The sequence below is a fragment of the Capsicum annuum genome, chromosome 11 (assembly GCF_002878395.1).
Source record: "Capsicum annuum cultivar UCD-10X-F1 chromosome 11, UCD10Xv1.1, whole genome shotgun sequence".
Taxonomy (NCBI): domain Eukaryota; kingdom Viridiplantae; phylum Streptophyta; class Magnoliopsida; order Solanales; family Solanaceae; genus Capsicum; species Capsicum annuum.
This window is the reverse complement of record NC_061121.1, coordinates 85,340,444-85,412,532: the sequence shown is the minus strand read 5'-3', so window position 1 is coordinate 85,412,532 and position 72,089 is coordinate 85,340,444. Positions and strand designations below refer to the sequence as shown.

The 72,089-nt window shown below is 32.7% G+C and overlaps 2 protein-coding genes and 1 pseudogene across 3 annotated transcripts; 2 read left to right on the top strand and 1 right to left on the bottom strand.

Moving 5' to 3' along the window:
* Positions 1-1,346: 1,346 nt before the first annotated feature.
* Positions 1,347-5,864, top strand: LOC107848556 (protein SIEVE ELEMENT OCCLUSION C). The gene is made up of 7 exons (XM_016693350.2): positions 1,347-2,652; positions 3,080-3,178; positions 3,275-3,720; positions 3,836-3,948; positions 4,040-4,164; positions 4,342-4,833; positions 4,978-5,864. Exons 1-7 carry the CDS (start codon positions 2,482-2,484, stop codon positions 5,608-5,610), a joined length of 2,079 nt encoding a protein of 692 aa, XP_016548836.1. The 5' UTR covers positions 1,347-2,481; the 3' UTR covers positions 5,611-5,864.
* Positions 5,865-22,761: 16,897 nt separating this feature from the next.
* LOC107848024 (protein SIEVE ELEMENT OCCLUSION B) lies at positions 22,762-28,133 on the top strand. 2 transcript variants are annotated; one of them, XM_016692678.2, is made up of 8 exons: positions 22,762-23,086; positions 23,614-23,862; positions 24,111-24,221; positions 24,596-25,053; positions 25,266-25,375; positions 25,480-25,622; positions 25,981-26,475; positions 27,233-28,133. In XM_016692678.2, the coding sequence occupies exons 1-8, from the start codon at positions 22,877-22,879 to the stop codon at positions 27,851-27,853; spliced, it is 2,397 nt and encodes a 798-aa protein (XP_016548164.1). In that variant the 5' UTR covers positions 22,762-22,876; the 3' UTR covers positions 27,854-28,133. The 2 variants fall into 2 exon arrangements, with proteins under 2 accessions (XP_016548164.1, XP_016548163.1); XM_016692677.2 differs by having other exon boundaries at positions 22,762-23,101.
* Positions 28,134-34,778: 6,645 nt separating this feature from the next.
* Positions 34,779-36,632, bottom strand: LOC107846340 (annotated as a pseudogene).
* Between the last annotated feature and the right edge of the window lie 35,457 nt (positions 36,633-72,089).

The window sequence follows — 72,089 nt, the reverse complement described above, 5'->3', positions numbered from 1 at the left end:
AAATTGTATTCACAATTATAATCATAAAGACGATAAAAAAATAATACTGAAATTCTCAAATTTAAAAACAATACGAATGAAACAGTAGCTTCCGTACTACTGTTTTCTTAATCCTCAATGAGGACAAAAGTACTGCCAACTAATTTGCTGATTCTCTTAATTCTTAATAAGGACAAACAACTGCTAATTATTAATAACTTATGCCATAATTATTATCATATGATTTATAATTAACACTTTACACTAATCCTACAGCAACATAACTAATAATTCGTTCAAAACAATGGCTTTCTACCTAACTTTAAACTCACCCCACAATATTACAAACACAATATTAAAAATATATCTATTCAAAGTGGCTTACCACTAACCAAAGTTGTCGAGATCTTTGTCATAAGTTGGGATGAAAAGAAAAAGAATGAAATTGCTCTTTCGTGCCTATCTCCACCAATTAACTTTCTGACGGTATTAATAAATATGATAATCATTCCCACTTAAATTTATTCTTACACATAGGTCTTAAAACTTAAAAAAATATCTATTTGATTCATTAACCATAAAATAATGTCTAAAATATCTAATATTCGATTATATCCTTGAAATTTGTTTGGACCCTCAACAAAATAAACTAAATATTTATATTGATAAAAAAAATATTCTCAACCTATTGAAAATATTACGAAACTAATTTGAGGTCGTCACGATCAAAGATTGATCATGATCGGACTTAACTTTATTAAAAATCAAAATCTCAATTAATGACTTAAGTTGCCTTGAAATGCTTCAGGAATAGCCACCACCCATCCCTGTAAGTCGTACATTATGTCTAAAAATTACGAGATCGGTTAAAATAAGATAAATTTTAAAAATAATTTGCAGATCGTTATAGGGGGATAAAAAAGTGGAGGTGGGGTAAGAAATTAATTTTTGCAAGAATTTTTTTTCTTTTTTAAAAAAATAATTTATTTTTTGGGGTGGGGGTTGAGGTAGGGGATGTGAGGGTGCAATGGGTAATTTTTTAAAAAAAAAATTATGTTTTTCTTTTGGAGGGTAGGATAAAAAAAAATCAAGTTGATATGTATATAGAAGTTCTAAGTTTTTGACTTTAGAAGTTAAAACAGGTAGGAATTATTTTTACCTAATTTATATTTGATAAAATCTATATTTATCCATATATTATATAGAAAATTACAATTTAATTCATTTAACCTCAATCCATTCAAATCTGATCGGATCCACCCATTTGTCAACCTAGTGAAAACGTTACTAGCTTCCTCGGAGTCGATTCAGTTTGAACTTGAGAAGCATCTGGTCAAATATTATCTATATATGCTTTTCTGTTCGATTTTTTTTTTTAATTTGCAAATCTCTTTATTCAATATTTTGAAGTGAATAGTCTTGGTGAAGTTAACGTGATCAGAAAGTCACGAATTCAAGTCGTGTAAATAGTATGTAAAAAATGCACGGTAAAGTTGATCTTGTGATTCTCTCCTTCTCGTAACCCCTGGATACAGCGTGATTTTAGTGGACTAGGCCTTACTTTTTCTTTCCTCTTTAGGCAATATTCTCCGGTTTACTCTTTGATATTTGCATTTATATTAAAGCATGTCCTAGGTTTTTTTATGTTTTTGCTTGCGGTGGGCACGGCTTTTCTTTTCTTTTCTTTTTTTAATTCAAGACAATGAGCAAAAACGACCAACTTGAATATAAAGTTAGAGTTCAAGATTTGCAGTAGTCTCAAAGAGGCAAGTCTTACATATATAAACAAAGGTTATAGTTTCAATCAGTGTCCTCAATCTTGAACTAATTAAGGTCGACTGTATGAATTCTTTTTGTTCATTCCTATTAAGAGATTAATCATAATTTGACTACTATAGCATTATTAGTAACATACTGGTATTTATAGCCTTGAACTTTATGAGTTCAAAAATTTTGACATCAGTGCGTGCCAGTAGCTAAGTTCTGAATTTAATTTTTGTACATAGTGGATTTCTTAATACAAATTCTAGATGGGACTAAGCTACTGGGTACGGCTGTAGCCTTCTAGGTCAGTGCTTGATGGTATGTCCCACCTTTCTTTATTTATGTCATATTCATGTATGGCCTAATAAGGTGCTTTTTAGTGTTGTTTTTTCTTGAAGAAGATTTCTTCAAGTGGTAGTTTGGGTCTCTTCAGGATCACATAACAGAAAGTACAGAATGATTCTTTAATCTACTGTTCCAAAAGAAATCCCCTGATAGGACTTTGAATAAGCATCTCTTCTTTTGGTGGTCCTCCACTTATTTTTACATCACTGTAGAAGTAGGAGCACTTTTCTTTCCCAACACATGAACATATATGCACATTTTCCTCAAACTTCTTGGTAGACACAAGTATAGAAAATATGAGAAAGAACTCAAATCTGAGGCAGTTTCAAGTTGCATAACAAGGCTGCAAGTCAACTGTTTTATGTGACATCTCAATCTTTCAGCACCCTGGCCATGAACTTGCTTAGGATTGAATTATTTGATCCATGTCTCCTATCATCTATACAAGAAGATCTCTTAATTAAGAACATCCTCCGAACCCATGATCCTGATTTTCGTTATAAGATAGATGCCGGCCATTTGCTTCTTGTTGCCGAGAGCACCATGCATTTCATCTCACCTAAGGTTATGTCTGTTCTTTCGTAATTTCCAAGTTATTCAATATTCTTTTGTCTATGTTCTGTATTCATGTATATTTTCTTGGTTTCATACAGTATCGTATACGATTGTTCTGTGTTGCTAAAACATTGCAGAAGTAGCTGTCATTATGAGTTTTTCCCCCTTGTGTTTATGTATTCATTGAGGTTTTACATTAAATACTTATTGATTTATCAATTGCTTGTACAAGACCATAATATTAAAAGAAGAAAGAGAAAAGAACGGGGGCTTAATATGTTGCACAGACTCTTCAAAAATGTCACTTCTGGCATGTCGGATCCTCCAAAGTAGTGCATTTTTGGAGAGCCCGAGCAACTAGTCTGGGAGTACTAGACATAGATTTGAGAATATACTGTAATGTAGCATGACAGCCTCTGATCTTTTTTCATTTCAGTTCTCTTATCCTCAAAGCAATTGTATGAATTCATGGAATATCGAAGTGTTTGGGTTAGAAGAAAAGCTTGGATACACCATTAAAAAGATTTCACATGAGGTAAGTGCTTTCTCTCTTATTTATGATCATATATTTTTGGTTCCCTTCCTCATTATTCGTGTTCTTGGATCTAAGTATAATAATTGGTTATTGTAGATTTTCTGCAAATGCAATGAGGATGGAAACTTACATGAAGAAACTATGATGTTGTTTGAAACTTTAGGCCCTTTCAGATGGGATGCTAAAGTAGTTTTAACACTTGCAGCTGTGGTTTCAATATATGGAGAGTTTTGGCTCATAATGCAGTTAGTCCATTGCAACTCTTTGGCAGCTTTAACTGCAGCACTTAAGCAAATGCCTAGAGAATTAAACATGTTAACGCTACAATGTAGAGCTTTGAACTTGTTGCTCGATACTATGATAGAAGCAGCAAATCTTGTCCTTGACTTTGAAGGCCTGCCCTTGCAACAAGAACTTTTGGATGATGAGGCAATCGTTGTTACAAAGTCGAAGATGTACATAACAGTCTACTGGATTTTAAGAAGCTCGATCTCATGCGCCTCTCAGATTGCAGATTTCAGGACCATGAAAGATAACCAAGTGCATGTTTTTTCCCTTTTCCCCTTATTTAGTAATTCAGTATTTAATATCTCATAGTTGGTAAATTCTTTATCTCTTCACCAGTAAATAAGGTGACATGAAAATTCCTAACTCCAGGAATTCGGATTCATCAAACATTGCAGCGTGGACTCTCTTCAGCTTGGTATATAAGCTAAGTGGCTTATGCAATGACCTTCGAGAGAAATTACATACGTGCCAAATGCAAATAGGTGATTGTCTTTCTATGAGCCTTTGTTGTGGAAGATAACTTGTCTGACAAAATTCACATGAAAGAAGTTGAAATTCTTTTGTTGTTCTCAGATAGACAGTTTCCTGAAAAGATACGCGATCTTTTCAAAGTGGCCCATTTTCACAATCAAGAGGTGCTTCGTGTGTTATTTTCTTTGAAGAATGACTTACCGTTGAAAGATAGCTCCCAAGAAAAGGTACTTCTTTTACGAAGTTATTTTTTAAAAATATATGTCGAGAGTCAATAGCCTTGTAAGTATACACTTGAATGGTGGAAAAAGAGATAAATATTAAGACCTGAAGGTAGCCAGCAGTTTGATGAATCAACAACAGCTACTTATTATAATAGCTAGTAACTTCTTCATCTTCAACAGTACTATGGCATCCAAGAACTGAAAAACAAGGTGGTCTTACTTTTGATCTCAAAGCCAGAACTCTTTTCCGTGGAGGAAATATTTTATCTAGTACGACAAATGCATGATCATCCCTTGCATAAAAAAATTGGAGGAAGCTATGCAATTTTATGGGTCCCGATTCCATCTTCACACACATGGAGTTTGACTGACGAGCTGAACTTCCAGTTTCTGTCAAATTCTTTGCCCTGGTTCTCAATCCGACGCCCGTGGTCACTACATTCAGCTGTGGTAAACTTTATTAGACAAGAATGGATCTACAAAAACGAGCCCGTAATGGTAGTATTGAGCACTGATGGTGTTGTTACAAACTTAAATGCTACTGATATGGTATGGCTGTGGGGCGCCAAAGCATTTCCTTTCTCAGCCTCAAGAGAAAAAGAGTTGTGGGAACAGGAAAACAGGATCTTGCAGCTTTTAATTCATGGGATTGACCCTTTACTGACCAATTGGGTAAGCTTCTTATATGTTGCCTTTGCCCTTTTACCAATAATTAGTGTAATCCTTAAGCAAATTACGGCCTTGTAAAAGCTTCACTTTCCTTACTTGTGCTTTTAGTTCTTAACTTACAGAAGAAATATATCCTTTTGATGTCAGGTAGAGGAGGGTAAACATTTTTGCATCTACGGAAGTGATAACATTAGTTGGATCAGAGAATTTAACGGGTCATTAAAGAAAATCAAAAGCAATGGAATTCAATTTGAAGCTATTTATGTTGGCTATAGAAATCCATCTAAAGACGTCGAGAACGTTTTAGACATCAGCATCGAAGAAAATTTAAGTATTTCCCTATCTACGACGAAGATGAAGTGGTTCTGGCTTAGGCTGGAGAGCATAAAGAGTTCAGTTGCTAGAGTAGAACAGGCAGCTCACTATAACAAAAGCTTACAGCATGTGTTAAGATTGCTGGATGCTTGTGAAACTTCCAATGATTGGATGATAATTGGAGAAGGATCATCAACTGATGTAGTAATCCTCAAGGGGAGAGAAGTACAAGAATGCTTGAATCTTGTTCCAGAATTGGCTGAAAATGTCACGAAGTTGGGCTTATTTGATGCTATGACATGTGCAATGGGACCTCCTCTGCCTGTTAAACCTTGTTATCACAATGAGATCCTTCCATCTGAAGAAGGATTGACTGAAGAAACTGTATTTTGCTCTCGCTGTAAGCGTCCTGTGGAGAAGTTTGTTGTCTACCAATGTAATGTAACAGAGTCAGCAGAACAGTAGGCCAAGTTGATTAGTCTTTGAAATAAGGTAACAGAAATGATTTTCATAGAGGGGTCAAAAAGTTTGCTTAATTACACAGAACTTTTACGCACTCATTGTGAGTAGGCATTATGATGATTGATCAGCAGTTCTGCATTATCACATTTACTCGTAATTTTCAAAAACAAATGTAATGCAGTACCATGCATGCATTTTTTTTCTTTTTTGGTATTACTGATGAAATTGTTTCAAAGAGATGCTGAAACAAAAGATACTTTTAAGTTTTCGAATCATCTGCGTGATATTCCTTTTCTCCGGTCTTGTAATTATCTGTGAAACACAGAACAATAGTCTGAACTTACCATATATTGATCAATGAATGACATATACAAGATCAGAAAAAAGAAAGTAGAAAAAAAGAGTTTTAAACACGATATATTAGGGAACCTCCCCCACAAAACTAGTAATTGTATAAGTATAATTGTCTGCTCAACTTCAGGTTAGAACTTGAAAGCTGCATGAAACGAAAGTTCCACGTAGTCGACTACTTGGCTATAGCTTGTAGTCCGTTAGCCATATGGTTGATCTTTCTTCTTCTTTTGTTGTTGAGAGAATTACCTAAATTTAACTTTGAGACTGTAGATCAGTAATTTACGAAATAATAAAAGCATATATAGAAGAACACTTATATCCTCACTTTAACTCAATGTCTAAGTGAGGAGAGGATTACCATTAGACACCTTCCTTTATGGTTGGTCAGGGGCAGCCTGGTCCTCCCGCTGTGCGTGGAGTTTGGGGGAAGACTGGACCGCAAGGGCTTATTGTACACAGCTACACCCTATATTTTTGCCAAAAGTTATTTTCAAATAAGCTCGACCTCATGATTTCCTAATTACATGGCGATATAACGGCTGCCCTTCTTTATGGTTATTTAAGATGGAACTAAAATGCCTTGGCTACAATTGTTAAGTGTCATGAGATGAACATAACTACTAGGACTAATTACAAGAATGATCATTTTTATATCATGAAAAAAATGATGTTGCATATCCTGTAATCAATATATAGTCAGACCACTCTATTGTGTCACCTCATTATATCGGCATTTCACTATAGCAATATGATTTTCGAAATTGATTTTTCATGTTATATTTTACTTCTCTATAATAACATTCTACCTATAACAACAATAGTGATTGTTATACCCGTATATTCATTGTAAAATTACCTCTCTATAGTAGCATACTCAAATATCATGTAATAATATTTTACAAGTGATATGTTGTGTACAAAATAAAGTAACAAAATATTTATGATAATCATCATTAATATCATGCACACAGTAAATTTTAAGTATCTAATTCAAAGAAAAAAATTATATTTAAATGGTGCACATCAATTATTTCGTAACTTCAAGAGGAGAGACTACTAATATTTGTCTTTTTTATATTCATACTTTTTTTAATTCTGCACACTTTTGTTTATGACAACCAAATGGGATCTGAACATAAATGTTAGTACACATATATAACACCACCTCTCTATAGCAGTCATCCAATTTTTAGACTAACGCTGTGGCTATAGAGAGTTTTTACTGTATAAGCTTTAATCTTCTATAATGAAGGAGACTTAGAACTTAATTAACTTACAGCTTTCTGTTACACATTATACAATCGTTATTTAGGTGTGTTATCTTCAACGTTTTTGGGTACAAGAATTTGTATATACATGTAACAATAACTTCAACACAAGTTCAGGTCTAAGACTAAAACACTTATGAAATTCCTTAACATCTTCAACACAAGATTATAATGATCTATCCAAGAAGTATGTTAACTTTTAGAAATGAGATGAAACAGAATTTTAAGGCCAAGTCCCCCAACTTCATGGAGTGTCCTTAGGGAATAATTTCCTTCACTGTACCCGAGGTTATGGAATCTTCCTCCCAGGATAAAATGGCCAAACAAACCAATTGTAGTGGTACCTCAAACAATTGAAATATCTTCGAACTCACTCAACGGTTTGATTGATCACACGAAATGTTTTTGAAGACATGAAGAGTTTGTATGTTCAGAATTTTTTCGAACAGGTATACCATTTCATGAATCAGTGTGTCATTTCGTTGAGGGGTTATGCACTGCATTTCGAAATAGTGATTCCACCACTGCATCCATATGGAGGATCTCGGATTAAATTTTGTCCAAAAAGATAGATCTCATCTATCGTTTTCTGAATCCGAATCCTAGCCGAGCGACGACGACGGCGCGAGGCACCACCATATTTTTGCCTCACTATCCATGTGGAGTAAGTGCTGCTTATTATAAAAAGTTCCATTCTCCCACTAATGTGGGAGAATTAGTAAACTTTTCCTTAAAAGAGTACACTTTTCATTTTAGTGTCTCTCTTTCTCTCCACTATTTTTCCTTCATTTTTCATTCACACTTTTCATACATATTGAACCCAACAAGGTGTTCTCTTTTAATTTATACCAAATAAAAGTCTCAAACATCCAATGGATCATTTAATTTATTTTCTCATCTGCTGCACTAGTTAACAACAACAAACTCAGTTTTGAGTCTGAAAAAAATATAATATACGCAAATTGATAGAGAGATTATTTTCAAAAAAAAACTCTCTAATTACTTAAAGATGAAAATCAACAATAAAATCCTCAAAAAGCAAAAGAGAGAAGTAAAAAGAAAAGGGTGAAGCAAATAGCATATTGTTATATTCTCAATAATTAGATTTGGATGATACAATGTGTTTCGCCGCCAATAAATTGAAGCACCCCATGATTGGTGTATGAGCAGTCATTCTCAATGTAAAGATTTTACCTCGGCTGGTACAAAACATTTTGTCCCTTTATATATTCAGTAACCTTTTCTTTTACCAAGCATAGTTTCCTGCTTTTCAATTGATTAATTATACTTTGCAATATTCCCAAGCTTCACAAGGGTCCACAAAATCAACCCTATGAAGTAATCAGAAAAAGTGGGAAAAACCAAAAAATCTTGATTCTCAGCTAGCTTTTCTTGATGCCTGCATGTACTGAAACATAGCAGGCACTTTACGATTTGACATGTTCATTTTTTTTTCAACTTGACAATAACATCTTCCCTCCAAGTACATGGTTAAAAAATATTAAGAGCTAGGAAACTTAGAACTTCGAAGAGCATCCAGGGCGGATCTATTTATTGCCGTAGGGGTGACATGTCATCCATAAACTTCGACGAAAATACTATATATATATATATATATATACTAATATAGATAAATATTAAATCTATCATCCATAAAATCAAAGCAATATCTAGTGGCTAGTGCAAGTGGCAAAATGCCACTTTTGGTCGTGGGTTCGATCCCAGATTGAAGCAATTAAATTTTTAAATGTTAAAACATTGTTTTTATTGATAAAAACATAGAAACATGTGTAGTGCAAGTGGAAAGGCACCACTTTTGTCGCCCCTAGATCGCGAGTTCAATCCCAAATTGAAGCAATTAAAAGGCGTAGTAAGCAGTAGTAGACTCTAGTTGACTTAAGTTAATACTTAATATTATTTATTGACTTTTTATTTATTTATTTAATGGTTAGAAAAAGTATAATCTAATCTCTTATCTCTCTCATTAAAATAAAAAAAATACTATTTCCAAATATCAAAACATCGACTCTCTATGTACTTCAATTCTTCAAGTTTGTTGCCTACTGCTGCTTGCTTCCCGGTCGATTCTCTATCGTCGCCGACAAAAGGCTTATCGTTGATCGTTTTCAGAATATGAAAATTCATCGTGGGCCATTGTAATGAATTATGGATATTATGATATTAGTAATATTATTAAAGTTTAAGTTTAGTCATTTTATTACTATTTTTTTATTATTGATTGATTTCTTAATTATCCTATAGATCGAAAATATGAATAATCCGATTAATTTAATCGATAAATTTACTTGGCACCCAGTGAGTTCGGATCCTGGATCTGCCTCTGAGAGCATCTCTTATAATTTAATAATTAAGATTTTTAAAAATATTTTATCCACTAATCCATATCTTATTAGTGATTGTTTTTTAGTTAACCAAGTAAAGTGAATAGTCTTTTCAGCAGTAAATTAATAATGAAGTTAAGGCTAGAACTTTAATACATTGTATCTTCTTGCCTTTTCTGGATTTACTTTTTGGGCTTTTGACGTATAAAATAACAGCCCATAACAAATCCCTTATTTCACATGTATTAGATAATGATTGTTAACTACGTATATACTAATAGCATAAGAAACTTTTATGCTTACCTAAAATATCTACAAGTAACCCTTTATATTTATAAAGTAGGGTCTGTAATTTTGAAAATGCAACTTGTTTTTTCCGGTGTATATAATCAAATTCTCAATCAGTTCGAATTTCGAAAACGTCACTTACTTCATCTTATTGGTTGATACCCCCTAGATACTACCTTTCATTCATGTCCTCCATTATGCAAATTTCGCTAAGCAAAGGCGACCATGTACAAATAAATTTAGCATTGCTATATCTGCTATAGACCTTCCCCCTCCCCACCTTTTCTTTTTTTTTTTAAAATATAGTTGGTGTACTAAAATTTTCGCTATGGACAGGGTCTGTGTAAGGGCCTCATTTCCTAGTATTAAATTGAATTTTATTAATAATGGATTGACTTAAATGACTGAATGATGATATTAATAAATATAGTATATTCACAATGCAAACATATTACACAACCAGGTGAGTTATAAAATAATTATCAAAAAAAATTATGCTAAGTATTGATCAGTAACCTAGTAAAAATGGTGCAAAGCTATAATTATAGTTAGACTACATCGATAGACTACAATCTTTTCACTGCTGGACAGTTATACAAATTTGGCATTTTATATGCAAATAAATGTATGTGTGTATATAGAGTTTCAATTAATCATATGCATCATCACTGTAAAAAAAAAAAAAAAAAAACTAGTATGAGAAAATTGAAGGAAAGGTGTCATTTAAGTCTTGAATGAAGGATTGGTGACATTGACCAACTTAAAGGGTCAAACATAATTAGAAAACTTGATTAAGTTAATTGTGGACTTGATTAATATTTTCAAAACTTTTTAATCTTTTCAAAAACACAAATCAACCCACACCCCTCTCCTCTCCTAATCATCAACGTCTCTCTCCCCTCTCTTTTGACAATTTCTCTCAACCAACAGTTCTGCAAATTTCTCCTTTCAATCTCCGGCGACTTCAACCTCTGGCGACAAATAGTTGGGCTTCGAGTTCCTTTTCGACTTGCAACCATCAATCGACGTGACAACCTTGCTCTCCGGCCACAACAGTTTCAAGTTCTTCATCGTCTCTTTTCTTCTTTCATAGGTAAAAAATTATGGTCTTTTTAGTTTTGAAGAAAAATAGGAACTTCATACAACTTCTCTTCTAGTATTTGTTAACAATTTCAATATTTGTTGCTTTAATTTGAAATGTGATTTAAATAAAACTCTAATTTTTGGTATTTCTTCTCTTCTCTTGTCGGAGTGAAATATGATTTTTTGTTGTTTGTTGCATTTTTTGAAGTTTGATTTTCATTGTTTGTGTTTGTACAAACAAAACAACTATGTTGGTGTTTTGGTGTTGCGCCCATTGCTGGGTTGATTTGTTCTTGTTCTTGTTCTTGGTAAAAATGGTGATATTGTTGTTGATCTATTGGACAAAATCATGCTACTATTTTTTTCTGTAACAGATTAACCATCTGATGCAACAAATTAACTATCTGATGCAAAAAATTAACCTTCTGATGCAACATATTAACCATTTGACACAACAGATTAACTATCTAAATCAACAGATTAACCATCTGACGCAATAAATTAATCATCTGATGCAACAGATTAACCATCTGACACAATAGATTAACCATCTAATGCAACAGATTAACCATCTGATGCAACAGATTAAACATCTGATAGTTTTACAATCTGATGCAACAGATTAAATATTTATTGCGGCAAATTTACCATTGGATGCAATAGAGAAACCAACCGGTTTACAATCTGATGCAACAGATTAACCTTTCGATGTAACAGATCAACCATTTGATGCAATAGAGAGACCATCAAATTAAAAATCTAATGCAATAGAGCAATCATCGGATGCAACAAATGAACCTTCTAATGGTTAAAATCCTATCAACTATTCCAATAAGACATGTCCAACACTTGATTTTTCCAACTGATTATTCATCCATTGCAATAGATGACTCTTTTGTTGGAAGAAATCTAAACAATATTGACCTTTGATTATAGTTCCAACAGATCTCTCATATGTTGCAACAGATTGTGATCTATTACACAGACCAATCATCTGTTTCAACAGATGAGTGATCTATTTTTATTGTTGCAACAGATTACTCATCCGTTTCAATAGATTAGTTATATGTTCCAATAGATTACCTACCTAGGGCAACAGATATGTGATTTACTGAAACTGTTATTTTATGGTTGCACATGTTAGATATATTGTTATTTTTTTTTAACAATGCATTATATAATTATAATCTATTTTATGTTTCTATTATTTTTAGATTATATGGCTCCCAAAAGTCCAAGTAAAGGAACAAGTGAAGCAGCTAGGCTACATCCACCACTCTATAAGCTTGCTTTATAAGTATTATCTCAATCAGAAGCAGAATATGATGAACATGGGAAGGAAGAATGTTTTAAAAGAGATAATCTAAATGCTAATAGCCCTTCAACCAAAGAGCTGGTTAAAATTTTCAGCATTGATCGTTATCTTGTGAGAATGCAGTGCGATGGTACCACAAATTTAATGGGTGATTTCGTGGTTAAGTCAGCCATGGAAAAATCTTTCGACACCTTTAGAAAAATACTTTGAGGATAAAAATTGGATGCTTATTTTAGGGACAACTGCTTTGGGCAATATCTTGATTTATTGGAGGATAATAGTGCGAGTTTCTAAATGAAAATGGTATATGATCTTCTCAAGCGTAGGCTTATGTATGAAACAAAGATAAGGTGGATGAGGTGTGGATAAATTACTGTGGCATGTCTGTTTGTTTGGGTTGGTAGGAGTTTGCCATAGTTACTGGACTAAAAATGTTATCCTCCTTCTCCTTCTCAAGTTATACCTATTCTAACTCAAAAAAGCACCTCGCACACTCAAAAAAGGCAAAGGCAAGTCGAGTGATCATGATGATCCGATGTCCATTATTGGTCCAAGCTTCAAAAACAAAAATTTGATAGAAGCGTTAAAAGGTAAAAGAATTTCAAAGAAACACAAGCAATCATTATACTTGGTTTGATTTGTACATAATATTCTTTGGGCTAGAGATGTTAACAACAACATAAGCGTTGGTTTAATAAAGATCTCCGAGGATCTTGAGGCATTTAACAGCTATCCTTGGGGTTATGAAAGCTTCAAAATGACTGTCAAATATTTTTTGACTCCATTAACGCCAAAGGCATTCATCTTATATGGCTTTCCATAGGCTTTAATGGTAAATGTTTATTTTATTATGATATGACTTTAATTTATTGGCGTTATTTTATAGGCTTGGGCATTTGAAACCATTCCTTATTTGAGACAATAAGTGAACTACCAGGAAAAAGTTTCCTGTCCAATAATCTTGAGATAGTTATCGGTCAAAACTGATAAAAATGCAAAAAAAATATATCTCTTCAACCCCCCGAAGGATGCAGTAAGTATAATTATAATTAAGTTTTTATTTTAATTAATGATTTTTTTTGAACAATTAATCATCATTCTAATAAATGTAATAATTTATGTTAGATTGTGCATCTGTCACTTGTTCCGACCAATCGAGAGTTGAAGATATCATTTTTTTCTTACTTTACGATCTGTGCAAGCTTTATCGGACCCTAAGGTCATTAACAAAATAAAAATAGAATTATTTGGAGCAACAACCATCATAAGAAAAATAATTTTAGATTGTGGGCTTGTTGTTATTGATGGTCTTAGTGGTGATGGAGTTGTTGGTGGTGGTAGTGGTGCTGTTGTTGGTACTAATGATGCTCCTCTTATATTTTTTATAACAAACAATTATGAGTATGATCATACTGGTTACACAGATTTTGCCTCTCCTAGCAAATGTTCTGCATGCAAATGTCAAGACTGCAAAGTGAAATATGATGTAGTGATTAATGCTATTAATGCATTAACTACTTCTGTAAAGGAATTGACATCTAAGAGAGGTTTCATTCCATCAAAGAGGATTTTATATCCATTCACTCCATTAGAGATTAAGGCTAAGAGGAGACGAAAGTAATTTCTAAAGCATTATCAAGCATCCAAAAAAGTAAAATTGAAACTTCTCTGTCTGTGTGTTGCACTATTAAGCAATGTACAAGGTCCACAAAAGAGCAGCACGAGCTAAAAAGGTAAATATATATCATCTGGTCTAACTAACAAAAAGATACATATTTATTTCAACAGATGTGTACAGATGACACATCTGCTGAAAATTATCAAACAGATATGTACATCTGTTGCAACAGTTAACTAACATGTTGTATTAGATATAATATCTGTTGCAACATATGTTTTATTTGTTTTAGCAAATTAAACAACTCTATATATTATTTTTATTTGCAAAAACAGATGACCTATCTGCTGCAACAGATGGGTCATCTGTTGGGACAAATTAAATCAAGACTTTTATCGTTTTAGTTTTTCCAAAGAGATGAGTCATATGTTGTAACAGATGGTTCATCCGTTGAAAATTATCATACAGGTCTTTCTTATGTTATAATTTGTCCCAACATTTGATCCATCTGTTGCAACAGAAATATAATTTGTTTGGGACAATTTAAATAAGAGGAAAACCTGTTTGATTTGCTAAAACAGATGAGTTATCTTTTTTATTTTTTGTATCTTGTGATTAACATTGACAAATTCTGGATTTCCAAGTGGATGTCACTGTAGAAGCTACTGCTGAATAGCATTGACAATATACTACTCTTTTTATGGAAATATGGAGAATCGAAAGCGCAGAAACCATACACACGCGATATTAATGATCCACAATGACCAAAGCCAAATTTCGTAGCACCGAATGAAGAACAACTTGTCCATATTGAGTAGATATTTATAGCTTGAGTCTGTCAAAGTAATAACCTCACCCCCTTCTTAGGAATTGTTGGTATCAAAATTTATATTGTTGATTTATTTGTTAAGATCTGTACCCATAACAATTTTTTTATATTTTATTTATTTGTTGATTTATTTCATGTAATTTTTGAAGACTTTGATTTATTTTATTTTGTCTATTATTTTATTTTATCCTTAGATTTGAACTTATTAATTGAAATGGAATACTAAATTCAAATATTGCAACAAATAAGGTATCTACTGTAACAGACGACATATCTGTTGAAAAATATTAAACAGATTTAGATATATATTGCAACATGTAGGTAATCTATTGGAAATTATCAAACAGGCCTTTTCACTGTTGCAACAGATAGACTTAGATAGAAACATCGGCATAATGCAACAGATGACCAACCTATTGCAACGGATAAACTATCTGTCAGAACAGGTAGAATATTTGTTACAACAGATGGACAATCTGTTGCATTATAAATAATTCAAATTTCATTAGACATAAAAAATTGCCACTACATGTAAAGTGAAGTGCCTCAAAATAAAAAAGACGGAACCCATCGACACACACCTAAAGTTGCAGTGATCTTTTACTTTGGCACCTCACGTAGCTATGCGAGAAGGGGGAGGTAGAGAAGACCATATATCAATTCAAACCTTATTAAAGAAGAAACACAGGGTAGGAAGAAAAGTGTAGAGAAACTGGTTGATAAAATTGACATGAAAAATGAAAAAATTGAATGAGCTGCAAATATGAAAGTGTATCCAAAAATAAAAATTCATCAGTCCATTTTGAAAATAAAAATGCTGAAGTGGATTGGATCTGCGCACTTTATTAGGGGACTGCAACTAGCTAGGATAGCCTAAGTAAAGACCCACAAAATGTAGGACCAGAACTCTAAGGTTTCAGCTTTGCGAGCACCGATGGTGGTAAGATTTTTTGTCAGGAACGGAACCTAAACTAAAAACTCCTGAAGTAAAAATAAGGGATCAAGCCAAGATGGTAATTTCTTAAGTTAAACTTGCATCCTATGCCTCCTATTTATGGCTATGGTCTGGTCAAAGTCAGTGAAAACAACAAGGCATGGGATTTCAGCCTAACTTTAGACCTTTTTTTTTCTACTACCATTGACCTAATCAAAGCCACAAACAGAAGGCATGGGATGCTAGTTAGACTTCAGAAATTGATGCCTTGGCTTTACTTATTTTTACTTTTGGAGTTGTTGGTTTAGGTTTTATTTTTGACTGATAATCTTACTAATCCTCTGTGCTCGTCATGTTGCTTCCTTAGAGTTCTAGTCTTACACTTTGTGGGTCTTCATTGAGGCCACGCTCATTAGTCGAAGTCCCTAGCAAAGTGTCCAGCTCCAGTCCTCTTATGCATTTTTTTTTCAAGAACAACTGGCGAGTTTTATTATTTGGATACACTTCCACATTTGAAGCTCATTCAGTTTTTTTTATCTCTCAAGTCAATTTCATTAGCCAGATTTGCTAGAAGTTCCTTACTTGCATCCTTGTGTTTCCTCTTAAACAAGGTCTGAGATGATATATGGTCTTCTCTACCTCCTCTTTCCCATACATGTATTCTCCCAAGCATCTTCTGCTGTATAATAGTCTCCTCGAATAACTCATCCATATAAATTTGGACCAGGAGAATTTTTATTGGTTTTTCATTCTTGTTTGTTGCAGTACGAGGCTTTGAATGCCTTTCAAAAGTCCATTGCACCATTAAAATCAGTCCAATCACTATTATATATTTACACTACCACCAAAAACTTAAAATTTTCTCCAAACTTGACACATAAACATGAGCAAAATCATCATTAAATTATAATAGGGTATCGACACCACCATCTTGGAACCCTTCGGCCTTATCAGTTTGCACCTATCAAACTAAACTGTAAAATACAGGATCTTGTTTAAAAAATCAATGTCTAATCGGTAAAAAACTACATTCACAAAATTATTGTACTTTATATGTGTCTGTCACGATAGCCTGATCAATAATACATAACTCCCACGCATGAAAGTGGATTCATTCATCTGCATACACCTTATTCTTCTTACCCCATCAATGTCAGATAGTGTTTATTCTTTACTTCCCATCGTTAAGTAGTGTACAAGACTATGGAGGATCAAAGAGTAACCATCTTCAATGTTAGAGGACTACTTGCCTATTAAGAAAAAACAAGTGCTATAAGTCGTGACTTTTTACCTTTTTTGTTTTCAAATCTGTTTATATAATAAAAAAGTCACCAATTTGAATTAATTAAGGTATGTGATGACTATTAAAAAAGAGGTGAGCAATCGTGACTTTTTATCTAACACATTTAAAACAACTGATAAATTAAATTCCCCATCTGTTGCAACTGATGAATCAGTTGTTAAAAGAAATCAAAATATCTCCTCCAACAAATTGTCTATATGTTGCAACATATAATCCATATGTTGCAACATATGTCTCATCTGTTGTACATACAGATCATTTGTTGCAACTGATGGTAAATCTATTGCGACAGTGGGTTTTCTATTGTGACAGATGGACGATCTGTTGAAACAGCTTAATAATAACGGTTGTTATTATGTCTCAAACCATTTTAAAGAGGTGAGAAGTTTGAATGTAAAAGTAAAAGTCGCGACTTTTCAAAGAAAATAAAAAGCCAGCAGTTTGAATGTAATTAATACAAGAAGCTGAACAGTCGTGCCTTTTTGCCTAACATATTTAGATTCAATATTTTATAAATAGACCCCTCCTTAATCTTCATTCTACTCCACTTTTATTTATTTCTTGCATTTTGTCTTTTCGTATTACATCTTCAATCACTTCTATTCAAAGAACATATTCCTTTCTCATTGAGGTAAATTTTTTTTTTGTGTAAGTCTACCAGTTGGTAGTATACATTATATTACATTCAGACTCTTTTCTTTACTTTTGTGTTTACATTTTTTGTCAATTCATGTGTGTTCTAGATATGACTGATCTTGTTTGGGATACTGCTATTCTACGCGATACTGTGCAGGAACTTCAGAGGAAGGTTAACGACCTGCAGAGAGAGTTGGTCACTGTGAGAGTAAGGATGTTCAGAGAGATACAGAGGCTAATGAGGGTCTTGTTGCTGTCGATTGATGATTGGCCGGTTGGTAATAATAATGATGGTGATGATGATAGTAATAATTAGAATGTGTATTTACTTTAGCGTATGTATTTTAATTTTTCTATATCGGATCTATACCTAATGTATTTTATTTTTCATTGAATGAAAAATTTATTTTTAATCGAATTTGGATTTTTAATTCTTATTTAATTTTTATTCAGTCTATTTTTTCTTCTAAACATGTTAACATGTCGACGGTTGGAGGTAAGGAGCAATTTTGAATCCAGTAGCAATAGCAATTTTGGCTTTTGAGTTCTTTCAATAGATGGATCATGTGTTGGAATAGATTGGTCATCGGTTGGATTTCTGTCAACAGATTATCCATCTGTTGCAACAGATTTGTTATCTGTTGGAGGAAAACATTCTAGTTTGATAAACTGTATTGCGTCTTTCCAGCTAATATCCATCTGTTGCAACGGATAAGTAATCTGTTGAAAATAATTTTGTTGTATGTTGTATTTAGTTCACATTTGACCTTTTTATTGATGCACAAGTTATTAAAAGAGATATTTTATATAATAAATGATAATATTTATGTTCACAACAATGAGTTAAATATATAAAAGTCCAAAACAAACCAACAACACAAGTTTATGCAATTAAAACGATCATGGTGGATTACGATCCAGGCATGTAGTTCTTTTATGGCCAGCACTCTTACATACGGAACACTTATTTCTTCTTGATGAAAATTATTCTCCGAATTCATGCCTCCTCTTATATGGCCTTCTTCCCCGTTTGATAGTGCTTGGTTCAATATATGGAGGAGGTATTAATCTCCCCAAAAGCTCTCAGGAATAACTCAAAATTCCTCGGGAGGCACCGGAGTAATATGTCCACTATATGCCATTGTATATTTTTCCACTGAATAATATGGAGAGGAGTACTTATAAATTTTAGTTTCATAGTTTGCATCGTATTGAGATATAAACGCTGTCATAGCATATGGACAAGGTATTTTGTTCAAATCAAAAACTTTGCACGTACAAGATTTTGTTTGAAGATCAACCGCGGCAATATCACCATGACCGTTGATACTAAACTTGTAATATGATATTTGATGAGATAATAACCTATTCCCTAGACTGATGTTTGTTGATATTATTTTTTTCACTTCTAGAATAAATGGGGTTCCTGCGTCCTCAAACTCCACACGTCTTTTGTGAAAAAATTGGCCTTACTTTTTGTTTATTATTTCAAACAGAGCCACGATAGGAAATTCTCTTTCATCACCAAACAATGAATTCGCTGATTCAACTATATTTGATGTTATAATTTTGTACCTATACAAAAGAATCACTTAGTAAGATATCATACTAAACTTGTAACTCAAATAAGATATTAAATTCATAAGAATGTACCTATTTGCCAGACAGAATGCCCGGCTTAATCTCTCAAAATCGACACGTACGAGATGTTCTGCTACCTTGGGATGTATATCTATTATTTGATTGAAATGGTCTAAAAACTTCTCTCTACTAGATGCTTTAGCTGCTCTGTAAAAAAGTGTCACGACCCTTTCATTGTGAAAGTTTGTCCGAATGTTCTCTCCAAGATACCTGATGCAACAGCCAAAGTGAGCTAAAGTGAAGAAAATTGAACCCATCTTTGGAATGCTTGGATGCCTATCCGAACAAAACACAACTCTTTGGTATCTTCGACGCAGCTTCACAGTTGTTCAAAAAATATCCATAAAAGACATCACATTTCTTGTCTTCTACACAAAATGCGACAGGAAAGATGTGATTCTCCACATTCTGCGCTACCGCCGCTAGTAGAACTCCATTATACCTCCTCCTCAAGAAGTGATCATCGACGGCTGTGCCTTTTCTCAAATGTTGAAAACCTTGAATCCAATCATCATAGGATACAAGAAAGTACTTAAACCTTCCATTTTTATCAACATGCAATGTCTTCTTACTTTCGGAATTTGTGAACTCAAGCATTTAATGGTAGGAATCAAGGACTGCATACCTATGCTCATGTGTCCCCTTAACCAAGTCCTTGGCAATCCCCGTGGCCGCATATATCTATCAAGGACACCTAATTCCGTAAGGAGTTGATTGGCCATAACTCTTGTAGAAGGGTCTTTTCCATTGAGGAATCTATTCTTGAACTATTCATCGAGGACCTTTGCCGTGGTGTGAGGATTTTGGCCCAAAATGTGCTCCAAACCACATGTGTGATACTTTTCATGTTTATGAATGACGAATCTGTCAGAACTTAAGTACTTCACCGCTCTCTACCACCACTTGCAGTTCATATTAACACATTTATAGGAAAAGACTTTGCTCTAATTAATCACCTTAATTATTCTGAAATCTTTTTTCAAGCAAGAAATAAACAAAGTAGTAGATAGTTCTTTTTTATCCTTGAATGACATTCCCTTGTAAAAGCGGTCTCGTTGTCTTGACGATTGCCAAACTGTGTTGATCGAGAAGAACTGCCCACCATATTAGTCGTATCAACGGGCGTAGGTGTTTGATCATCATCTGGAATATTCATGTCTAGATCATCCAACCTATCATCAAAGATGTCTTGTTCTTGTTGTTCTTCTTCTTCTACATTTTAGTTCTCATTCTCTCTTGTCTTTTCAACCACAGACATCCTTAACAGTGGCTTGGATGAATCACTAAGATATGTACGCAATCGAACCTAATCGATTATCTTGAAAGGTAGTATCCTCTGATTTTCAAAGGAGCTGTGTATGTAGCTGATGACGAGTTCTTTTAATTGACAATTTAGTCCACAGTAGATGTTGATTAAGTTTATAAAATTATCATACGAAACATCACTTTGGACTGTCATAGCTATCGTCTCTAGCATTTTACCCTCCTTCCAATGCCATACATATTGATTTCTCTTCTCGATCCATTAACCATGACAATCCACCCCTATTGTTATTGATCCATCCATTAGTGGTACCTAAATAAATTTATTTGTTAAATAATGATTTCATAGTACCGTAACATGAATTCTAACAGATGTTTAATCTGTTGCAACAAGTAAAAAATAAGTTACAACAGGTAAGTGATCAGTCACAACAGATTACTTACTTGTTGGGATTCATGTTATGCTCCTGAAGCTGATTTCAACAGACGAGTTATTTGTTGTAACAAGTGAATCATATGTTGCAATAGACTATACATCTGTTGCGATAAATGAAGCGTCTGTTAGGATAGATGTTACAGTACTAAGGAACCTTTGAAGCTATTCCAACAGATGAGTGACATCTTACAACAAATAATTAACCTGTTGCGACAGATGACTTATCTATTACAATAGACGACGCGTTTGTTGAAATTGAGTTCAAGTTCTGCTGCAGCAAATTACTAATCTGTTACAATAAATATTTACCTTGTTGCAACAGACAACACATCTGTTGAAATCGAGTTCAGATTTTGTGGCAACAGATTACTAATCTGTTGTAACAGATATTTATCCTATTGCAATAGATAACTAGTCTGTTGCAACAGATGGGTCATATATTGCAACAGATGACCCATCTATTCGATTCATGTTACGACACTATAGAACTATAAACATGATCCAACATATGAGTCTTCTGTTGCAACAGATGGCTCATCTGTCATAACAGATGATTGATCTATTTAAACAGATGGCTCTTATATTGCATTCATGTTTATGTGCTATCTATTGTTGAAAAAATAGCATAATGGCAGTTACCTAGATGACAAATTCAACTAAAAATCATAATTTGACTTACCAAAGTCTCCTGTGAAGTAATGCCAAAGTTGAAAGTGATGTACGAAATAAAATTTGACATAAGAAATTGGTCAAATAGAAGCAGTAGCGGTAACAACAACAACAACAATGGTCAACAAGAAGAGTATGAAGATGATAATGAAGTAGAAGATGATGATAATGAAGCAAAAGATGATGAATAAAACAACAACAATAATGAACAACAAAAATTGCTAAGATAGAGAAAACGGTAATGAATGAGAAGAAAGAGAAACGTGCTTTTTTTTCCTCCGTTTTCTGTTATATTAGGTAAACATTTGGATTAAAGTGTAAAATTTAAAAACTTGTGGGCTATGCTCAAACTTATCTAACTTTCTTAATTCATAATAAAGTAATTATCACCTACACTAAATTATTAAGACTTGAGTGACCTACCACTTGTTTTCAAACTCTTTTATCTCTTTTAGCTCAAAACCCTAACCAGTATCAAGCCGCCTCAAGGATATTTAGGTTATTCAAATTTCACAGGGTAAGTCTTCTATAATAAACGACATAGTAATTTTCACAAATGTGAAATTTGTAATTTTAAAAATACGATATAAGTATTACCTATTATAACATGTAGAAGTAATTTGATAGTGTACAAAATCCTTAAACAATGGGTTACTTCCTCTTTCTCAATTTATGGCACACTTGGAATTTCAAGATTCAAACTTCTAAATTTTGATTGTGAATTTAGACATAGAAGTTTTAATTACTTTGAAATATAATTTATATATTTGGAAATTATGTAAAAAGTACTATAAATTATGATAATTATTTTTTAAAATTTCTGAAGGACATATTAAAAAATTTTGATCAAAGATAAAAATTTGGTTGACTCTAAAAATTTCAATTCTACCACATAAATTAATTTAAGAATGAAGTGAATATATAATTTAAGCTCAAACATAAACAGCATTAGCATGCATCACGTGAAATGAGAAACAAAATCTTAATGGCAAAGATTACAAGAAGAATGCTGTCTAAATTACTTTTATCCTTTTTACTGTGAAAGGACAAAGATGTTTGCTTCATTGGAGCCACTCATAGGACCAAATTCCAAACCTCTTCACAACTTTTGACCCCATTAGAAGCAAGGAACTTGATTCACATTTCACCACTACCTTTATACCATTTCAGTAACTTATATATAAACCCTTGTCACCCTTTCATTTCAACACACAAACAATATTTAACTACACTTGCCTTTTAAACACTTTCTAAAACCCTTCATTTAGTTTTTCTTTTCTCTCCCTTGAGATGGAAAGTGTTAACCCATTGACTGAAAAAGGAGCCGTGAACCACCCAGTGGCTACAAACCCAATGACTAATTTGTCAAGTGGACCAGCTGCTGCTGCTGCTGCCAACAGGATGCACCCAATGAATCATGATACTGGCCATCATGCAACTACTGGACATCACATCAACCCTTTGAATGCCCAGATCAATCCACATGCTGTGGTCAAACCAGTGAGTCATGACATGGTACATCATTTTTAAATTGTGCAATCATTTCATTTAAATAGTTATCACATTATTTAATGATATCATGTCTCAACATGTCTCTCATGTGTACATATCACTTTCTTTTTTCATGAACCAATCATTTAAAATATTTTTGATTAATTGCATCATATGACTTTTTTTTGAGGTTATCCTTTAAGTTCTATTCCCAATAAATCTGAATTTCACCATTAAAAGTCGTTGAATGAGTTTATATTATTGTAGACAAATTTAGCCCAACAAGCTAACATAGAGAGAATTTAAATAGTAGCTTCAAAGAAGGCCATTTGTACGATGCCCCAATTTTATTTTTATTTTGATTTTTGGAAGCAGTGAAATTGATTCTATAACGCTACCTTTGTTTGCTTCAATACCCCATTGAATAATATGGTCAGCTCATCTAGAAGTTTAAGCTATATATATATATATATATCTAGAGTTTAAGCTATATATATATATATATAACTTCAGTTAATTATATTATCTGTTGACAGGTACCAGCAGCTGTGGTACCTGCTGTTCATACAACTCCGATCAATCCACGGATATCAAATCTAGCAGCAGCTAGGCTTCCACACAGGAGAGGTGATCATCACATGTTCATGGCATCTGATGATAATGCAATGATGAAGCACATTGAAGAAACCCATATCCCTGATGGCCGTGATTTTGATGTCAAGCCTCTTGTCCATGTTATTGAGGAAATTGTGCATCGCGCGACTCCAATTGCTAGCAATGTTCATGTATTTATCGATCATCTGACCTATCTTTTCAGTTTAATTTTTATATACTGATAGTATAAACAGAAAAGTAAACTATTAAATCACTTTAAAGATAACCGAAAGTCGTTATTTGTTGAATCTAGTATACTAAAACAATTAGTGAATAAGTTAAAGTCATTTTTTTTTAATCTAGTTCTATTAGTAGGTACTTTATAAATTATATCAATAACGGTTTTCATGATTTTTTTTAAAATGTGTTGGAATTTTAGGAAGCTAAAGTTAAAGCACATCTGGAAGCATTGGAAGAGAAGGTTCCTCAAAGTGGACTTACTGAAATACTCAACTATTTGGCATATCCTATACATAGGATTAATATGGAGGTAAGTGCACTATAATAAAGTTTAAAGATAACTCGGACTGCTAACTTACTAATAACCCAATATTAATATATTTATACTCCATAATTAACATCTTTTACTCGGACTACTAATTTATAGAGAGCAAGTTCAATTAATTAGTAGATCTTTTCTCTCTTGCAACCTGGTCAACGTGTTATTAGTTAATAGATACAAGAAATTTTGCCACAATTAGAGCTGGCTAGATTGAAAATAAATCATACAAATATTTGGAAAATGAAAAAAAAAAATAGGATATACTATATCGAATTACAAAAATATTTAGTTTTTACACTATCAATACAATTTAGCCGATTATTATGAGTTATTTGATGGTTCACATAAATGTAATATGACAGTTGATAAGCAAATGTGCTAACAAAGAAGATGCGCATTCAACAACAATGTCACTGCTTCACTCGCTCACAACCTATGCCTGGGACACGAAAGTCGCAATAACATTCGCGGCTTTCGCCCAACAATACGGTCAATTTGGGCTGCTTGTTCATCAATATACCACAAATCCACTGGCCAAGTCTGTTGCAATAATCATGGAACTTCCAGAAATCATGGTGCGTCAAGATGTTCTGAGGCAAAAATTCGATGCCATCCATGATCTGGTCGACAAAATGTTGGACGTCACCAAGTGCATCATCCAGTTCAGAGACATTCAAACATCCAACCAGCAGTATGTTATCACACAAGAATTGGAAAAGTTGATCAATACAGCCCATATTTCCACTGCTGCTTACTGGACTATAAGGGCTGCTGTCATGTGTTCAGCTATGATTTTGAATCTCATTGCCCTCGGCCACGAGTATGTTTTCTTATCTTTCAACATTCAGCATATTTTTAATAGTACGTTGAACTTAACTTTATATATATAGAGAGAGAGAGATAGTTACTATAAATTCTTTACACAAATAATGTAGTAACCTGTTATAGAAGGTAATTAGTTACCATTTTTATCAGATTAGAAGCGAATCTAGGCCATGCATGAACTTAATAAATTGTGTATGTTACTATTAGGCATATATCCTCAACATCCGAGGCTTGGGAGATATCTAGTTTGGCTCACAAGCTGGCAAACATATTGGATCACCTGAGAAAGGTTCTTAACCTTTGTCACCAAAAGATTGGTTAGTTATGTTTATTATATGTACTATTATAAGTTATGTCATATATAAAACACATTTAAACTGCGATATTTAAAGCGTTTTGTTTTTTTTTGGTGATAATATAGAGGAGAGAAGGCAACATGATGCATTCGAAGCACTTCTGCGACTTCTCAGGACACCTCACATCGATAACATGAAGATACTCTCAATCTTGATTTACTCCAAGGATGACCAGCTCCCACTTTTTGATGGAACTCATAAGAGAAGGGTAATTTGTACTTAACTTTTCACCTTAGCCAAATAAAGCATTCTCAAGTTGTTTAACTATCGATGGGATTTAACTTAATTATATATACTTACAATATAAATAATTTTTTCACTTTTTAGCATATTTAACATGTCATAGCAAGTAACCTATCTTATTTTTCAAGATAATACTCACATTTTTTTTATGAACATTTACCTGTATGTAGTTATCTTTTAGTTGATCGACAAGATATATAAAAAAAAGATTCATCTTAATTTCTCATTTTTTAAAGGCATAACAACCTAACATACTATATTGATAATTGCACAAGTATATAGAATTTGAACTCATATAGGTGCATACATTTGCTTGATGACAGGTAAGTCTTGATGTGCTAAGGAGGAAGCATGTATTACTTTTGCTATCCGACCTAGACATTGCGCCAGAAGAGCTCTTTATTCTCCATCACATGTACGCTGAATCAAAGACACAACCAAACAGACCAGAGAGCAACTACGAGGTTGTCTGGATCCCTGTCGTCGACAAGAGAATAACTCCATGGACTGAAGCCAAACAAATGAAATTTGAAGAAGTACAAGCTTCAATGCCATGGTACTCAGTGGCACATCCTTCAATGATTGATCCAGCAGTGATAAGATGCATCAAAGAGGTGTGGGGATACAATAAGAAGCCACAGCTTGTTGTTCTTGATCCTCAAGGGAAAGAAGCAAACAACAATGCTTACCATATGTTGTGGATTTGGGGAAGTTTGGCCTTTCCTTTTACCAAAGCTAGGGAAGAAGCTCTCTGGAAGGAACAAACTTGGACTATTGAACTCTTAGCTGATTCCATTGATCAAAACATTTTCACCTGGGTACGTAAAACATCTACTTATAATTGCTATTAAAATTAGCTTAATTATAAGTACATTTTGACTTAATCTAGTAAACACCAAAATAATTTATAGTAAATGTCGAATTTATAATCCAAATTGTCGACGATGATTAAAAAAGTACGAGGTTTTTACTCCAAATATTGACTTTTTATCTTACAAGATCTTTTGATCATTTAATCAAGATTATTACTACTATTTTATCCTTAATATTTTGTAAACCCTTCTCAAAACGAAAACCTCAACTCCCACAAGATTCAGTTTATGCCATTACATATCTATCTATCTATCTATCTATCTATCTATCTATCTATCTATCTATCTATATATCTATCTATCTATCTATATATATATATATATATATATAAGAGCATTTTAATTATTTAATAGAAAGCGAGCTTATTTTCAAAACACACCATCTGTTTATATCAATTTCTGTAGTTCTATCTAAATACATAACTATTTATTAATAAAAATAATTTCAGCAAAAGAAAGTGTTTTTCAACATTTAATTCTCGACATTATTTTTAATGAGTTCAGTTAAACATACTCGTATTCCCCTATATATCGGTACCTAGCTAGTCCCGTTTTTTCTTTTTACAAACGATTGCTGATTATTATATATCTGTTATGTCATCATGTGTTTAAGTAATAATATGTGTGTAATAAAATAGTCACTTCATTGCATATACGTAGTCTTTAACTAATAGTTGCCCCTTGGGTTAATCCCTCCATGCAGATTAGTGAAGGCAAATGCATATGCTTGTACGGAGGAGAAGATATTGAATGGATCAGATCATTCACCACTGCAACGCGGGCTGTTGCAAATGCAGCCCGCGTCCCACTAGAGATGCTCTACGTGGGAAAAAGAAACCCAAAAGAAAGAGTCCGCAAGAACAGCTCGATAATTCAAGTCGAAAACTTGAGCCACGTGGTGCAAGACCAGACTCTCATTTGGTTCTTCTGGGAAAGGCTAGAAAGCATGTGGCACTCCAGGACTCAACAAGACATCCCCGGTGAAACTGATCCGATCCTTCAGGAAATCGTGACAATTCTGAGCTATGATGGAAGTGACCAAGGATGGGCAGTTTTCAGCCGCGGATTGGCTGAAATGACTAGAGGTAAAGGTGACCTGATAGTGCAGGTTATGAAAGGATTTGATCGTTGGAGACATGAAGTGAGTGACATTACTACTTTTGTTCCTACATTGGACCGTCAACTGCGTGATCTTCATAGTCCTCATCACTGCACTCGCCTAATTCTGCCGGGTACCACTGGACATATTCCTGAGAGAGTGGTTTGTGCAGAATGTAGCCGTCCGATGGAGAAGTTTATCATGTATCGCTGCTGCATTGAGTGAGGATTTACGGAGGTTGATTTATATGATTAACTATCTTGGCGTTGCTCCTGAAGGACTATATATTTGAATAAAATTACCATTACTAGTCCTCTAGTGAGTTCTAAGTATTATTGTTCTTATTCTAATTTATCCGTCTGCTTAGAATAAAAATGCCATGTACTGGCTTTTTGATATTCATGTACTTGTTTTGAGATTTGAGTGTGTGATGTAATGCTATTGCGTTATGCAATAGTGAAAATCAATAAACAGCTTTTCCGATTATAAAATCCTTTTTGTTTTAGATTTTCCTCAAATTGGTGGTGCATGTTATTATATCTTAAGTGGATTCAAAACTTATAGCGGTCAATTGTACACATTCATTTATTGAAAATATTTATATTTATAATTTATAATATATAATCTATATCCATTTGTCCTTTATTAAAATTTGTTTAAAGTACGCGCTTTAATTTATGTCAAGTAATCTTATATTTTTTTTGAAAAAGAATTTTTATTTTGTTTCTTTAGTTATTTGCGCTACATATGAATTTTACTTATATTAATTTAAAAAGTGTATTTAAGATAAGAATGAACTATGATTATAGAGTTGAATTCATGATCAGAATTAAGCAAATTAAAAAGTTTATGTGTATGTGCACCGACGTCATAATATACTATAATTGATTCACCTGAATTAAGCAACACACTATTAATTTTGATGAATTTTCCTTCTTCTGTTTTAAAAGAGCATGTGTTTCCTTATCCTAAAATTCATTATTAATGTCTTACATTTATTTTTTTTTCTAATAAAACATAAACTCTTTTATATACTCTAATTTCAAGTTTGCATACACTCAAGTTAACTTTTAAGAATAAATATTATATCAAAAATTTAATAGTAATTCATGATGCATGAAAGTAGTTGGCAAAAGAACACAAACTATTGTAAAATCAAACGTTATTTATGAAAATTATTAACATAAGTAGATAGAAAAAAATGAATTATCAATATTATAATATTTTATAAATAGCATTATATATTTGTTCGTCTATTTAATCCACTTTTTCTTAACACATAAATAAATACATCCAAAAATATTTAACTAATACACCATATTCGTTGGTACTACTTCATGAGACTAAAACGTCCAATATTTATTAATTTTCACTTTGTTATGAGGATGAATATTTATTCTTAATAACATGACTTTTAAATAGTGTATTATATCATAGTAGAATTAATTAAAAGAGATAAATAAATCTTAAAATAATTGTTATAAATCAAGTGACTAACTATTTTTTTTTTACAATGGGATACCGATTCAGACAATTTATACAAATTGAAAATAGTTTCATATCGCACTTACAATTTTAAAATAACAGTATAATACACTACAACTCACACTATGTGTGAGACATAGGGAAGGGTCAGATTATAAAGATTTGTTGTAAAAAATATTACCTTATATTTCTATAAAAAAACTTGAAACCATGACCTTATAGTCATAAAATATGAATTTAAGTTTAATGCATCGTCGGTGTATTTTTTTTTTACACTATCAGGTAACTTTTACCAACTGTAGCAGGTCATCGATTTCTCAAATAAAAATATAAAAATGAATGACCTGCTACAAAAGGTAAAAGTCACATGATGATCTAAAAAGAAAATATACTGACGGTGCACTAAACTTAAACTCATAAAATATTACCTTATATTTCTGTAAAAGGTTTGAACTCATAATCTCATAGCCATATGACAATGACTTGATCAGTTTTGCCAAGCCATGTGCATTTACTATTTGATTTAAATAAAACAATAACTATTGTATTTTACTTAAATATTTTCTTGTGTTACTTTTGTAAAGTACTAATTGTCATAGTTATTTAGAGAACAAACATATTCTAATTGTCTTGCGATTAAGTTTTCGCTGTTGATTGTTAACGTTTGCTTAGGGTATAAAGATGCTATCAATACTAATTATTAGAAGTTCTTATTTTTACAATAAATAAAGATTTAATAGCTAATTTCAAGAACAAAATAAAAATATAGTAAGTTTACATCAAAATGTAAGAAACAATCCTCGGAATGAAAAGCTAATTATAAGCCAATCAAAATTATTTATAATAAAGAGGAGATGAATACTACTATAAAAGAAATTGTATTCCTGCATTCGTTAACATGAAGTCCTATTGCCACTTTTTTCTTCATATCAAAATTTATCGATTATTATCTCATATATGAGATTTCAAGGTCAAGCTAAAGATATTGTAAGTTTACCTCGAGCAACAATTCTCAAAATCATTTGGTGGCCTCTTTTTTACTTACAACCAATGACGGAAAGGTTAAGCGTAAGTCAAATAATAAATATGATTAAAAATGAAGTCTTTACTATGATACAACTTATGAATAACTAATACAAAGAATAAAAAAAACTTATAATAAATTCTATTTACATAACTTTAAGAACAAACTAAAGATATACTAGTAATTTACCTGAAAACGTAAGTAGCAATTCTCAGATCTCTGATGGCATCTTTATTCCCTATAGTCATACTAGCAATCAACGACGAAAAGCTTAAACGTAAGACAAACAACTAACCATTAAAAATCAAGTTCCTACTATGAGATAAGCGGTGAATTTCTAATATGAAGAGGAAAAAAAAACTCATAATGAATTATATATTAACTTCAAGAATAAATTAATGATATGATTAGTTTATTTTAAATCATAAGAAACAATTTTCGAAATCATCTAATTGTTTCTTTACTTTCTAAGCAAACACCAACGAATTGACGAATTTCTGATTAAAAATAAAATAAAAATTACATTAGAATTTCATGTTAAAAATATGAACAAATTAAACTAATATATACCGGTATCTCTACTTTCCAAGCAAACTCTAACAATTAACTACAAAAACTTAACTCTAAGATAAATGGAACATGATTAAAAATCAAGTTCCTAATATATGATTAAAAAAAAGCTCGTAATGAATTATATATAATTTCAAGAACGAGCGAAAGATAGAGTAAGTCAACCTTAAATCATAAAAAATAATTCTCAAAATCATTTAATGGTCTCTTTATTTTCTGAGCAAATACGAATGAACTGATGAATTTCTAATATGAAGAAAATAAAAATCACTTTAGAATTTCATGTTAAAAAATATGAACAAAAAGTTTAAAGCTAAAAATATATGTAACTCTTCGACATCAAATTTATTTTGTGGGAGCAATTAGAGGCCACTTTTGATTTGATTTTCTCGCTTTTTGTTTTTTTATGAACGGACTCATCCTTTTTAATAAAGGAAATAGTAAACAGGACAACTACATTACGTGCAGTTATGTCTCTATCTCTATCTCTATCTATATATATAATATATTAAAAGTGTGAAGGACATTAGAAATGTTGTTTAAACTTTTTGTCCTTCAATAAAAGAATTCGTTTTAGACAAAATCGTCTTTTCGCCATTACCTAATTATTTTGGTAATATAAAATATTGACTATATTATAAAAAACAAAAATAGAATTATTTTTCCATCATCTCAAAAAAAAAATTGACCATTCCTAACAAAAAAAGGATAACCCAAAAATTCTAAATAAAATATCCAAAAACCAACAACAAAAAAAAAACTTCTCCCAACGTGAAACCAAAAAGAAATTAATAAGGAAAAAATTTCCTTTCTCCTATCATAAGTCCATAACTATCAAATATCTAATTTTGGCAAAAGAAAGGAGTTGTTGCTTTTTAAGAAATTATAATGAACTAATACAAATCTTTTCTTTATTTAAAATAGCACAATTAATGTGTACATGTTAATTTGAGCATCTAAATATGTTTGACATCAAAATTGGATTTCCTCCACAAAACTGCTTCATAGCTTTTTCCATTATTTTGATATTCAGTATCTGTCGAACCAACATATTCTGTTTCAAGATGCATGAGACTGAGAGACTGAAATCTCATTGGTGTAACACGAGAATGTATTGTTGGCCTCAAATTTAAACTTTTGACATTGATAGGACCTGCAAAAGCTGTACACGAAATTGCATGAATTTTGGTAAGTTATTGATGTTTATAATTTTGATAGTATTTATTATTAAAGAGATAAATTTATTTGTGATTTAAGTTATCTTTATTTTTAATATATACATGAAGTTTACAATAAATAAATCATTATGTATTTTTGGTAGACAATTGCTAATTGCAAAGTTCTTTTGTGAAATCTTGATATATCTTATGATTAAAGAAATAATTTTTCTTGTGATTTGAGGTAAGTTTTCTAATTTTTAATAGGTCAAATTTTACTTGAGATTTGAGGTAAATTTTTTAAATTTTAGTAGGTTCTTAAAATTTATAATAATAAATTATTATCTATTTTTATAGACAATTTCTATTGATGTCTTTCAAATAAATTTGTACTTCAACTTTATAATGTAAATCGATTAAGCTCAATAATATTAATTTGATAGTGCATTATAATTTTTAATTCAAAGTTCTATATCATAATTAATATTCATATTTTAATTTTATATTTTTTTGATAGAAATATTGAGAGTAATACGAGCATCTTCTTTTTTCTTTTATTTTGATGAAATATATAACACATATATTAAATCACACTCCACATTATCTAGGAAAAAAATAATATATAATTAAATAAATAACTCATATTTTTTGTCCTTGCAAATTCAAAAAATATTCAATTTACTTTGAATATGAATATTGTATTAATGTATTAATATTTATCTCTTCATTTATATGAATGTTATATTAATCTAATCGTTAATTGATATTACCGGTAATCCATTTTTATATATATTTATGTATTACAAACCACTTAATGTATTAATATTTATCTCTTCATTCATATGAATTTTATATTAATCTAATCGTTAGTTGATATTACAGGTAATCCATTTTTATATATATATTTATGTATTATAAACCACGTGCAACGCATGTACCTTAATCTAGTTATATTAAAAGTGTGAAACCCCTTATAATTGGTGTTTGTCATTTTTATCCTTCATTAAAAGTCCCCCCCCTTTAAACAAAATCGTCTTTTTGCAAAGTCCTATATTAAATTTTTATATTTATTTGCAAAGTCCTATATTAATTTTTTTTTTAAATAACGTCCAATGTTGGACCCAAAAATAGCAAATTCACGTACTTTTTTATTTGCAAAAGTCCTATACATGGCAAAATCATGCCAAAATCCTTCTCTAATTAAATTAGGATAATCTGACCCAAAAATAGCAAATTCACGTACTTTTTTTTTTTTCAAAAGTCCTATACTCTGTAATCAAATTAGGACAATCATTAAAATAACGTCCCATGTTGGACCCAAAAATAGCAAATTCACGTACTTTTTTTATACAATCCAGATTAAATTAGGATAAGCCCTTCTATAAATACAATTGTATTTTGCTATTTTCTTCGTCGTCTCCTTTCTCGCTCCTGGTCTCATGTTGTTTTCTTCATCACGATCAAACTGTTTCCTGCATCACCATCAATTTCTTCTCAGGTTTTCTTTGCTATAATTTCTTTCAACAATTCACCTTTTCACTTACCTTAAACTCAATATTAATTGCTATGCCAGCTTAAAAGTTATTTTGTTTGAGGTTTACTGTTCCCTTACCATTGCTTACATTCTTAGTTCATCTACTTTTTATGTTCCTGTTTGCGTCTATTTAGTAACTCTTATTTCTTACTACTATTCTGTTAATCTACCAACAAGATTCTTATATTCAGGTACAATTATCTCATCTCATATAATACATTTAATATATAATCATTTGTTACTGTTATCATAACTTTGATTTTTAAGGGTATTAGTGCAATGGACTCAAATATCGAATTAGCGGACTCAATGACTATAATTACCGAATTAACTGATTCAATTACCGAAGTGGTGCCTCTTAACACTCTGAAGCTCAATGATCGCACCTCCATAATAAAGATCTTGGTTATAGGATGTCAAGCAACAAAAGAATTTACTTGATCAACGAGTGATACTTGAAAAACTTTCACATTCGTCGATGAAGAGGTACTTAATGCATCAACCACTACACTTATTTATGGTTATGTTCTTCTACTGTTCTACTTATCAAGAACCATCTATATTATTAAATCAAGTATTGTCGTTTTTTGTTACTTCAGACATTCTCAATAATAAACGATCCAAAGAAAAAAATTTCTTTTATACTGTATCAAGTTTAAAGACGCAAATAAGGTATGAGGAAGAGCCCTTCGTGCCTTAAGACTTCTTTCAATAGCCTTCCTTAGTGTTGTGGACCCAAAGGATGCTTGAAATTTTCTCAAATATAAAGAAAATATTCAAAACAAACCAACAAAAGGTCAGGGAGAGGGAAAAACAATCCATTATCAATCAAGCAATTATGCTGATTAAGAGTTTTTGGCAGTGTAATCCAAATCAGTAAAGAAACTCATCAATAGTGGATATCTGGCCCCTATATCTCTATTTTCAAGTTTACTAATGTTTCTTTATTTTTTTTTATGAAAAGCAACAGTGATTGCAACTTAATTATACAAGGAAAATAAATATAAGAATTTTCAAGCATGTAATACCTACCTGTTCTTTGTTAATTTTCTATTTGTAAGTCATATTATTGATTCATCTTATTTTTTCTTTCTTTTCAGGGAACCAAAGCTAATGCCACCTTTTTCAATGGACATATTAAAACATGAAAAAAGCTTTTACATCAAGGTAATTTTTGCTACACTATGAACAACCACATTGGTCCTCCCAATCCTAATTTTCTTTCGGTCAATAAGGACATTGAGGTTGGATTCCTTGATGGCACTATAGTTCAAGAATGCAAAAGTCCATTCTCTACATTATGTTCTTTGAACAATTTTATTTCGTTCAAAGATGAAAAGCTTCATACCGCAGGAACAATTTTGGATAATATTTGGTCTACTAAGGCATCTCACTAGTTGCTGGGTTCTGATTTAGATGGTTAATATTACTAGCAAGTGCGAGTCCCTGAGCCCAGTCCCTCTTGATTGGGATACCTATAACACTGCATATTTTGTAGATCTCATCTGTTTCACTGCCCCCAGAAAAATAAAAGCATACAGCCAACTGTCATCAGAAAATATAGGGTTGCAAATGACACTCCACAATCCAGCAACCCTCCCTCCTCTTCTAGATAAATCTCTATGCATATTGTAAATCAATATATATTATAACCGTATATGCATACTTTGTTTGCTTTAGTATATGATCAGCCCATCAATCGATGTCGAAATCATGCAAAGAAGCTGCAAGCCTACCAAAATATCTCAACAATATTTTCTTAGTATCAATATATTCATTTTGATCTATTAGGGCTTTGAGATAACTTCCTTCATATGGAAAGAATAAGAAATCAAGAAAACATACCCAAGAAAGCAGGTTTTGCTCAGCGGCAGCTTTTGTATAGTCAATCGCTCTCCTGCAGGTGATTATCTCTAGAAGAACGACCCCAAAGCTGTAAATATATGACTTAAATGTTAGTTGGCCAGTCATAGCATAATCTGGTGCACAGTGTCCATATGTTTCCATCACTCCGGTGGAAACATAAGTCTTGTCCCCCACTAGGATCAACTTTAGCCAAACCAAAATTAGATAATTTTGGGTGATACTTCTCACCAAGCAGAATATTAAAGCATTTTAGATCTCGACAAATTATAGGAGGTGTCATCTTGTCATGTAAATATTCCAGGCCTCTTGCAGCACCTGCAGCTATCTTCATTCTAATGTTCCAATCAAAAGGTTTCTGACTTGGCCAGGCGTCTACACACGTTGAAAGAAGCAAAGAAAATGGACCCATTACAAAGTTGAAAGAAATAAGCATGTTTATCAGATGGACGGCGCTTAAGACTGGAAGAACGTAACATAAAGTAGACAATTATAACATACCAAATAGATGATCTTCCAGTGAACCAAGAGCTATGTACTCATACATCAATAGCCTCTAGTCTCCGTCGGCACAATAGCCAATTAGTTTAACAATATTAGGATGGTCAGCCTTACTTAGTGTCTGTACTTCAACAACAAATTCCTTAACTCCTTGACATCCATTTGGATCGAGTTTTTTGATGGCTACAATCTGCATTAGAAAATGAAAATAGACTCAGGCCACCAATTATTCCTGATGTTAAACTACTCACTGTAAATGACCCCGCAAAGATTGAAGAGTATATAAATTCATAAAAGAAGGACAACATTCAAATAATTCTCCTTTTTATCAAAGAATTTAAGGAATAACAAGTACTACGAGAATGGAGTCGAACTAACCTCACTGGTATCCCCCATGTGACCTTTATATACTCTGCCAAAACTTTCTTCTCCTAAGAAGTAATCTTCCTTGAAATTTTCTGTTACAGTTACTAATTGATCGAATTTAAACCTTTGTACCGTAGCACCGCCTGTTTTTCCATCTGAGGGAGGAGCTCTACTATAACCTCCATCTTTCCTAGACGTAGATTGTGTTTGCAATTTTAACCTCTTTGCTCTTCACAACTTCAAATTGTCTAGTCACCGGTATATCTATGGAACAAGAAAACTAACTTAACTGAGGGTTATTTGCTAAGAGAAAAAATAATTAAATCAGGATTATATTTTTACACTTGAGCCAAATAAGAGTAAATTGATAAAAGAAAATTTATAGCCTTTTAAAAAGCATGGATGATGACAGTAGTACCAAATCAAGCATATCATGCAAAACGTGAATATTGTCGACTAATTATCATTAACTACAAGTTGACTTCATTAATTGTCATTACTCATTTTCTGCACTTAACATCATATATTTGACTATATTGTTAATACGTGGGCATGCTTATTTTTAAGAATTGAAATGTAAGAACAATGCTAACTTAAGATGGATAAGTTTTAAATGTTGATCTAAAATGAAGGGATTGTTCTACTCTTTCTAAAGCAAAAATTACCAGCTATTTCTCAAAGAAGTATGTGTTTTGTTTAGTAGGTTCTTCTATTTCACTCAATTTTCATAAACAATGTTTCTGCTATATTACTTTATTCTTGTTTTTATGGTTCTTCTATTTCACTTAATTTTTCTAGACAATGTTATTACTATATTACTTTATTGTTGCTATTATTATCTTGGTTATTACTGGAAGCTGCCACTCATTACGAATTATTTTTTTTAGTGTAATTGAATAAGGTTCGTTGTGAAAGATAGGTTCACTACAAAGCTGTTTCATTTTTTTGGAGACATCAATTACAAAAAGAAAAAAAAACCTGCTCATATTTTCTTTTATAAATTCTATGTTGAGGAAAAGAAGTACAACCATTTAAATGAAGGAGTACATGGATAGCAAGAAAAGATGTTCTCAAATTGCAGATAATCCACCACACTAGACAACAGCTTGATCAGATTTTTAAAAAAATTTCTTTTTACCCCTCCCTAGCTCCTCCGTTTTATGCTCTCTTGGTGACTCGAACTCACAACATAAGAGGTGAAGACGAAGGGTGCTTACCACCCGAGCAACCCCCTTATTAAATCTGAACATTCAACCTTCTTATCAAGACAAAAAATTAAAACTTTTGATTCCTTCCATGAACATCTCCAAAACATCAATAAGAAATAGGCATACAGAGGAGCCACATAAATAAATTTCATTGTAAATACTAAATATTCGTTCTTTCAGTAGGGACATGACCAGTTAAAGAAATAAAGGACGTGAATCGGATCTCAATTCATGGTTCTTATCCAATAAAAACACTTTCCTCCTTCTTCATACAAAAAAAATTTCTCTCATTCCCTCCGATAAACACACCATTAAGACATTCAAGGGTCGTTTGGTGCAATTTTGAATCTGAGCTGACATGCAAACATCATGAAATTAACAATTGATAAGATTAAGCATATCTGACACATATTTTATGTAAATATCAAGCAAATCACACATGAAACAAGAAATTAAAGCAAAATAAGTTTTCAAAAATTAAATCTTCAAACATGCAAAACAAAAGGGATAACAAAAAATTAAATTTGGGACATATAAAGCAAAAGTTGTTTTAAGAAAATCAAAACGTAAGAAATCTACAACAAAAAGGGTTTAAAAATCAACTCTTCAAACGTCTTAAAGCATGGAAAATGAAGGAAAAATGGAAAGAAAAATTGCAGGCGAAACTTGATGATCATCTCCCAGGGACGTTTCTTCTTGGTGCTCCAAGCACCTATCTTCACCTCTCCGTCGCCGAGGGTTCATCTTCCAAAAAGAAAGAAAAAAATGAGAGTGTGAGAAGAAAACAAGCTTCTGAAATTTACTTGACTTTTTCAATTCCTTTTTTTCTTTCTTTTTTTAATTATTGGCCTTTTGCTGGTTTGGGAGTTACTTTATCATTTCATTCTTAAACATGCATGTTTAAAATTTTATATAAAGTATTTTCAGTGTATATAAAATTTTCAAATTAAATATATATGGAAAGTGAAGTTCTGAATATATATATATATATATGTAATAGTGTAGGAATGCAAATTGTTTCAAATATAATTATATTTTACATAAAGTACAAATATATAGAATTTCTAAAAATAAAAATAACTTTTCAAAAAAATAACTTTTTAAAAAACATGGAAAATAAGTATAATGATTAAATTCTCCTTTAATTAACTACACTTTTTATATTAAAATTTTACGTTGTTTTATTATTTTTTCTACTTATTAAAATAACATAGTACAACTAACATATTTTTTATTATGTTTATTCTTAAAAAAAAAATGGATACACATGCAACGCATGTTACATAAACTAATTATATTAAAAATGTGAAGTGCCTTATAAATCACGTTTGAACTTTATGCCCTTCATTAAAAATCTTCTCTTTAGACAAAATTGTCTTTTTACTTTTTATTATATTAAATATTATCTATAACAAATTTAATATAATTTAGCAATTATAGATTAAACATAAACGTTAATATCCAATTGAGTCCTATTCTATTCAATTACAAAGTAATATCAGGGGAATCACGTGAACCCCCAAAAACCAAAATCCTATTCTAATTAAATTAGGACAAGTAAATAAGTTATAATTTATTTATCTCTATTGAAATTCGGTTATTTTTGAAGCCCTTATTGCAACGTAATGGTCGGTTGGATATGAATAGTTTCTTTTAAATGTTTTTAATTTGAAAATTTGCTGCAAAGTGGATGACAATCAAGTAAGTAATATCTTTTTTACAGTCAGTTTGTTTTGGACTTTAGTTTTTGAAGTTGAATTGTTGGTCATGTATTTATTAGTTAGAGCTAAATCCCTAATCGTTTAGAAGGTCACCTAATGACCATCTTGCTACCTAAATAATAACTAATCAGTTCCTTAAGGTTTTATTGTCCAACGATCTATGCATAGTTTTAGGTAAAAACTTTTAAATTTGTCGATGAAGATGTATATAATGCGTTTAATTTCTTTTATTCATTCCTCTTTATTTCATATTTTATATATCTAAATTATTGAAAAATACTACTCTTTATTTTAATAGGTCTAGATTGCTTTGGAGTATCAGGATTAAAATGACTAATGTTTAAGGTAAATTCAGTCATAGAATCATTTATTTGTTAGAAATAAAATTTACATATTTAAAAATTACATAAAAAGTACTATAAATCACAATAGTTAATAATTTAAAATATTTAAAAGATCTAAAATATTTGGTGGACTCTCAAAATTATATCAATGACACTTAAACTGAAATGACTAAAAGTATAATTAACTAATATTTTCACTCAAATAGCAACTAATACAACTAAATTAAAGATGGAGAAGCAATAGCTTTTACTAATTTTGATATAAGTAGTAGTATTTGCTTTTCTTTCTTCTAAGTGATTATTGCTACTTTATTTTATGTTTCTAGAGAAGCCTCTTATGCTAAAGATTTTAAACGCATTGTGCTATGTCATTTGTTTTTCAGATTGATGGCATTATTGCTTTCCCAAGTGAAGATCACATTGAAAGTTAGTTTTCCACCAATTGAGGCAAAATACTCCTTAATATCGTAATTATAATATGTTTATAACTTACTTTTTTGTGTAAAAATTTTATTTTTTTTAAGATTTCGATAAAATTTAGTCTCTTCCCCTATTTTTTTTAATATTAAAGGTCTCGTTTCTCATATTACACAAGAATTTCAGTACTATTTTTTATATTTAAGAGTCCTTTTTATTTTTGTGTTACCAATTCATGTTAGATTAAGATTATATTTAATGTTATTAATGGAATAAAAATTAGATAGATGATACAAAATTTGATAGTTACAATAAAAGTTCCAACTTCAGGTCATATATTTTAAACTTTTCCTCTTCGTTATTAGACCACTTTTGTATCAAGTCCTTTATGTTAGCAAATTTCAAGTTGTTGATTGGAGTTCTACCATTTTAAATTCACCTAAAAAATAACACTAGATCACAACAATGATAATAAATATCAAGGCATTACATCTATTAAAATAATAAACATCTTACACAAATGTAATGTGCATTTTCTTTGTACTGCAAAGATTTGATAATTTTGGACTCATCTCCTTTCTTGTCGAGCAAGTAGGCAGTGGTATGGGGTAAGCACAAACAAGATTTATAGTTTTATGACAATACAACATAAAGTAACTTGCTGTACATATTGATATTTCTCTTTCAAGTCAAAATTTAATTGAAAAGTTGGATGAATAAGCATTTTATTGTTGAATGAAGTAGCCAAAAAATTAAATAGGTTTATCGCTTTTCCTTTCTTCTTTGCTTAATCATGCCTTAATTTTGATTATGTTAACCATATGAGTCTAGAGGTCGCGAATTAGTGTAGAAGATTAAATTTTTTTTTGATTTATAAATCGTATCTTTTTTTTTTTTTTTTGTAATGCATAGCTTTTATGTGTAATTTGGTTGTACTATTGTTGCATGCCTGTAGTAGATTTGTTTTAAGAAATATGTGATTCTTTTTTATATAGGTGCGTTAGATAGAAGAGTATGGATGTACTGAATTAAAGTAGAAGTTAAAATTATTTTGAGTTATGAATCATGTTTTCTGAAATGTCGTAACTTTTATGTTCAATTTAGTTCTAATGTTGTTGCATGTCCATATATTTATTTCAAAAATTTGTGATTATTTTTTATACAGGTGCATTAAATATGAAGATATGGAGCTTACAGATTAGGGTAGAAGGTTGATTTTTTTTTTTTTATTTATGAATCATGTTTTTTGTAAAATCGTAACTTTTTTGTGCAATTTGATTCCAATACTGTTGCATGCCCATAATGTATTTATTTTAAAAAATTTGTGATTCTTTTCTATACAGGTGCATTAGATAGGAGGATATGATAGTCACAGATTATGGTATAAGGTTAAATTCTTTATTGATTATGAATCATGTTTTCTGTAATGTCACAGTTTTATGTGTAATTTCGTTCTGAGTTTTTTTTTTTTTTTTTTTTAAAGATTTTGTGATTCTTTTTTATACAAGTGCATTAGATGAGAGGGTATGGAGGTCACAAATTAAAGTAAAAGGTTAGTAGGTAGTATTTTTACTTGCTTTTTGAGAGGTTTAGGTTTGATGGAAGTTTTGAGAGCATTGTGTCCGTTGTAGTTTTGACCTCACACATGTATTTTCTTACTTTTGATGTCTATTATCATCAATTGTATATTATGTTTCAGTTATCGCATTATTTGCTTTTCTTACTAATTGATATATTTTCTTCACTACCGAATTCTAAATAGCACAATTCAGAATTTTACTTTGCATTATATTGAGAGTATAATATCTTGATTAAAATTCACGTGCAACGTACGTATCCTAAATTATTTCAAATTAATAAGAAGAAGTCTTTAAAATAAGAAAGGAAAACCTAATGAAAATATAACATGAATTTTACACCTAAACGAATTCAAATTCTTAATATAGGGAAGCAAAAAAATATGTGGAAGAAAAATTAAAAATTCTAATCCTTAAAACATGAAAGGAAAATTAAATTATGTTAACCTAAAAGACACGCACACAAAAAATCTAAATCCATAAGTAATTCAAAGTGATGAAATTACGTAGAAAATATTGCACGAAACATTTCCAACACCTACAATTAAGGAAATTAATGGGAAGTGTTTGAAAATTTTAGGTAAAAGAATATCCCGTAGAATAGCAAGAAAAATATATAAGAAAGAGGCAAAGATTAAAAATATTACCTTACATAGAATTACCAAAAAATTATTTATCTAAGGTAAAATTCTAATAAATTTAGAATTATTAAATATTATGATTCCTTACCAAAATTAAATGACGATTTTAATTAATTTAAAAATCTATTAGGATATAATTGATTGATAATAAATTGAGAAAAATAGTGAAAATACCATTTTATCTAAAGCGTTGACATTTAGTGAAAGATAAAAAGTTCAAACAACATTTCTAAAACCCTTCACACTTTTAACATATACTAGTTTAGGTGTACATGGCTCGCGCGTGTACCTCATTTTATTGAGTTCAAACGTTAGGATATTTGTTTAAATAATAAATATGAATACAATAATTAAATTCAACATCTTTTGGAGAATTTATTTAATTAAACCTAATCTTTACCAAAAAAAAAATTCTCAAAGCCGATCGACGTTCATCTACCACCTGTAAACTATAATAAAATAATATGATGATAAATACATCAAAGCAATATAATTAAATCTAACCTTTACACAAAAATTTCCCGAAAGTCATTCGATACTCATCTACCACCTGTAAATTATAACAAAATAATACGACAATAGAGATATCAAAATAATACAACTAAACTTTACCTTTACACCAAAAAAATTCTCAAAACAGAGATATAAAAATAACACAATTCAAAAAATCTTCAAAGCCGACCGACATTCATCTACCACCTGTAAATTCATCTACGACCTATAAACTACAATAAAATAATACAATAGTGATCACAAAGCTTCTGTTTGATTAAATAATTCTTGACTGAGCGAAAATTTTGACACAAAAGAATGACTTAAATGAAAACAAAGAAGATATATATATTACACACACGTTGAATCTATTATGTTGACAAAAATAGTGAAGAAGTTGAGGTTTAGAAGATTAAGCACCCATCAATCTAGACATGCAACCGAATCAAGTTAGATGAGTATCAATCATATTTTCCCAATAAGTAAATCAGTTTCTTCTCTGGTTTAACGTGCATCTCAATATTTATAAAAGTATTTCCTTAATAGGGGAGTATTTTTCTATCTTATTTTAGGAGTATTTTTCTAATTGATCAGTACAAAGAAAAATATAATTGATTCTCCTTCCATATATTTTAGAAGTCCCATATATTTTAGGAGTCTAGTTAATATAATAAAAATAATTAAATAATAAATTAAAAAGAATAATGAAAAGACAGTTTTATCTCACTAGTCTAAGGCTTCACACTTTTATATATATATATATATATATATATATATATATATATATATATATATATATATAATTATATATATATATTATAGATTATATATTTGTTTTTATTAGTATTTCTTCAATTTTAGGTTGGGGAAAGATTGATTTGAGGAATTATATTTTTGTGAGGAAAGGTCTTAATTTTTTTTTTTGGTAATATAGTCAATATTTAATATTACCAAAATAATAGAAAAAATGTGAAATGACAATTTTTTCTAAAGCAGAGTATTTTAATAAAGGGCAAAACGTTCAAACAACATTTCTAAGGCCCTTCACACTTTTAATATATTATTAATATTAATTATTAATATTATTATAACTTATAGATTATAGATAACCCGCAATAGACAAAATAAATTTTTCACCTTTTTTCTCTCTAACTATTATTTAATTCTCTTTATAATATTTAGGACTTTAAAATCAATTAAAATTTTAATCATTAATTTCTTCCTTATTTGAATTATGTCAAAATCCTGGAATAAAACGAATTTGTGCATGGAAAGAAAATTTCTATTGACTGAAACTTTGTGGAAACTTTCGGTAGCATAAGTTTCAATTTAAATAGGCGTCAATTGAATATTATTATTTATAAATTATAGTAAAAAATATCTCTTTTGTTATTTGTGAAGTAACAAAAACTTTATACCAATTCCCTAACGTAATAGGAGTAATATATATTACAACACGATTTAAAAAAAAACCCGTCCTTTGCTTTTTCTTTTTTCGAAAAGTTTTCCTTATAAATTAAAAGGTTGGTTTTAATTAGGGGAAAGGACAAAAATAACACCTAAAACTAAAATAATTTCACAAAACTAGCACCTAAATCTAAAAATTCAGTAAATAACCATTAAGGGATGAGTACATCGCAATTCGGCCCTTCCGTTTTATGTACAGGGCCAATATTTTATTTTTAATGGGCCCGTGTTTTTTTGCCTTCTTTTCTCTGTTCTTTGCTTGCTTTGAGAAAGTGAGAGGAATCTGACAACTCTTTCCACTCTATGGATTGGAGGAAATTATTGTCATCCAAGATTTTGACTTTTCAGTACTCAACTTGCTGACAATTAAATTTCAATTAAAGTACTCCAACTTCATGACTTTGAGAAAATATTACGAGTCCCTCTATCATATTTATATATAATAATTATAGAGTTTCTATACATATACATATTCTATATACTAATAATTATAGCATTTTTATACACATTTTATACAATTTTTAACTACAATTATTATTTAGATACATATTTTATACGACTCTATATAGTTTTTATATGCATTCTAAAAAATGTATCAATCTGGTATAAGAGAGTATCAATTGAGTATATGCACACTGCAAGTGTATCAATGTAGTATAAAAATGTATTACTGTCATATAAAAGAGTATCGATTGGGTATAAGGACTGCATGTGCTTGCATAGAATTTCCTATCTCTTTTTTAAAAAGTGTATCAATATAGTATAAAAGTGTATCAATGTGGTATAAAAGTATATCAATTGAGTATAGAGACTGCATGTGCCCAATTGGGCCAAATGGCTAAAAAGTGGTATTACTTTAGCCAACTGGCTAAGCATGTCCACCTTTTCAAATGTGGACCATTTTTTTTAAAATGGCCATACCATGTCCTTTCCCCTTTTAATTATTGTACATAGGGAGATCAAACCAAGTTTAAGGTTGTATTTATTTTTATTAAGATTCAAACATTTGAATCTGAATGATAAAGATGATGTCTCTACATTTGAAAACGAAAAGATTAAAACTTCTTGTTTTTCAATATTTAAATATACAAAATTTATCTATTAGTGAATATAATAAAAATACAATTCAAATAAAAATTAATAATATATTTAAAAATATTTAATTTAATACAATAAAATTATTATTTGATAAAAAAAATTGCATGTTTGTTAGTGAAAGTCGAGATGGTTTGTAATGGTGGTTGTGGTGGTGGTACTGATTGATGTATGTGACTAGTAATATTGGTGATGATAGTTATGATGCTAGAGATGACTGCTATTGTAGTGACTGTCATGATGGTGGAGATTAATTGTGGTGGTGGTGACTGTGATATATAGTTGGTTGATCATGTTAGTAGTTGGAGGTGTTGATCGTGGTGGCTGAAAAATGTATGGATGATGGTTGATAATGTGTTGGTGGTAGTTGGAGGTGCTGTTAGCTGTGATGGTGGAAATAGTTCTTAGTAGAGATAAACTGTAGCGATAGTAGTAGTTGATATTGGTGGAAATAGTTCTTAGTAGAGATAAACTGTAGCGATAGTAGTAGTTGATATTGGTAGTAGAGGTGGCGATATTGGTGACAATGATAGTGGTGGTGACCGAAGAATGTGTAGAGGTTGGTGATATGTTATTGGTAGGTAGCAGTGGGGCTAATTGTGATAAATGAGTTGGTTGGAAGTAGGAATTGACCGGTGGTAGTTGATGGTGGTGGTGACATTAATGTTAGCGGCGGCAGTGGAGGTAGATATAATTATAATAGGTGTAGTAGTGGTTGACAGTAGTGGTTGATAGCATTGTTGGTTATCAATTGTGGTTGTAATGGTGGAGGTGGTGGGTGGTGGTTAACAATGGGAGTGGTAGGTGGTGTTTGACAATGGAGGTGGTGGGTAGTGGCTGACAATAATGATGACGGCAGAGGTGGTGACTGGCGATTATGGATAGAGTGGCGGTGAATATTATCCAACACAAGAATACCTCTTAATAATATTAAAACTTGATTCTAGATCTGAATAATTAAGACCTATTCAAACCTATTAAGAGCTAAAATTTTAATAAAAAATAAATGCACTTAATGGTTTGGGGTTTAGCCCTCCATTAAGTGCAAACAAATGAGGCCTAAGTATGTTTTCTTGATAGACAATTGCTAATTGAGAAATTTTTCTTTTATGAAATCTTGATGTATCTTATGATTGAGAGACAAATTTATTTGCGGTTTAAGGCAAGTTTTCTAAAATCTTAGGATGTTTTTTATGTTTACAATCTTGATAGAATCTATGATTAAAGAGATAAATTTGCTAGTGATTTGAGCTAAGTTTTTTGAAATTTTTGTATGTTATTGAAGTTTACCATAAATAAATTATCATGTATTCTTGATAAACAATTTCCAATCGAAAAGTTGAGGTAAGTTCTTTAAAATTTTTTGTATGTTCTTGAAGTTTACAATAAATAAATTATCATGTATTCTTGATGGACAATTGCTAATTCAAATTTTATTTTTGTGAAATTTGCTATTCTTATGACTGAATACACGAATTTGCTTGTGCTTTGAAGTAAGTTTTCTAAAATTTTAGTTTGTTCTTCACTTTACAATCTTGACGGTATGTATGATTAAAGAGATAGATTTACTTGTGATTTACAACAATTTTTCTAAAATTTTAGTATATTTTTGAAATTTACAATAATAAACTTATCATGTTTTTTGATGGATAATTGCGAATTTTTTATTTTACTTTCTTAAAATATTAATAGTATCTATGATTGAAGAGAAAAATTTGTTAGTGATTTGAGGTAAGTTTTCTAAATTTTAGTATGTCTTTTTATGTTTTTAAAAATAAATTATCATCTATTTTTTTTTATAAAAAATTGCTAATTGAGAAGTTTTTTTTTGTTATTTAGTATGTTTTTGATGTTTAAAATACTAACTTATCATGTATTCGTAATATATAATTGCTAATTGAGAAGCTTTTTGTGATTTTTGTTTATAATAACTCATATGCAATTAATAAATTGAAACTGAGTTACATACAATTATGACTAGATACTTTTGATCGATACATCTTGTCAAAAGAAATTGGTTAGTCATTCTAATTCAATATGAATTCTCTTTTAAAATTTAATTACATATAACTGTTTCAATTGTGTGAATAAAGTATAAGATCTAGCATAACATCATTATTTTTTAATAATAGGCTCTAATCATTGTCTTTTTTTTTTTGGTTCAAGCTATATATCATTTAAATAGATATAAAATTTATTCTAACGTTAAGTGTTACTTTCTAATAATTTTGGTCTTTCGCAATCCCATATGTGCAATTAGGGGTGTATAGATCAAACCATCAAGTCAAACCGAACTGACGAACCACATCAAATCAAGAAAAAAATTGACTTATTATTTGGTTTGGTTGGTTAGGCGTTGAAAAAAAAAACAACCATTCTTGATTTGGTTTGGTATTAGCAAAAATAAAATCAAACCAAACCAAACCAAATCGACATAATACATATATAATTTTAATTTTTTATACATAAAAAATATTACTTATAATCTAATTTCTAATTACTTTTATTACTTTTATTATTTTTTTATATTTAGAAAATAGATATATATTCTTGGGCCTTTAATTATAATATTTGTCCATTGATAACAAACCAATACAAAGCCCAATATTAATAAAAAAATCTAAAACTCTTCAGTTGACTCACTTTTTATTTTACTTTTCAAGTTTTCAGAGAGTTCTCCTCATTATTTCCTCATCTTACTTTCCTCATTCTCCTCATTCCTCTCAAGCTACGATTTAGGTTTGTTTCTCTTTTTTTTTTCTTATTAAATTATGTTATAGTTAACTGCTTTATGGAGTTAAGCTTTTAATAAGCTGCCTCCAATTCTTAATCTTTTATTTTTTCAAAGATCATTTACCTCTTGTTAATCACCATGTTGGAATCTGCAATATTTTATTTTTTTTAATTTTTTATATTTTCATCTAGACTTCATTTTCAATTTCTTATTGATGTTTTCTTTATGATGTTTTATTTCTATGTTCTTTAGGGTTCATTGTTGCTGCTACGATAAGTATTAGTTTTTTCTGTTCACGTTCTTAGATGGAGGCTACGGTTGGAATAGATGTAGAAATGACTGTTGAGAATCCTTCGGTTCTATTAGTACCTCAAAAGAGATGTAAAAGAACTCCTTCTCTCCATACTGCTCCTTAAAAATAAAAAGAACAACTCTTACATATTTCAATCCTATAGATGGTAATAATGGAAGAGAAACGTCATAGATTTGGGATCACTTTAGTAATTTATCACTAAAGAAGGTAAATGAAGAGCAAAATGTAAATATTGTGTCAAACACATTGCTGCCAGAATCAAAAGAAATGGGATTTCTACATTATGATCACATTTAAATTAAAAATGTCTCAAATCTCTCTTTAGAATTATTGATAGAAGGCAGCCAACTTTGGAACTTGTACCTAGCAAAGTCGGGAGAGAAGAAAATGGAACACATTCTATTAAAAAAATGGTGTATAATGTGGATTATATTAAGAGGTACATTGTTGAATTTGTCATTATTGATGAGAAACCATTTAAGGTTGTTGAAGGGGAAAGTTTTAAAAAATTGATGGCTAAAACTTTGCCTAATTTTAATTTACCTTTACGTGTAACTGTGACTAGACACTATTTGAAGATTTATCAAGAAGAGAAAGAAAAGCTTAAGAAACTAATCATGAACCAACGTATATATATTACTAGTGATATATGGACTTCACTTCAATATATAACTTATATGGTTGTCATTGTTAATTGGATTGATGATAAATGAAACATATAGTAGAAAATCCTTAATTTTTTCCAAACACTGGATCACAAGGGTGAGACTATGACTAAAGGTATTGAGCATATTCATTAGACTGGGGAATCAAAAACTTCTTTATAGTGACTCTGGATAATGCAACTGCCAGTGATACTACCATTATGTATTTGAAGGCACGTATTGATGATTGGAAAGGGGTAATTTTGGATAATGAGTTTTTACATGTTAGATGTAATGCTCATATTCTGAATATCATTGTAAAAGAAGGTTTAGATGAATAAATTGAGCTCATTTATCGTATAAGAAATGCAATGAAAATATGAAGTCTTTTGCTTCTAGGTTTGCCTCTTTCTAGTCATATCTTGAGAAGGTAAAGATAGAAACTCATGACCTTTTAAGTCTTGATATTAGAGCTAGGTGGAATTCTACATATACAATGCTAGATACTGCCATGAATTTTTGAAAAGGTCTTCGCAAGAATGTATGTGGATAATCATAACTACTGAAAGTATTGTCTTCAAAGTGGATTGAAAGGACATCCAACTACAACTGACTAGCAGAATGTGAAAACTTTTATAAAGTTTCTGAACATTTTCTATTAGTCTACTTTGAAATTTTTAGGGAGCTTATATGTTACTTCAAACTTATTCATTCATGAATTTTTTAATGTCTGAAGTTCTATTGTTAAGTATTCTTATAATGAAAATCTTAATTTGATTGAAACGGCTGGAAGGATGAAACTTAAGTTTGATAAATATTGGGAAAATTATGAGAAATCAGAGAATTTGAACATGTTATTGTTTTTTGAAATTGTGTTAGATCCTAGGTATAAGATGAGATATGTGAACTTTATTCTTAGCAAATCATATGGTTTTTTTGCTAGGAAAATTAAATGTAAATCAGGTGGAAGGAATCTTGAAGCATTTGTATGCGTACTATAATAATTCTCGTACTGCAATTTCTATTGATAATATTGGAGGTGACACTAACTTGATCGGTGAAGATGATATATTGCAATCTCAATGGGAAAAAAATTTAAAGGAAGAGGAAAATATTGAAAAAAAATCTGAGGTCGATTAGTATTTATTGGATAGTGTTGAGAAGCCAAAGGATTTTAATATCTTGGCTTGGTGGAAAGCTTCTTCAGGTAGATATTCAATTATTTCAAAAATAGAAAGGAATGTTCTTTCTATTCATGTATCCACCGTTGCATCTGAATCAACTTTCAGTATCGGTGGTCGTATTCTTGATTCTTATTGGAGTTTTTTTCACCAAAACTGGTAGAAACTCTTATTTGCACTCAACAATGGATACAATCACCTTCTAAAGAATGGAAGGTTCAAGATTACTTAGAAGAATTTCAGAAAATTGAGCAAGTTGAAAAAGCTAATTTACAGATCTAATTCTTAATGTGTCATTTTCTTTGTCTTTTCCTTTTTTCCTCACTATAAATCTCATGGTCATGCATGTAAAAGAAATATTTGGACTAAGTAGTTACATTATAATGCAAAATTTTCTAGAACTTATTTGTAAGGAAAATAACATAAAATTCATTCATCTAAATTGTTAATCTTTTGCTTAAAGTTTTAACTTTTCTGGGTTGTTTTGCATACTGGCTAGTGCTCTATAACTTATATCTCTCTCTCATAGTGTTAGTTCCATTGGATTATACTGATAGATTGTAATGATCCTTTAAGTCATTTTTCATATTTCTGCTTATATTCATCGACAGAGCTTTTTCATAGCTGCCCTAAGTCATTTATGACTTACTGGGACTGACAGTTTGATTAGAAGTATTTTCTAGTACCAAATGGCCATTGAGTGAAAACTTTAGTAAAATAATCTTAGATACAAATTTCAACTGCACCAGCAGCTCATTTTAGGCTAGGTAGACCTTTAGTTCGGGTCCTAATGCACCCGAGCTCATTTCTACCATGGTCTGAAAGTTGAAAAATCTGATTTGGGTATGGGACCCATATTTGGTCAAAATAACCTCGAATGAAAAATATGACTTCGCCATTGTAACACCCTGAGATCCCATCTCGAGACGTCACATGGTGCTTATGACCCCGAAGGACCACAATCTAACCCTTTACTGATATCTATACATAATATCTGAAATAAATGCGAAAAATAGCCATAAGGTTTAGCACATCTATGAATACTCATAATACAGGAAATTGAATACTAATACATCCGTATGAAAAACCTCTAAACTATCTGGACTGTGGAGTTGATGGGATAGATCCCCAGCTAACTCCGTCAATTGAAAATAAACAAAGTCTAAAGCAATAATAATAAACTGAGATTCGTCCTCAAAAGAAGAGGACTCACTGCTACTGCTGCTGACTAGGATTAAACTACTAAGGATATTCTGGATCCTGTGCCTCTGAACCTATGGTGTCAAATAAAACACCATAGCGCAAATGCGTCAGTACAGGAATGTACCGAGTATGTAGACAAGGTAGGCTAATGTAAGGGCTCATGCATGCACAATATCTAAATTGAATAATCATGAAGATGCCGCATGAGAACACATATATGAATGCACAGACCATGAACATAATCATCGCAACTCTAGATACTGAAACTCGAATACCACTTTACTGCAGGCGAAACTCACTACTGACACTGAGATACTGAATCACTGACTCATCTGATACTGATAATTGAGAGTTTGGATGTACTTACATCAAGGACTGAATTCTGAGCTTACTACTTTCGACAGACAGAATTAGAGATCAACTTTTCTAACAAATTATTTCGAGAACGATTATCAATGATAAGAAGTATGATCATATCCGAATCTGACAACAAGAATACTCAACAGTATCTAAGATGGAGATCAATCCTATCAGACGGGAGATATCTAGATATGATGATGAGAATCTATATATGAGACCAAGCCTATCTGACGGGATGGTCCATGAATCAGTGGAACTATCTGAGTTTCTCACTAAGATAGACGAATGTACCACACACTCCTGATTTCTAAAGATTGATACTGAAACTGCAACTGTGGTAAGTAGTTACTTAACTGACATACCCCAAGTGGGGTCTAACCTATAACCCTAGCTGGAAGGGTGTCAATACCGTGCCATGGGTAAAGACCTCTCTGGTCAAGCCTCTCTGATGGGTGACCCTTGTAGGAAGTCGGCCTAAGGTAATATAATAGTCAAACCTCTTTGACGGTGACAGCCTCTACTGATGGGGACTCCTGCATCTTATGCTGGCTACGCAGTTTTGGAGTTTAGGGATTGCTCCTAACGACTCGGCCTCTCTAACGGGGAGCCGCCATCCCTTCTCTCGCTCGGTGCAAGCTCCTACTCCTAACTGAAAGACTCTGAACTCAAATCTTAACTGAACAAAACTGAACTGAATCTGATACTGATCATGTTTCTCAAAAGATCTGATTGAGTTACACTGAGATTACTTAGTTTCGTATCTAACAAAAAAGGTATCGAATCATGGTATCTGACTGACGATATAGAGCTTGAAGAGATTACTCGAATCGCTTTTGAGATTAGAATTGAATCACTTGAATACTATTAGATCTAAGATGATTACAGAACTGAGGCTAGATTACTAGTGATATAGAAATTACAGAGATAACCGAGATTACTGAGCTTTCTTAAGTTCTGCACTTGTCTGAGGATACAAAGTTCTATAGTTCACTGAGTTCTAAGAATCATGACTCGATCAAAATTATTGAGAAACTGACATGGGATCTAGACAACAGCTCTATGATCGAGTATAAATACCCCAGGACTCGATAACATAAAAGTAAAGCATAATCATTCTTGACTAGTCATCACCACAATCATTCATTCATTATCACACGCATTCGTTCATTATCACAAGCATTAAAGCATCTTCACAAGTAATTAAGAATCATGTCATATGTTCATTCCCATAATCATTAAGACATCACCTCAAGTATTTAAGGATCACAAACGTCTATTCATCATCACAGTCGCCAAGGGGTCACTTTAGGCATCTCGGAATCATAATCATATAATAACGTAGGGGAAACATGCTACTAGATCGTACTCCATTCAACAAGGTTTTACCTCAACTATTTCATACCTATATCAGTCTTGACATGTGTTTGGATATCACATGATTTTGGAGAACTTCATACTATCATGTCACAACTTACTTTGACATGTATTAAAATCTTAGCATATATCAAAGAGCACATAATTGGGGAACTTACTAATATCACATCCCCACTTCTTCACTAAGGTCCTTCAACAAAACACTAGACATGCACGGGTTTACACTTATTTGAGAATTTTCATACTATTGTGGCATATTCATTTGCTAAGGAATTTTATCAAACACTAGGCATGCATGGACTAGCTCACAATTTGGGGTTTCTTATTCAACATACTATAATGGCCCCTATGCTTCACCTAAGCTCTTTATCAAACCTATGGGGGACATGCTTCACTTATTCAACCATTTCTACACCCAAAAGTCATGAACACATCACATAGAAAACAACTTCAAGAGGGTCTATCACAAATATCACATGAGTTCCACATACCAGGGTCAAAGCTCATAAATCTTGTAGACAAACATAAATAAAAAATCAACAACACATTAAACATCAATATCACTCATACAAATCATTAACAACTCATAAACATAAAAATCTTTGAGTTTTAAAAAGGGTTCTTGAGCTTTTTGGATGAAAGGGACCCAAGAATCAACATCTACATACCTTAATCTTTGAAATTGGATGAATTCTAATGCTTGAGACTCTATCCGCACTGGTAATAAATGATTCTCAAAGCCCACACTATGAGGTACTTGATTCTTGAAGAAATCTTGAAGAGTTATGGATAAATTTTTGAAAGATTAGGGTTTTTGAATTGAAACCCTAGATATTTTCTCTTGAGAGAATTGGAAGAGTAAATGACGAAATTAGGGTTTGGATGGGGTTCCTCATATTTATAGAGACCTCCAAAAGATGGAAAAAGACCAAAATACCCTTGCAAAAACGTCCTTTAATTGCAGGAAAAAAATAGCTGACGATATCCATGAAAAGCCGTCAAGTTGGTGATAAGTCATCACAAAAGGGTGAAATTTTGAGTTTCTGGTTAAGGTTGACGACATTGGTGATAGGACGTGGCATAACGGATTTTCACAAAATGTCATCACCAGAGGTAGAAATATTCCTAGGGATGACGACATTGGTGATAGGTCATCACGCTCGTGACAGCTTATCATGAATGTCATCACCCAGTTTCTCAGCCTGACATGCTGGAGTAAAATGGGCATAACTCTTTGCTCCGATATCAGTTTTTGACGAAATTAGTATCGTTGGAAAGATAATTCAAATAAATTTCATTTGATATAAATTAGGTCCTCTAATTCAATATATACAAAGAGTGTTGATTAAATTTGACCAAAGTTTTGACGCTCACTAAAACTTGAACGATTGGAAAGCTTTCAACTCGTCCTTGAGTTAGGGGACCTCTATGATCTTAATTCATGTCCAAATAGATTCCCACATGATTCAAAGTATTTCATACTTGGGAAGATATTTCTGAAACATTTAGACTCGGATTTTTTGCTTTACCAAATACGCTCTAAGGCTCAGACTGGAAGAGGATTTTGCAGGACATTTCATTATCCCTTCCTTGGGAAATTCATCCTCGAATGTCGCTTGATAGACTAAAAATACGAATCAATAGAACCTACTCAAGAAATGGAAATATTTCAAGGCATGCATACGCAACTGGAACCACTTACATATAGAGTTCTCATACTGGGCATGATTCATATCTGGTGCATGTAATACTCGACTGAATCTACTCATAGCTGAATTCTCATAACACTCATGCATATCTGATGCATGGACTCATAACTGGTTTGATCTTAAGAATGCATGACTGATCACACACTGACAAGCTGAACTCATTTCTACTAAATGCGCATATCTAATGCATGAATATCCGGCTAAGCTGACTTTTGAAAGCACGACTTGACAATGCAATAACGACTAATGCTAACTTTATAAAGAAAATCTGAACAAGCGTTGGGATGAATGTAATGGCATGCAATATCATAACACTATGGGGTATCTACTCCTTGGGACTCTATGTCCTTCTAAACACACTTCGCTGAAATACTGGGCGGTGCGCGAGGAACCTACAGACTAGGTCATGATTGACCGATCAAGATCTGAAACTCATGTATGACTCATGCTACATGCAAGCTTAAAATAGAAGCAACGGATCTAACAATGCATATCATAAAGATGAAGGGCTCATAATATACCTGGGTCTATTTTAGGAAATCCTTCCCGATCAAGGCGAGCCTGAAACGCATGGAGTCTACCCCTTTGAGTCAACACCCTAAATTCTCGTATTCTATGGCATGGCTCACCACACATAAATCATACATCACTACCGGATCCACACATACCTTGGTGGCGCCTTCCACACTCTCCACAACGTGGATGGATACGAACACTACTAGCACTACTATGGGCTTTGGAGCTTGACGCTCCTTTAGATCTGACACCTCCAAACAAAGGTGCGGGTACACTAGCTAAAGATGGAGCTGGAACTAAAAATCTTCGACCATACTGAGAACTACCACCACCTTGAGACCCTGACTGCGAGAAACCACGACTACCTATCTTGGCTCTTTTACTCTCTGTCTCTCTCCTTCATCTTATCTACCTCAATATATTGTGCATGGATCATCCGTATAGCAAGGTCCATATCTCTATGAAGAATAGCAGTCCTACACTCCTTCAACACTAACCCGGATACACCAGTCACAAACTTACTCTTACTCACTCTAGGGTCAGCTATCAAGTCAGGAGCATACTTAGCTAATTGGTTAAACTTAAGACAATACTCTTTCACGGTCATGGAACCTTACCTTAGGTTCATAAAATCTTCTACCTTAGCCTCTTTCATCTCTAGCGGGAAAAACCTATCTAGAAAGGTACTCTGAAACTCTAGCCAAGTCACAGGAGCTGCATTCTCCCCTCTACTTTTTTCCCACATCACTACCTAATTATGAGCAATATTCTTCAACTTATAAGATGCTAACTCAACACTCTCCTTCTTAGAAATATGTATAATTTAGGTGATCTTCTTTACCTCCTCTAAATAAAACTGCGAGTCCTCACCTACTACTGACCCAAAGAATTCGGGTGGGTTCATTTTCATGAAACTTCTGATTCTGGTTGCGGCTGAGTCCCCATCTTGCTGAGGTGGGGTTGCAGCCTGACGATTGCCCTAAACACTAGTCATAACTTGGGCTAGCTCCTGAAAAGCTGCCCGAAACTCTGCATGTAACACACTCTCATTCTTAGGATCTACTGGCTGTGGGGGATGATCATCAACCCTACGAACAAAATCTCTGTGAGGAGGCATACTCTGTAATTAGAAGAAACAAGTGGATTAGACTGAGAACCAACTTGAGCTCATGATCACTCGCACAAAATGATCATTGAAAGAAGGAAAACTGTTCCTAAGAACATCCTGTAGCCTCTTGTACATAAATATGGTGCGCTACACACCCATGCACAAGACTCTACTAGATGTGGCTTTTTAGACTTCCTAGGACACTCTTGAACCTTAGGCTTTGATACTAAGTTTATAATGCCCCGAGATCCCATCCCGAGATGTCACACGGTGCTTATGACCTCGAAGGACCACAAGCTAACCCTTTACTGATATCTGTACCTATACACTGTATAATATTTGAAATAAATGTGGAAACTAGCCATAAGGTTCAACACATCTATGAATACGCATAATACAGAAAACTGAATACTAATACATCCATATGAAAAGACTCTAAACTATCTGGACTGTGGAGTTGATGGGACAGGTCCCCAACTAACTTCGTCAACTGAAAATAAATAAAGTCTAAAGAAATAATAATAAATTGAGATTCGTCCTTGAAAGAAGAGGACTCACTGCTACTGCTGTTGACTGGGACTGAACTGCTAAGGATACTCTGGATCCTGTGCCTCTGAACCTATGGTGTTAAATAAAACACCATAGCGCAAATGCATCAGTACAGGAATATACCGAGTATGTAGACGAGGTAGGCTAATGCAAGGGCTCATGCATGTATAATATCTAAACTGAATAATCATGAAAATTCTGCATGAGAACACATATATGAATGCACAGACCATAAACATAATCATCGCAACTGTAGATACTGAAACTTGGATACCACTTTACTGCAGACTGAACTCATTACTGACACTGAGATACTGAATCACTGACTCATTTAATACTGATAACTGAGAGTCTGGATGTAATTACATCAAGGACTGAATTTTTGAGCTTACTGCTTTTGACTGACAGAATTAGAGATTAACTTTTCTAACAGATTATTTCAGGAGTGATTATCAATGATAAGAAGTATGATCATGTCTGAATTTGACAATAAGAATACTTAATAGAATTTAAAATGGAGATCAAGCCTATCTGATAGGAGATCTCTACATATGATAACGAGAATCTGTATATGATACCAAGCCTATCTGATGGGATGGTCCATGAATCAATAGAGCTATCTGAGTTCCTTACTGAGATAGACGACTGTACCACACAATCCTAATTTCTGAAGATTGATACTAAAAATGCAACTGTGGGAAGTAGTTACTTAACTGACATGCCCCAAGTGGGGTCTAACCTGTAACCCCAGCTAGAAGAGTGTCAATACTGTGCCACGGGTAAAGACCTCTCTGGTCAAGCCTCTCTGATGGGTGACCCTCGCAGGAAGTCAGCCTGAGGAAATAAAATAGTCAAACCTCTCTAATGGTGATAGCCTCTACTGATGGAGACTCCTACATCCTGTGCTGGCTACGCAGTTCTGGAGTTCAAGGATTGCTCCTAACGACTTGGCCTCTCTGACGGGGAGCCGTCATCCCTTCCCTCATTTGGTGCTAACTTTGACTCCCAACTGAAAGACTCTGAACTAAAATCTTAACTGAACACAACTGAGCTGAATCTGATATTGATTATGTTTCTCAAAAGATCTGACTGAGTTACACTGATATTACTTAGCTCCGTATCTGACGGAAAAGTTATCGAATCATGGTATCTGATTGACGATACAGAGCTTGAATAGATTACTTGAATCGCTTCTGAGATTAGAATTGAATCACTTGAATACTATTAGATCTGAGCTAATTACAGGATTGAGGATAGATTACTAGCGATACAGAGATTACTGAGATAACTGAGATTACTAAGCTTTCTTAAGTTCTGCACTTGTCTGAGGATAAAGAGTTCTGTAGTTCATTAAGTTTTGAGCATCATGGCTCGACTGGAATTATAAAAAAACTGACATGGGCTCTAGACAATAGCTTTATTGTCGATTATAAATACCTCCAGGACTCGATAACATAAAAGTGAAGCGTAATCATTCTTGACTAGTCATCACCATAATCATTCATTCATCATCACAAGCATTCGTTCATCATCACAAACATTAAAGCATCTTTACAAGTAATTGAGAATTATGTTATATGATCATTCCCACAATCATTAAGACATCACCTCAAGCATTTAAGGATCATAAACATCTATTACTCATCACAGTCGCCAAGGGGTCATTTTAGGCATCTCGGAATCATAATCATATAATAACGTAGGGGAAACATGCTACTAGATCGTACTCCATTCAACAAGGTTTTACCTCAACTATTTCATACCTATATCAGTCTTGACATGTGTTTGGATATCACATGATTTTGGAGAACTTCATACTATCATGTCACAACTTACTTGCTAACCACTTGACATGTATTAAAAGCTTAGCATATATCAAAGAGCACATAATTGGGGAACTTACTATTATCACATCCCCACTTGTTCACTAAGGTCCTTCAACAAAACACTATACATGTACGGGTTCACACTTATTTGGGAATTTCCTTACTATTGTGGCATAATTTATTTGCTAAGGCATTTTATCAAACACTAGGCATGTATGGACTAGCTCACAATTTGGGGTTTCCTATTCAACATACTATAATGGCACTTATGCTTCACCTAAGCTCTTTATCAAACCTATGGGGGACATGCTTCGCTTATTCAACCATTTCTACACTCAAAAGTCATGAACACATCACATAGAAAATAACTTCAAGAGTGTCTATCACAAACATCACATGAGTTCCACATACCAGGGTCAAAGCTCATAAATATTGTAGAAAAAACATAAATCAAAACTCAACAACACATTGAACATCAATCTCACTCATAAAAATCATTAACAACTCATAAACATAAAAATCTTTGAGTTTTAAAAAGGGTTCTTAAGCTTCTTGGATGAAAGGGACCCAAAAATCAACATCTACATACCTTAATCTTTGAAATTGGATGAATTCTAATGCTTGAGACTCTATCCGCACTTGTAATAAATGATTCTCAAAGCCCACATTATGAGGTACTTGATTCTTGAAGAAATCTTGAAGAGTTATGGATGAATTTTTGGAAGATTAGGGTTTTTGAATTGAAACCCTAGATATTTTCTCTTGAGAGAATTGGAAGAGTAAATGATAAAATTAGGGTTTAAATGGGGTTCCTCATATTTATAGAGACCTCCAAAAGATGGAAAAAGACCAAAATACCCTTGCAAAATGTCCTTGAATTGCTGAAAAAATAGCTGACGACATCTGTGATAAGCCGTCAAGTTGGTGATAAGTCATCACAAAATATCGTCACAAAAGGGTAAAATTTTTAGTTTCTGGTTAAGGTTGATGACATTGGTGATAGGCCATCACGGGCGTAATGGTTTATCACAAAATATTATCACTAGAGGTAGAAATTTTCCCAGGGATGACGACATTGGTGATAGGTCGTCACTCTCGTGACAGCTTATCACGAATATTGTCACTCAGTTTCTCAGCCTGATATGCTGGAGTAAAATGGGCATAACTCTTTGCTCTGATATCGGTTTTTGATGAAATTTGTATAGTTGGAAAGATAATTCAAAGAGATTACATTTGATATATAGTAGGTTCTCTAATTCGATATATACAAAGAATTATGATCGATTGAAGTTGACCAAATTTTTGACGCTCACTAAAACTTGAACGATAGGAAAGCTTTCAACTTTTCCTTGAGTTAGGTGACATCTATGATCTTAATTCATGTTCAAATAGGTTCTGACATTATTCAAAGTATTTCATACTTGGGAAGATATTTCTAAAACATTTAGACTCAGATTTTTTGCTTTACGCTCAAAGGCTCAGACTGGAAGTGAAATTTGTGGGGCATTACAACCATCACGTCTAAAACATCGAATTTAGCGGGGTAACATAGTCCATTTGTATAAATTAGATTTTGAATGAATCCCGAAGCGTTAGCGAAAACTTATAGAATTTCTAAATTTTAGCTGATATCTAGTGCTAGAGAGGATGGTCCAATGGCAGCATGAGGTATTGCAATCACAATACTTGCTCTTGTTGCTTGTGTATGATTGCAACCCTTAGGTGTGTGATAACAACACTTGGGTACCTGATGGGGCTATAAAAGGACCCCTTCGGCCGCATTTTAGCTTATTTTCACTCACTCTTGAGAACTAAGAACCCTAAAAATAGTGCACTAACTCAAAATTGAGTCTTTTGGGTGATTTGGCAGCTTTATTAACATCTATTATCGCGAATATCTTTGAATTTAAGGTAAGTTTTCATCCCTCTCTTGGTGAAATTTTTGGTTCTTGACCCAAAACCTCAAATAGCTTGAGAGCTTGATTTTAGCCGTAAATTAGCTTGGTTTTCACCCATGAGGGTTATGATTCCTTGTTCATGTATGAATGTTTTGTTGACCTCGAAAATGTAATTTTCATAAGCGAGACCCACTTGGGATTTTCGATGTCATTTTTGGACTCGAAGAATAATAGTGCAATATGAGTATCATTATTCTTGTATTGATGAGTAGATTATGATTTTAATACTGTGATAATATTTTTGGATTATGAAGTGAAGGTGGACGTTTGTTGAATGATTTAAGGATTTGCGGTTCGGCTTTGAGGTAGGCTTCTGTCTACTGTTCTTCATAAGATGATGTATGTTATATATTGCGTGTGAATGTAAATACTAAGTGTGATCATGGGTAGAATGACTTAGTATTAAATATTAAATTTTGGGGATTAGATGTGGGTTTTAACTTGTAAGGTGAAATGTTTATTACTCTTTTAGAATCCTATTGCCTTCTACCTAGAATGAGCTAATTAATAGAACAGATTTGATATGATGCTAGGTTTGAGATGTGGTTTAAGTGTTGGAAATATGGTTGGTATTATTAACCTTAGTTGGGCTATTATGGAGATCTTGAAACCATAATTTAGGTAGGTTGACTTGAATGGCTACGTTTCTAGACGAAGTTCCTATCTTAGAACTGGTTATGGCTTACTCGACATCTAGAATTTGAACTAGATACCTTAGCCTAGTTGGCAGTATAAATTGCCTAAACATGGTATTCGAGGGTTAGAGTGGGTTCTTTTAGCCCACCTTAGGCTAAGACTTGTGTTAGCCCTTATGGACTTAGTTGTAAATGTTATGCATAATTGAGACTATTGAGCCTTTAGAATAAGTTTACTTCGTGTCTTGATAAATTGTGATGACTTTCCCCGGATTATAATTAATGTCTTATGGCCATGATATTCCTTCTAGATATGATATTTGGCCTTTAGAGATGTTATTTCCTCTTAGATATGATATTGAGCCTTTGGAGATGTTATTTTCTCTTAGATATGATAATGGACCTTTAAAGATGTTATTTCCTCTTAGATATGATATTGGGCCTTCAGATATGATATTTCTCTTAGATATGAAATTGGCCTATAGAGATGATATTCCTCATAGTCATGATATATGACCTATAGATATGAGATGTCTTATAGATATGATGTACCTCATAGTTATAAGTTATGCTTTATTAATGCATTATGTCTCTCAGATGTGAGATGCTTATTAATATATTACACCTCCTAGATGTGAGATAATTATAGATATGCCTTATGGCTTATAGAGATGTTATGCCTCATGAATACGCTATAACATAGATATGAGATGATTTATAGACATGATTATTGATATGGGCTTCAAATATGTATATGGGTCAAAGGTTGTGATAATGATGTTATAATTATTCTGAACACATTATTAGGCCCAAGGCTGTGTTATGATATGAGTTGACCATTCGAAAAGTCTTTATCCATGTATAGGATATGATTGTAGTTCATTGATATGTTAATGCTTATGGTTCCATTGTATGAATACTAGTGATTACATGCATAGATTCGGTACATTCATGATTGTTGCATTGATGATTGATACGATTCCAATTAGATTATAATCTTATAATTGTTGTCACTAACTAAGGGTTAAAGCCCAGTTTCTACCTTAAAATGAATTTCTTCATAATAATAAATGTTTGTTTTAATGAATTGCTTATATGTAAAAGAGGATAATAATAAAGTTTTAAAGACTTGACCGAGATAAGTTTCGATCTATGATTTGATACTACTAATTACTCCAGTCGTGAGAGACCCCGACCCTTTGAACACTTTTATAATAATTTAATCCCGAAGTTCACCCAGACAACAAACTTACGGAGTTACACCCTTTTAGCCACGACTTAAGTCCATTCACCTACTATATATCTAAATAAACAACTCTCTGATATGGACGGAGAAACATGTTGTATTGATGATATAAATTCCTATTAAACCCGATGATAGTTATAATATTCATATATATGCTTATTGATGATGAATGATGAATTATGGAAATATACTCTACCTTACTTCTCTTTCATGATTATTTATTGTAACGACCTAAAAATTTGATGCAATGTGTGATTTTATATGATTTGACTGTTTTACCCCTTTCAGTAGTTGTATTATGGTATTTCTGGGGTGTGGGAGTGATTGTCATGATTTCTGATGCATTTTGGTATCATTTATGCGATATTGTCGTTTTTTATGGCTTTAAGAGCTTTATTTTAGACTTATGGGGATATCTTTTAATCTGTGCAACGGATGGCTGAACGGACTGCGTCAGAAGCTCTGGAATATTTATTTTAGTTTGGATAGACCTTTGGTTCGGGTTCTAATACACCCGAGCTTATTTCGACCTATTGATCAGAAAGTTGGAAAATTGAAAATATGGGTGTGAGACCACATTTGATCGAAATGACCTCGGATGAAAAATACGACTTCGCCGGCAGATCTAGAATATCAATTTTAGAGTGTTAGCATGTTTGGTATGATTTTATGACTTTTAAATCTCATTTCGACACTCGGTTTGAAAAATTATGATTTCGGGTTTCGGAGATCAACTTTATGAAATGATCTTTTTTTTTGAAAATCCGACTTCGTCAACGCATCTAAAATGTCAAATTTAGTATGGTTGCATTTATCGGACTCCAAACGAATCTTGGGCACCCCGTTGAAGTTTGGGTTGGACTTTAAAAAGAAAACAACTGTTGTCATAGCAGATTTTCTGCTATATATTGTGTATTTTCTCCTCTTTTTGCTCATTTTGCTCATTTTTCATCTTGTCTATTGAGAGTTAAACCCTAAAATAGTATGAGAGCTTAAAAGTGAAGCTTGTGGGAGCTTGGGTAGCTAGATTAACTCCTAATTCTTGATTTTATTACAAATTTAAGGTAAGAATTCACCATTTTCTTAGTAATTTCTTGATAAATTTGTCAAAATCCCAAAAATTTTAGAACTTGATTTTAAGCTTGAATTCCACTCCTTTTCACTTGAATAATATTTTTTATCTTATAATTACTTATTTTTCATCAATTTAATCATCAAAATAATTTCGATTCTTGATTTTAACCCAGATTTCAAAGATTTTACCATGTAAAGCTCAAAATAACTTTTCTTTAATTTGAACCTCATTTTTTACTTAATTTAACTTTGCTATTTATCTTTAGGTTCCTAAAAATATGGGGAACATATTTTTGAAGTAAAATTTTAATTTTGTCCTTCTTTTTCGGAAATTCGTTTCGGGGGTTCGTTTTGACCTCGAACCAAAAGTAGTCAATATGATTGTAGTTGGTTTTATTTTGATGCATACATTTCATATTTGATAATCTTAGTGGAGTTCGACATTGTTCGTGAAAAGTAAGGTTATGAGTTCGAAGTGTAGCGAACTGATTTTGGCTTTTGAGATGATTATGGCTTAAATCTTTCAGACTAGGTTGGGTAGTAAATAATGATATAAAATGCATGTTAAGGATAGGAAGTAATCATGAAAAATAAATATTTATGTGTTGTGATCGTGTGTGGGCCTATTTGTGATGTAATTGTTGAAATTAAGTTATTATGTGATATGTGTGACCGTATGGGGTCCTATGTGATATTAATGGCCTTGAATATATGTAAATAATTGTATTATGTTGTTAAGATGCTTAATATTGTACCATTAGTATATTGTGATTATATTCATACTTTATTTGGTATATGAGACATGTGGAAATTCGTAGATAAAACTGAAATAATAAGTGGATATTAGCTCACATGGTTATGAAAATATATCATTGTAGTTGGTTGTGAAAATGCTCATTGGGATTAGATGTGAGCATTACATCCTCATATCATACTCATTCATGAAATATTGGTACCACCGTTGTAATATCTGAGAAACACTATCAATACATTTTTAAACCCCTCCCCGAGGGATGTGCCGGGGAGGAGCTATTGTAACACCTTATAAAACCCTTTTCGAGGGATATGCTGAAAATGAGCTATGAGATATATGCATAGTATACGGGTTGATGAACCCCCCATGGGTTCTGCGTTGGGAGGCTTTCCTCCGTAGGTGTATACGAGGATTGTTCAACAATCCCAGAGGTTGTGTGACGACCTCGTGCATCATCATAATCATCATCATCTTTATCATCATATACATTGCACTTAATTTATTATGTTATGTTGTATTGTATTGCCATATTGACTTGTCATGTATGTATTTATCGTATCTTCTTTTACATGTATTTGATGATCTTGTATATGCATGTTTCCCCTTATTCTTCTTATATGTGATGTAATACGTACTTTTGTTATATCTTGGTGTGATGTCGAAATATATGTGAGATATATTAGAACTGTTAGTGCAAGTGGTATGGGCTACCATTGTAGGATATTTTCTGACTGCAGGTGACGTTCCCTTAGTGTATATTTTGTATACTTTATTTACTACTTTGCTTAGTCGACCTGTGATACCTACTGAGTATAAGTGGACCGTACTCATGCCTACTGCATCCTTTTGGTGCAAGTCCTAGCTCGAGTATACCTCAACTTAATTGACTCGGGCAATTGTTAGAGCTTTCAAGGTAGCGGTTGGGCATTCATGCATTTGAAGTTCACCTCTATCTTTCTATAGTAGTTATGTCTTTATTAGTACTCGGAGATAGATATTATTCCTTTGTGTTTATTTTTTCAACGTATTTGACTCTTGGATTGCATTAGTAGTTCTTACACTATTGACACCTAGTTTTGGGCATGATTGGTATTTTGGATAAGTTCTTTCCGTATTATTATGATTATTTATATGGTTCACCTTCGTTCTAGAAGTCTTATCTTAGGATATTTTTATCTTTTCCTCTTTTCATATTAGTTTGGGTGATAAGTTTACTTGTCAAGTGCGCTGCGATAAATGCCATCATGACCCTCATTTTTGGGTCATGACAAATTGGTATCAGAGCACACAGGTTTCATTGGTCTCAATGGTGTATAAACGAGATGTCTAATAGAGTCTAGTTGATCGATATGTAAACATCCATATCTATCTTTGAGAGGCTATAGGACGTCTTTAGGAAACTTCTCTTATTTTATTCTTTATCATGTGAAGTTCTTTCATATCTTGTGTTCTGAGTTGTGTTTCACTCTTTTTGCGCGAATGGTGTGGCTTATACTACTATCAGTTGAGAGATACTTTGAGAGATCGATTGAGATTATTTATCGGTTGTAGGCCTATTGATGCTCCTGAGTTGTCATGGGATCAATTTGTTGATGCTTTCTGGAGAGATTTGTGTCTTATAGTTTAAGGGATCGGATATGGGATGAGTCAGGTCATTTGGAGAAAGGCTCCATGACAATAGCTGAGTATGAGGCATATTTTCCTGCCCTGTCTAGATATTCCTATGATAGTATTTCCATCGAGTCTGAGAAGACTCAGAAGTTTGTAAAAGGTTTGGATGTCTCCCTTTAGTGGCTATGTCTCAGATGGTTGTACTTAGGGCTTTTTTCATAGTATTTTGGATCATACTAAGATGACAAAGGGTATTCTTCAAGTATCTCAAAGTGGATCCAAGAAGGTTCATAATTTTTATGAGTTCAGAGGTTAGTCTCCCCATTATAGAGATTTTAGTGATTCTCATGGATAGTGTAGGCTAGTGCAAAAGGCCTTATAGCGTTCAATGTTGGACCTTCTAATTTAGTAGTTTAGGGTGGCCGTTTAGGCCTAGTTGTGCCTTCTCCTGTTGAGATTGGTTGTAGAGGTTTCTATGTACCTGATGAGATTGGCCATGTGGCTAAGGACTGTCCTTACCTTATGTTTAGAGCTAATCCTATTTCAGTTGTGAGGGGTAGGGGTTTTACCAGAGGTGTGAGGGGCAGAGGTAGTAGAGCTCGTGAGGATGTCCATGGGTCTACATAAGCAATTGGTGGTCATGGTCAGTGTTATGCTATACCATCCAGACTTGAGGCAGAGGCTTCTGATGCTTGATTACAGGTATCGTCCCCATTTGTTTCAGACCTACATCAGTATTATTTGATCCCGGATTAACTTTCTTTTATGTGTTTGTGTATTTTACTTTGGGTTTTGATTCTGTTAGTGAGCCTCTTGCCATGTCTATTTGTGTATCTACCTCGGTAGGTGATTCTTTAGTGGTGGATCAGGCGCATCAATCTAGTTTTACCAGGTGTGAGACATTGGTAGATTTGCTTATATTAGATATGGTCGATATTGATGTTATTTTAGGTATGGATTGGTTGGCTCCTTATCATGCTATCTTAGATTGTTTTGCTAAGACTTTAGGTTTAGCTTTAATGGGTATGCTAAGGATAGCTTAGAAAGGTGTACTTCATTCGGGTCCTAAGAGGGTCATATCTTATGTTCAGGCTCGTAAACTAGTTGAGAAGGGATGTTTATTTTACTTGGATCATATTTGTGACACCAGTGCTGTTTTGCCTCCTTTTTTGGATTTTGTTCGTGATGTCTATGAGTTTATAGATATATTCCCTACGAACTTGCTTGGTATGCCTTCGGATCGAGATATTGATTTCAGTATTGATATCTGGGAACCAAGATCATTTCTATTCTTCCTTATATGATGGCCCAATAGAGTTGAAGGAACTGAAGGATCAGTTGTAGGAGTTGTTGGATAAGGGGTTTATCTGACCTAGTATTTCACCTTGGGGTGTGCCTGTCTCGTTTGTGAATATAAAAAATGGGTCATGTATTAATTATCAATAGTTGAATAAGGTGAAGGTTAAGAATAAGTGTTCTCTTTTTTGTATGGATGATTTATTTGATCAACTTTGGGTGGTGTAGTGTTTTCGAAGATTGATTTGAGGTTCGGTTATCACCAATTAAGGATTAGAGCTTTGGATACTTCGAAGATAACTTTTCAGACTCGTTATGGTCATTATGAGTTCTTGGTCATGTCTTTTGGGTTGACCAATGCCCCTGCCGTGTTCATGGAGTTGATGAACTGAGTGTTTTAACTGTATCTCGACTTCTTTATTTTTGTATTTATAGATGATATATTGGTTTATTTGGAGCATTTGCAGATTGTGCTTCTGAGATTGAGGGATGAAAAGTTGTATGCAAAGTTCTCTAAGTGCGAGTTTTGGTTTGAGTATATTTTTCTTAGATCATGTGGTGACTAAGGAAGGTATTATGGTTGATCCAGCCAAGGTTGCAGCGATTCATGAATGGAATAGACCTATTTTGCCCACAGAGATTTGGAGTTTTGTTGGCTTGGTGGGTTATTATCGGTATTATTTTGTTGAGGGTTTTTTATCCATTGCATCTCCATTGACTAAGTTGACTTAGAAGAAGATTTCCTTCTAGTAGTCTGATACTTGTGAGGTGAGCTTCCAAAAGCTCAAGGATTTGTTGACTTCAACTCCTATATTGGTTTTGCCTAAGGAGAGTATAAGATTTTTCGTGTTTTGTGATGCTTTTGGTGTTAGTTTGGGTGTTGTGTTGATGTAGGAGGGAAAGGTGATTGCGTATACGTCTCGTCAGTTGAAGCCTCATGAGAGGAATTATCCTACCCATGATTTAGAGTTGTGTGTAGTTGTGTTTTCTTTGAAGTTGTTGAGGCACTACTTGTATGGAGTTCGCTGTGAGATTTTCTTAGTTCATTGTAGCCTACAGTACCTCTTTACCTAGTGAGATCTTCATATGAGGCAGCGCCGTTGGCTTGAGTTGCTTAAGAATTATGACTTGACTATTCTCTACCATTCGGCAAGGCTAGTATCGTTAAGGATGCCTTGAGCCAAAAGTCGACTTGAATGGGTAGCTGGGCGCATCTTTTGATTAGGAGAAGACTTTGGTCTTAGAGGTTCAGTCTTTATCTAACCAGATGGTTAGGCTTGATATTTTGACACTGGGGCGTGTTTTGGCATTTGTGGATGATAGATCTTTTTTGATGGAGCAAATTCGAGATTATCCATTTGATGATGTTGGATTGAGGTTGATTTAAGATAAAGTGTTGAGTGGGGAGGCTAAGAAAGCCTTACTTAATTTAGATGGAGTTTTGAGGATTGGGGGCCGAGTTTGTATACGAGAGTGGGTGACTGGATTAGGTTGATCTTAGAGGAGGCCCATTGTTCAAGATATTCTATCCATCCAGGTATGACTAAGATGTATCGTGATTTAAGGAAACACTACTGGTGGGAAGGTATGCGACGAGATATGGCATATTTTGTGGCTCATTGCCTATGTTGTCAGCAGGTAGAGGCCGAGTATATCAGACCTGGTGGATAGCTTCAGAGGTTACCCATTACCGAGTGAAAGTAGGAATAGATCACCATGGACTTTGTGATTGGTTCTCCTCGTACATCTTATGGTTTTAAAAGTGCTTGGGTCATTGTGGATTGATAGACCAAGTCTTATTTAGTGCTGAGAAGTTAGCTCCTATCTTTATTTGTGAGATTATGCGTTTGCATGGTGCGTCGGTGTCCAGTATTGCAGATCAAAGTTCTGTGTTCACATCTCACTTTTGGAAGACTTTTCAAGATGATTTAGGTACTTAGGTTGATCTTAGCATAGTATTTCACCCCAGACTGATGGCCAGTCAGAGTGAACTATCTAGGTTTTGGAGTATGCTCCGCGCTTGTGTGATGGATTTTTGTAGCCAGTAGGAGCAACATTTGGCTTTAGATGAGTTGCATATAAAAAAAGCTACCATTTTAGTATTGATATAGCTTCTTTTGAGGCGTCGTATGGTAGGTGTTGTCGCTCCCTAGTGGATTGGTTTGATGTTTCAGAGATGAGACCTTGAGGTGGGGACTTGCTCCGTGTGTCTTTGGATAGAGTTCAGATCATTCAGGATAGATTTAGAGCAGCTCAGAGTAGGCAGAAGTGCTATACTGATTGTGGACTTCGTACCTTGAGATTTAGCATTGAAGATCGTGTTTTCCTTTGAGTTTCACCCATGAAAGGTGTGATGAGGTTTGGGAAGAGAGGCAAGCTTAGCCCCAGATATATTGATCCATTTGAGATTCTTCGAATTGTTGGTGATGTAGCTTATGAGTTGGCTTTGCCCCTTGATCTATCATCTGTTCATCTAGTTTTTCATGTTTCTATGCTTAGTCGTTATATTTCCGATAAGTCTCATGTCATTTGTTGGGAGTTGGTTCAGTTAGATGAACGGTTGTGCTTTAGATTGATCCTAGTTGTTAAGGTCCAGTGGCGACATCGACTTGTAGATGAAGCTACTTGAGAGGTCGAGTATGATATGCGTAGTTCTTATCCTCATTTCTTAATTGATTCAGGTATTTCTTTGCCTTAGTTTGAGGACAAACTAGATTTTTAGTGGTGGATGATGTAATGACTTAAAAATTTGATGAAATGTGTGAAATTTATGATTTTATGTGATTTTACTATTTTACCCCTCCACGTAGTTTCATTTTGGTATTTCTGGGGTGTGGGAGTATTGGCATGATTTCCCATGCATTTTGGTATTTATGTGATATTGTGGTTTTTAATGGCTTCGAGAGCCTTTTTTTAGAATTATGGAGATATCTTTTGATCCGTGTGATGGATGACCGAATGAATTGCGCCAGTAGCTCCAGAATATCGATTTTAGTCTAGGTAGATCTTTGGTTCGGGTCCTAATAAACCCGAGCTCATTTCGACCTATTGATCGGAAAGTTGAAAAATTAAAAATATGGGTATGAGACTCATATTTGATCGAAACGATCTCGGATGGAAAATACAACTTTGCCAGCAAATCTGGAATGTCGATTTTAAGGTGTTAGCATGTTTGGTATGATTTTACTGTTTTTAAATCTCATTTCGACCCCCGATTTAGAAAATTATAATTTTGAGTTTCGGGGGTCAACTTTGGGAAAATGATATTTTTTTCAAAAATCTAACTTCTCCAACACATTCGGAACATCGAATTTAGTATGGTTGCATAGTTTGTTTGTATTTATCGGACTCCGAACGAATGCTGGACACTCCGTCGAAGTCCAGGTTGGACTTTAAAAAAGAAAAAACTGCTGTCATAGCAGATTTTCAGCTATATATTGCTGATTTTCTCCTCTTTTTGCCCATTTTGTTCATTTATCATCTTGTATCTTAAGAGTTAAACCTTAAAATATTGTGGGAGATTAAAAGTGAAGCTTGTGGGAGCTTAGAAAGCTAGATTAACACCTAATTCTTGATTTTATTACGGATTTAAGGTAAAAATTCACCATTTTCTTAGTAATTTCATGATAAATTTCTCAAAATTCCAAAAATCTTAGGACTTGATTTTAAACTTCAAGTTCACTCCTTTTCACTTGAATAATGTTTTTATCCTATAATTACTAATTTTTCACCAATTTAACCATAAAAACAACTTCGATTCTTGATTTTAACCATATTTCAAAGATTTTACCCGGTAAAGCTCAAAAATATTTTTTTTATTTGAACCTTATTTTTGACTCGATTTAACTTGGATATTTAGATGTAGGTTTCTAAAAATATGCGGAACATATTTTTGAAGTAAAGTTTTAATTTTGCGCTTCTTTTTCGGAAATTCATTTCGGGGGTCCGTTTTAATCCCGAACCAAAAGTATTTATTATGGGTGTCGTTGGTTTTGTTTTGAAATGTAGATTTAATATTTAATATTTTTAGTGGAGTTCGACATTATTTGTGAAAAGTAAGGTCATGGGTTCGAAGTGTAGCAGACCGATTTGACTTTTTAGGTAGTTATGGCTTAACTCTTTCAGACTGGGTTAGGTAGTAAATAATGATACAAAATGCATGTTAAGGGTGAGAACTAATCATGAAAAATGGTTATTTATGTGTTGTGCCCATGTGGGGGCCTATATGTGACGTAATTATTGAAATTGAGTTATTATGTGATATGTGTGACCGTATGGAGTTCTATGTGATTTAATAGCCTTGAATATATGCGAATAATTGTATTGTATTGTTAAGATGCTTAATATGGTACCATTGAAGTATTGTGATTATATTCATACCTTATTTGGCATATGAGCCATGTGAAAATTCGTGGTTGAAACTGAAATTATGAGTGGATATTGGCTCACATGGTTGTGGAAATATATCATTGTGGTTGGAGGTGAAAATACTCACTGTTATTGGATATGAGCATTAGATTCTCATATCATTCTCATTCATGAAATATTTGTACTACCATGACAACATCTGAGAAACACTGGTAACACCTTTTTAAAACCCTTCCCGAGGGATGTGCCGGGGAGGAGTTACTGTAATACCTTATAAAACCCTTTCCAAGGGATGTGTCGAAATGGAGATATGAGATATATGGATTATATACGGGTTGACGAACCCCCCAAAGGTCCTGCATTAGGAGGCTTGCCTCCGTAGGTGTATACGGGAATTGTGCGATGATCTCGGAGGTTATGCGATGACCTCGTGCATCATCATATACATTGCACTTGCTTTATTGTGTTATATTGTGTTATATTACCATATTTACTTGTCATCTATGTATTTATTGTATCTTCTTTTACTTGTATTTGGTG

Bases quoted from the DNA above. Each gene is read 5' to 3' on its own strand.
- LOC107848024 (XM_016692677.2), top strand. From the start codon at position 22,877: ATGGAAAGTGTTAACCCATTGACTGAAAAAGGAGCCGTGAACCACCCA. The intron at 23,102-23,613 runs GTACATCATTTT...ATCTGTTGACAG, and splicing joins AACCAGTGAGTCATGACATG to GTACCAGCAGCTGTGGTACC. The intron at 23,863-24,110 runs GTATTTATCGAT...TTGGAATTTTAG, and splicing joins CAATTGCTAGCAATGTTCAT to GAAGCTAAAGTTAAAGCACA.
- LOC107848556 (XM_016693350.2), top strand. From the start codon at position 2,482: ATGAACTTGCTTAGGATTGAATTATTTGATCCATGTCTCCTATCATCT. The intron at 3,179-3,274 runs GTAAGTGCTTTC...TGGTTATTGTAG, and splicing joins TTAAAAAGATTTCACATGAG to ATTTTCTGCAAATGCAATGA. The intron at 3,949-4,039 runs GTGATTGTCTTT...TGTTGTTCTCAG, and splicing joins TACGTGCCAAATGCAAATAG to ATAGACAGTTTCCTGAAAAG.